This window comes from Helianthus annuus, chromosome 1 (genome assembly GCF_002127325.2).
Source record: "Helianthus annuus cultivar XRQ/B chromosome 1, HanXRQr2.0-SUNRISE, whole genome shotgun sequence".
Taxonomy (NCBI): domain Eukaryota; kingdom Viridiplantae; phylum Streptophyta; class Magnoliopsida; order Asterales; family Asteraceae; genus Helianthus; species Helianthus annuus.
The window spans coordinates 145,463,783-145,535,871 of record NC_035433.2 but is presented as its reverse complement, the minus strand read 5'-3'; the positions used below and the strand labels follow the sequence as shown (position 1 = coordinate 145,535,871).

General features: G+C 37.9%; 4 protein-coding genes and 1 long non-coding RNA gene across 6 annotated transcripts; 3 read left to right on the top strand and 2 right to left on the bottom strand.

The window, feature by feature from the left end:
* Positions 1-31,285: 31,285 nt before the first annotated feature.
* LOC110883473 lies at positions 31,286-34,860 on the bottom strand. Its single transcript, XR_002560483.2, has 3 exons — positions 33,653-34,860; positions 31,904-32,012; positions 31,286-31,621 (listed from the first exon to the last, which is right to left on the bottom strand). It is a non-coding gene; the product is annotated as an uncharacterized LOC110883473 (long non-coding RNA).
* A 1,870-nt stretch (positions 34,861-36,730) lies between these two features.
* On the top strand, positions 36,731-40,416 carry LOC110883486 (bark storage protein A). 2 transcript variants are annotated; one of them, XM_022131226.2, is made up of 6 exons: positions 36,731-36,782; positions 36,847-37,038; positions 38,224-38,291; positions 38,631-38,786; positions 39,003-39,242; positions 39,631-40,114. In XM_022131226.2, the coding sequence occupies exons 2-6, from the start codon at positions 36,978-36,980 to the stop codon at positions 39,997-39,999; spliced, it is 894 nt and encodes a 297-aa protein (XP_021986918.1). In that variant the 5' UTR covers positions 36,731-36,782; positions 36,847-36,977; the 3' UTR covers positions 40,000-40,114. The 2 variants fall into 2 exon arrangements, with proteins under 2 accessions (XP_021986918.1, XP_035832004.1); XM_035976111.1 differs by adding an exon at positions 40,309-40,416 and having other exon boundaries at positions 36,735-37,038; positions 39,631-40,001.
* A 2,154-nt stretch (positions 40,417-42,570) lies between these two features.
* On the top strand, positions 42,571-46,673 carry LOC110933799 (probable glycosyltransferase At3g07620). Its single transcript, XM_022177006.2, has 4 exons — positions 42,571-43,097; positions 43,181-43,308; positions 44,580-44,934; positions 45,912-46,673. Exons 1-4 carry the CDS (start codon positions 42,693-42,695, stop codon positions 46,578-46,580), a joined length of 1,557 nt encoding a protein of 518 aa, XP_022032698.1. The 5' UTR covers positions 42,571-42,692; the 3' UTR covers positions 46,581-46,673.
* A 291-nt stretch (positions 46,674-46,964) lies between these two features.
* On the bottom strand, positions 46,965-48,399 carry LOC110883500 (putative RING-H2 finger protein ATL12). Its single transcript, XM_022131233.2, has one exon. It carries the CDS (start codon positions 48,353-48,355, stop codon positions 47,195-47,197), a length of 1,161 nt encoding a protein of 386 aa, XP_021986925.1. The 5' UTR covers positions 48,356-48,399; the 3' UTR covers positions 46,965-47,194.
* Positions 48,400-50,694: 2,295 nt separating this feature from the next.
* Positions 50,695-52,074, top strand: LOC110933804. The gene is made up of 2 exons (XM_022177011.2): positions 50,695-50,875; positions 50,942-52,074. Exons 1-2 carry the CDS (start codon positions 50,695-50,697, stop codon positions 52,072-52,074), a joined length of 1,314 nt encoding a protein of 437 aa, XP_022032703.1.
* Positions 52,075-72,089: the final 20,015 nt, after the last annotated feature.

Genomic DNA, 72,089 nt, shown 5'->3' with positions numbered 1-72,089 from the left:
ATTCCAAGCTCCACCGCTGGAAAAAGCAAAACCTAAAAAGAGAAGAATATATGTAGGATGGAGGAAAGTGCGCAGGAGAAAGCCAGCCACTAGGAAACTCCCCAAAGTAGAAAACCCTATAGACAAAGGAAAAGGAATCGAAACCGGAGAGAGTTCTAAGCCAGCAGAGATAGAAATCAGGGAAAATTCTAAACAAAAAGGAATAGAAATTGGAGAGAGCTCTAGACAACCTGAAGAAATCACATTTCAAGACGAACTAGACCATCTACTGGCAAATTGTGATGTCATTAGCCCTATCAACAACAATCTATACCCTTACCCGGCCGAAATCCAACTTCCCGTAAATCTGGAACCAGCTATTCCAGACCCTCTAATCCACACTCGACCTTTAGGCCAAATGGAAGAATGGTGGACGAATGACTGGCAATTCCAAAACATGATTAATAGTCCTTATTCCTTCCTCCCACAGTTTGATCCAGAACCTATCCCCAATCCTCCAATGAGCAACGAAAACTTAGCCGAACTTCGTCAGTTCGGTGAAGAACTGATAGGTACAGGGAATAGAATCCGGGAAATGGGGGAACAAATCTCCTGGAAATATGACGAAAGGGAGCGTCGTTACTAAACTGCCAGTTGACCAAAGAATAGTAGGGGGAAGTATGTCTGTATCATAACAGTAATAGTAAAATATAACTCTGTAAAATGGAAAATAAAACCTTGTAAGATAAACAGTGTGTATGGATGCCTATAAAACCTATAAAACAAAATAGAAGTCGAGACATCGACGATTTTGGATATATATATGTGTTGTAAGATTTTATGTGCTTATGTGTAATTGTTTGTTATATCTAACTATCAATTATTGGATACTAATAATTCATATCAATACTAATTATCAGATGGAAAACGCAAATGAACCAGTTAATGAAGTAAACCAATCTGAGCAAAATCAAGAAAATCAATATATGACTAGGCAGGATATTGAAAATATCATTGCTCAAGGGATAGCCAATGCTATTCCAACAATTATGGTTGCTGCTCAGAAACCTGCTGAACCACAACAAATCATTCCTAGTAAACGTACTCCGGAAGATAGCGGCAGTAATAGCATAAATGGAGGTGGCAATCATGACGAGAATAATCCACGGCAGGCCCCACTTCTTAAGAAAATGAAAGCTGCAACGCCTGGTTGCACTTACAAAGAATTTCTTGCTTGTAAACCAGCAGAATTTGCATGTAATGAAGGAGCCACTGCAACACTGCGATGGTTAGAGAAAACCGAAGCAGTAATTGCAATAAGTAAATGTGACATGGACGATCAGGTCATGTATGCGTCCAATTTGTTCAAAGAAGGGGCGCTAGAATGGTGGAACACAGTATTACAAGCAAAAGGAAGAAGGATGGCCTATGTCATGAACTGGGAAGAATTTAAGAATCTTGTAGAAAGAAAATTCTGTCCCAAGTATGAAAAGGAACAAATGGCAAATAAGTTCCTGAGCCATCGTATGGTAGGCGTAGATTGTCGAGGGTATACCTCGACATTCTTTGAATATGCTAGAGTGGTACCAACACTGGCTTCGCCAGAATCGGTACTCATTTCTCGCTATATTTGGGGACTAATTAGTGAATTCCGTAACATCGTTAAGGCTGCACGACCTCGTACTATTGACGATGCTGTGGAATTAGCTAATACCCTAACCGATGAACTGGTACGCACAAGAGATGAAAACAGGAAGAAGGATTTGGCTCAAAAGATTACCCAAGGATTTCGTATGGGTAATACAAAGAAAAGAGGAACAGGGCAATCCTCAAATCATCCTTTTTGCAGAAATTGTAGGAAGAAACACTTTGGAAGGTGCAATGTGACCTGCAATTTTTGCAAAGCTATAGGACATAGTGAAGAAAACTGCAAAAAGAAAACCATAGTCTGCTATAACTGTGGAGAAATAGGACATTACAAAACAGAATGTCCTAAATTGATCAAAACCACAGACAATAAAGGCAAACCAACTAATGGAACAACAAAGAAGAATGCCCGAGCATTCCAGCTAACCACCCAGGAAGCAAAACTCATTCCAGATGTGATAGCCGGTACGTTCTTAGTTCATGACGTGTTTGCAAAAGTATTATTTGACTCTGGTGCAAACCAAAGTTTTATCAATACTTCATTCTGCCAAGCTCTTAACTTACCTTTAACCACCCTTAGGCGGATTTTTACAGTCGAAACAACGGATGGGAATTCTATTAACATAGATAAAGTTTTGCAAGAAGGAAAGATAAAACTTTTAGGCCATAAGTTTTCTGCAAACCTATTACCTATGAAATTAGCCGGATTCGATGTAGTATTAGGAATGGATTGGTTAGTAGCCAACCATGCTCGAATCCTTTGTGACAAAAATTCCTTAGAAATCCGTACTCCCACAGGAGAGGTAATTTGAATTACAGGAGATAAACCTCGAAAGCCACTGAAATTCATTTCAGTAATGAAGTTGGCTAGTTATTCAAGAAAACAAGAAATGGTGTATATGATTTCTGTAATCATTGACACTAAAAGTAAAGAACTCCAGGACATCCCTATAGTCTCAAAATACCCAGATGTCTTTCCAGAAGAATTACCTGGGTTACCACCCGACAGAGAAGTAGAATTTAGAATTCATCTAATTCCGGGTACTACACCAATAGCCAAGGAACCCTATCGATTAGCACCCACCGAAATGCTAGAATTGAAAAAGTAGTTAGATGAATTACTAAGCAAAGGATTTATACAACCTAGTTCATCCCCTTGGGGAGCACTAGTGTTGTTTGTGAAAAAGAAAGATGGATCGATGAGGATGTGTATCGATTATCGGGAACTAAATAAAGTTACAATTAAAAATCGATACCCATTACCTAGGATTGATGATCTTTTTGATCAACTTCAAGGAGCTAGGTATTTTTCTAAGATAAACTTGCTCTCCGGATATCATCAATTGAAAATACAAGAAGAAGACATAACTAAAACTGCTTTCAGAACTAGGTATGGACATTACGAGTTTACAGTCATGCGCTTTGGACTAACAAATGCCCCAGCAGCATTTATGGACATGATGAATCGGATCTGTAAACCATACTTGGATAAATTTCTAATCGTATTCATCGACGATATACTTATTTATTCCAAAAGTCGGAAAGAACATTGCAAGCACCTGCATGCACTCTTAACTTTGTTAAGAAAGGAAAAGCTTTATGCTAAATTCTCAAAGTGTGAATTCTGGTTGCAGGAAGTGCAATTTTTAGGTCACATGGTGAATCACGAAGGAATTCACGTAGATCCTGCTAAAATAGAAGCAATCACCAATTGGAAAGTCCCGCAAACAGCTATGGAAATTAGAAGTTTTCTAGGCTTAGCTGGATACTACAGATGATTTATTAAAGATTTCTCTAAGATAGCTGTACCTTTGACTAAGTTGACCTGTAAGACTGTTAAGTTTGAATGGGGACATAGACAAGAAGAAGCTTTTAAGTTTTTAAAGCACCGATTGACGAATGATCCAATTTTAGCCTTACCTGAAGGAACAGAAGATTTTGAAGTATATTGTGATGCTTCAAAATTAGGATTCGGATGTGTGTTGATGCAACGCAAGAAGGTAATTGCGTATGCCTCCCGGCAGTTGAAAAAGCACGAAGAAAATTATACGACTCATGACTTAGAATTAGGAGCCATAATTTTTGCCCTTAAAATCTGGAGACATTATCTGTATGGAAGTAAGTTTACTTTTTATACAGATCATAAAAGTTTAAGGTACATATTTGGGCAAAAAGAGTTAAATATGAGGCAAAGAAGATGGATGGAAATCCTAAGCGATTACGATTGTGATATTCAATATCACGAAGGAAAGGCGAATGTAGTCGCAAATGCCTTAAGTCGTAAGTATCAGGAGAAGCAAAAATGAGTCCGTGCTCTTAGATTAAATCTACAAGTAGATTTAATGGAACAATTGAAGAAAGTTCAGGAAACAGCAATCAAGGACGATGCTGAAGGAATGAAAGGTTATGTAAAAGAACTAGAGCAAGGAAATGATGGAACTTGGAGATTCCACAAGAAACGAATTTGGGTACCTAAGCAGGGAGAATTAAGAAATAAGATTTTAGAAGAAGCTCATAAATCTCGGTATACCGTACATCCAGGAAACAATAAGATGTACCAAGATTTAAGAAACAATTTCTGGTGGATAGGAATGAAAAAGGATATAGCTGAATACGTATCAAAATGTCTTACTTGTTCACAAGTTAAGGCAGAACCCCAGAAACCTTCAGGACTACTACAACAGTTGTAAATGCCTGTATGGAAATGGGAACTCATAACAATGGATTTTGTTACTAAGTTACCCAAAACCAGAAAAGGTAATGATGCGATTTGGGTAATTGTGGATCGATTAACCAAATCAGCTCATTTTCTACCAATGAAGGAAACTTTTAGCATGGAAAGGCTAGCCAAGTTGTACGTAGATGAAGTAGTATCTTTACATGGAGTCCTACTCTCCATTGTATCAGATAGGGATAGTCGTTTCACTTCCCATTTCTGGACTAGTTTCCAGGAAGCAATGGGAACCCGACTCAACTTAAGTACTGCATATCATCCTCAAACAGACGGACAAAGTGAAAGGACGATCCAAACCTTGGAAGACATGCTCCGAGCATGTGTAATTGATTTTGGTGGTAATTGGGATAACCACTTACCCTTAACTGAATTCTCCTATAACAATAGTTATCATTCAAGCATCGAAGCTGCTCCATTCGAAGCACTGTATGGACGCAAGTGCAGAACTCCAGTTTGTTGGGCAGAAATAGGAGAAAGTCAATTATCAGGTCCAGAAATTGTACAAGAGACCACAGACAAGATAACTCAAATCAAAGAAAGACTGAAGACGGCTCGAGATCGCCAGAAAAGCTATGCAGATAATTGCCTCAAACCACTAGAGTTTCAAGTCGGAGATAAAGTACTTTTGAAAGTCTCTCCTTGGAAAGGAGTAGTACGATTCGGTAAGAAAGGAAAGTTGAGTCCAAGATACGTAGGACCATTTTCAATAATGCAACGAATAGGACCAGTTGCTTATCGCTTACAACTACCAGAAGAACTAGCTGGAGTACATGATGTATTTCATGTATCCAATCTCAAGAAATGTTTATTTGACGAGTCCCTGGTAGTACCTCTTCAAGATGTAGAGGTAAATGAAAAATTAAAATTTATAGAGAAACCACTACAGATAGAAGATAGAAAAATCAAGTTTCTCAAGCACAAACGTCTAGTGCTAGTCAAAGTCAAATGGGATTCAAAGAGAGGACCAGAATACACTTGGGAGCTGGAATCAGAAATGAAGCGAAAATATCTCATAATTCCAGTAAATCTCGAGGACGAGATTTTCTGAAGGTGGGGAGGATGTAACAACTCTCACTAAAATTAATACTTAGTATATTAATTATCTATTAAGGAAACCCTAATTGAGAAACCCAAGTAATTTTGCATAAACCCTAAAATTTTTAGAACAATTGGAATCAGGATCAAGGCCCCTAAAACTCAGGGGGGTAAACCCTGATTGATAATTATCATAAAAACTCGCTGTCTAAATTGAATTTTCGAGCAACGTCGACTCACCTAGGGTATGCAGATGACCAGGCTACCCTAGGCCATAGGGGTGTGCCCCGCGACACGTGACGGGGACCAAGGAACCCTTCGCGACACGCGGGCGGTTCCAATTTTCAGTATATATAGAGGGGGTTGGCACTTGACATTCTGCTTTACTTCGACGTAGAAATTCACAGTATACTGATGTGCGTGAAGTGTGTTATATTTTAGATGTATAATTAAGCCCCTTTTTTACACTTTTAGCCAAGTTTTAAATTTATAAAACACGATATTCACTAACACTAAACACACATATGGGCAAGTGCACCCATCGTGGACGTAGTATAGTGTTAGTAAGATACCGAGGTCGTCCAAGGACACAAGAGCTTTTAATACCGGTTTATCCTCAACGTCTAATCAAATCAAAAAGTGAGAAAAATGTTTTAAACTAAGAAAAATAAAAACTAACTAAATGCTGAAAAATAAAATAAAATAAAAACAGATAGACAAGATGAATCACTTGGATCCGACACGTGTATTAGTATAACCTTTGATTATTTTCGCACTTTTGCACTTGTTTAAGAGATTATCTTAGTTATTGTAGTAGGCCCCTCTTTTGAAGGCGACGTTACCCTCAACCCAGTAGTTTGAGTCAGCAAGGATACAATCCTAAAGGGTCGGATTATTGAAAGATAATGAATTAAGTTATTAATGCAAATTGTGGTAGGCCCCGCTTTCGGCGGTGACGTTACCCTCGGCTAAGTAGTCTGAGTCAGCAGGGATACAGTCCTAAATAGTCGGGTTATAGTATTAATAGTAGTTAACTTATGAGGGGGTCAAAGAGTTTGGATCCCCGCCATCCAATACCTATGGGCATTGAAGGAGATCCTACTAAATTTGACCCAGGTCCCAAGCAGGACCTCTAAACGCTGAACAAGGGCAAGACCCTTACCAAACTGTTCCCTTAACCCCCGACCAGGTAGCCAACATACCTCCATATAGACCGTGGAGATATGAATGGTGAAAATCTTTTATTTTATATAGACAGTAAAATAACGCCAAGACACCATGGACAAACGATAAGGAAAGATCACCTTCAACATAAGTAACTAGTTATTAAAGTTATTAATACAAAACCAAATAAAAAGTGCAAAAGATTAAAAATAAAAAGTATTATACTAAACACTTGTCTTCACCAAGTGATGTAAGAGACTTAGGCAAACATGGACTTGATTGTCAAGAACTCTTACGATCAATCTTGGATCCCGAGACGACTCACACACTCTACGATGGACAACGGGTGATGGTGGTGGATGATGGTATTATGGTGGTGGTGGGTGGTGGATGAAGTGTGAGAGAGATGGTGTGCCAAGGGATGAGTTGGAATGAAACCAAGCACTCCTATTTATAGGCTGAACAGAAGGCTGGGCACGGCCCCGTGTCCGCTGGACACGCCCCCGTGCCCGTCTGACACTCTCTCTCCTCATTAATTGTAATTCGCAATTACAATTAATGCGCCTGCTGTACTTTCACCACGCCCCCGTGCCCGCTGGACACGGCCCCGTGGTGGGCAATAGAAGCTTCTATAGGTTTGTCTTTTCTGCTGCTTCTTGGGCACGGCCCCGTGTTCGCTGGACACGGGGCGTGTTCAGTCTTCTGCTTTCTCTTCTTTGCCTTGGAGGATGCTGTCGAGGGTCCGGGCAGTCTACTTTTATTCCTTTTCTTGTATTTATGCTAGAATTAGTTGTCTTTTTGCTTCTTTTGTGAATTTGAGCTCATTTCATCCTGAAAATACAAAAGGAAGACAAAAACACTCTTTTTCCAACATTAGTACTTAAAAAGGGTTAGTTTTATGCCTTAATTGATGTGATTTATATGTTGCATTTTACACACATCATATACGTTAAGTTATACATAAATTACTATCAACACACACAAATCACGGAACGCTGCTGCAAGAAACAGGGTAATAACTCGATCGCTATTACGATACAACGTCCGATCGATTGAAACTATCCAACGATTGTTTAAGTGCCGCTCAAATTGAGTTTACGCTTTATTATTCATCGTGATTTCGACTTGAATGTTTGAGTGTTGTCCGAACTCGGGCTACACTCTGTTATTCTTTGTGAATTCGCTGAATTGTTAAGTATTGCACTTGTAAATCGTTGTGAGGGTTTAATCTCGTGAATTGTCGTAACTGCTGTATTAGTTACTAACCCGTTTGTGTGTGCATTGTTATTTAAATTAGGTTAATCAAGGCTAATCAGTAGGCTTATACTCTGCTCGTTAAATCTGCAATGTGAGTCATTCTCTTTTTATCAACTGTTTTACAATACTCCAAATTGTTTTCAGAGTTATAATTACAGTGATTAAGTTTATGTAATCACCAAATTACAGCCGGTATGTGGGGTATTGTGCACATTAGTACTGTTGTTATCACTTTAGGTGGGCGAACCTAATTAGTGATATTCGTCACCATTGGGGCAGCCAATGGGGGATATGACCACAGTCACCGAAATAAGTCAAGTGACAAATACTGTGGGTAGTTGGTTTGATATCAGAAACATTGTAATCTCTCTTAATACTGTAAAATATAACAAATGAGTCGTTTTAGTAAAATGAATCATTCACTCAGTATTTCCCCGCTGACAAAACCTTTTTGAAACATGTTTCAGGTGATCTGTTGTGAGCAAAGAAAAAGTGCCATAAAGCACTACAAAGCTTAGAAAAGTGGCTCAATGTAAATAAATAAAGAAACATGTTTTGAGAAATAAAGATTTCCCAGTGAAATCACCTTATTGTAAATTATGGGATTTATCCCTAAGTTATGAAAACGGGCAGTTTCAATATTTCAAGATCCTGCTTAAAAAGACTTCCGCTGTCACTTAAATTTAATACCACGAGATTTCCTGCCTCGCGGCTCTGGACCGGGTCAAACCGGGGCCGAGGGCCGTGACATTACTACTCCACCAACACCACCTTATTGGCCTCTCTATAAGTTTAATGTAAATGATATTCACGTAAAAGTCAATATTGTGATAAAACAAGAGAGAAACAGAGAGAAACTGATTCAATCATACCATTCATCTGACATATACATCTTATATATAAACTAGTACAATAGAATCCCTAAAAACCTAAAGCCCATAAACATTGGGTTGGGCCATAAAATGATTGCATTCATAACACTCCCCCTCAAACATTTTATATTATACACTATTAACATTATACATTGGAAGATATTGGCTCGGTTCCTCAGGACCGATATTAACTGACACTTCAGGATCAGTTATACTGCCTCATTAAAACCTTACTAAGAAAACCTAGTGGGACAAAACTTAGTTAAGGAAAAAGAGTACATGTATATTACTCCCCCTCAATTTTACATATAGCTCTTAGTCTATGGAATTCAATCTTCAGTAATAATCGCTTGACTTGATCTTTGATGTAGTCTTCTTTGCTTAGGCTTCTTTTGATTCAAGTTGCAATGCCTTTAAATAGTACAACTCAACTTCTTCTGATTCAGCTTGCAATGTCTTCAAATAGTACAATTCGGCTTCCTTTTATTGAATCTAGTCTTCACCTGTCTTAAATGTGTTGAAATCATTGACTTCCATTAGTAACATATTTAATTGAGATTGAGCTTTGCGGGGGTCTAATAGATATCCTTCATTATCATAATCCGATAGTTGTGACTCCATATTTTCTCATGAAAAATATCATGTCTCGAATCCCATATCATTTAATACGCTTTATAATTATGCCTCGTTAAAAACCTTGCTAGGAAAAACCCAATGGGACAAAACCGTAGCTAAGGGAGAAAGAGTGCATTGCGCATTATACATAATTAACAACATGCTCCAGGATGATGTTAAGTTGGTACTTCAGTGTCTAAAAGATAAACTGATGCTATATGTTGCTTCATCAAAAACCTTACTAAGAAATCTAATAGAAAAACTTAGTAAAGGGAAAAAAGAGTGCAACATATTAAATTGGAACTGTAATCTTGCCAATACATCTATTAAGAACGCAATATCAGGTGTCGTCTTGTTTACAAGATACACCATTGTTCTGCTTGCAATTAAGTATGGTACTTCTGGACGAATTATTTATCCATCCTCTTCTTAGGGACAATAAAATCCTTTCTATATGTCAAGCAATTTGACAACCATTAGCATACTTGATGTGTGTCGGTGTGTATATATTTTTAGATGTTTATTTAAGCCCTTTTTACACTTTTAGCCAAGTTTTAAATTTATAAAACACGATATTCACTAACACTAAACACACATATGGGCAAGTGCACCCATCGTAGACGTAGTATAGTGTTGGTAAGATACCGAGGTCGTCCAAGGACACAAGAGCTTTTAATACCGGTTTATCCTCAACGTCTAATCAAATCAAAAAGTTAGAAAAATATTTTAAACTAAGAAAAATAAAAACTAACTAAATGCTGAAAAAGAAAATAAAATAAAAACAGATAGACAAGATGAATCACTTGGATCCGACACGTGTATTAGTATAACCTTTGATTATTTTCGCACTTTTGCACTTGTTTAAGAGATTATCTTAGTTATTGTAGTAGGCCCCTCTTTTGAAGGCGACGTTACCCTCAACCCAGTAGTTTGAGTCAGCAAGGATACAATCCTAAAGGGTCGGATTATTGAAAGATAATGAATTAAGTTATTAATGCAAATTATGGTAGGCCCCGCTTTTGGCGGTGACGTTACCCTCGGCTAAGTAGTCTGAGTCAGCAGGGATACAGTCCTAAATAGCCGTGTTATAGTATTAATAGTAGTTAGCTTATGAGGGGGTCAAAGAGTTTGGATCCCCGCCATCCAATACCTATGGGCATTGAAGGAGATCCTACTAAATTTGACCCAGGTCCCAAGCAGGACCTCTAAACGCTGAACAAGGGCAAGACCCTTACCAAACCGTTCCCTTAACCCCCGACCAGGTAGCCAACATACCTCCATATAGACCGTGGAGATATGAATGGTGAAAATCTTTTATTTTATATAGACAGTAAAATAACGCCAAGACACCACGGACAAACGATAAGGAAAGATCACCTTCAACATAAGTAACTAGTTATTAAAGTCATTAATACAAAACCAAATAAAAAGTGCAAAAGATTAAAAATAAAAAGTATTATACTAAACACTTGTCTTCACCAAGTGATGTAAGAGACTTAGGCAAACATGGCCTTGATTGTCAAGAACTCTTACGATCAATCTTGGATCCCGAGACGACTCACACACTCTATGATGGACAATGGATGATGGTGGTGGATGATGGTGTTATGGTGGTGATGGGTGGTGGATGAAGTGTGAGAGAGGTGGTGTGCCAAGGGATGAGAGAGAATGAAACCAAGCTCCTCTATTTATAGGCTGAACAGAACGCTGGACACGGCCCCGTGTCCGCTGGACACGGCCCCGTGCCCGTCTGACATTCTCTCTCTTCATTAATTGTAATTGCGAATTACAATTAATGCGCCTGCTGTACTTTCAACACGCCCCCGTGCCCGCTGGGCACGGCCCCGTGGTGAGCAATGGAAGCTTCTACTGGTTTGTCTTTTCTGCTGCTTCCTGGGCACGCCCCCGTGTTCACTGGACACGGGGCGTGTTCAGACTCTGTTCTTTTCTCTTTGTCTTGGGAGGTGCCGTTGAGGGTCCGGGCAGTTTACTTTTGTTCCTTTTCTTGTATTTATGGTAGAATTAGTGGTCTTTTTGCTTCTTTTGTGATTTTGAGCTCATTTCATCCTGAAAATACAAAAGGAAGACAAAAACACTCTTTTTCCAACATTAGTACTTAAAAAGGGTTAGTTTTATGCCTTAATTGATGTGTTTTATATGTTGCATTTTACACACATCAAATACCCCCACACTTGAACTTTTGCTTGTCCTCAAGCAAAACTCTTTTAATGTGGCTTACACTCCCAAATGGAATAGGTAGAAGAGAAGTTTTTTAACTTGTCCTAGAGTGTCGGGAATCCAAGGTTTGTATAGGTTCTATTTTTATTTTATTTACAATCTTATTCGTCATGGTTTATTTTGAACTTTTCATAAGATAAACTACTTATTTGGGCATAGCATGCCTTATTAAAATTCCATTTATATACAAGTTCACATACCTCACGGGAGATCACTCAATCACTCGGCCGAAGGTGTATATTTAAGTGAATCGCTCGAGAGCGGCACGGATTTACATTCTCCATATGCTTGCCAAGCGATCAATCCTCCTCCTTTTTAACTTTTTACCTTTGTAAATATCAAGAGGTCTTTTGGGGTGAAGGCTTGGGTTTAAAGGTGGGTGGTTGGTTAGTGGTTAGTAAAAAGGGCGAAAATCGTAACAAGTGTCGGTTTTCGTGAAATACCTTATTTTTGGTGACATTTATTTTTGAAGTATTTCTCCAAACAAGCTTTTTGTAGCTTATGTTTGTTTTTGACTTCATCATTTTTTTTTTTTTTTTTTTTTGTCACGTAAAGGGTATGTTTATGAAAAACCGAGTTTGTTACTAAAATAAAGGTGAAAAAAATGAAAAAGGTTTTTGGTGGGTAAAAAAAATTTTGTTTTGGGGGTAATGAAATGAAAGGTTTAGGCTCAAAGGGGGTTTTCTAGGGGGATTTTGGGTAGGTAAAAAAATGAAAAATAATGGTTTTGAAAGAAAAATAGTTAGTCCTAATGCCTCCATCATTTACTTACTTGGGTTTAAGTTGGTAAGGACCGGGAATGTATCGTCGTGGCAAGTTCTAGATTTGTAAAGACCGAGCGGCTATTCACACAAGAAACGAAAAATGAGCATTTAATCTAAATATGTGTATTTTTATGCTCAATAAAGGCTCAAAACTCACTTTTTGTGGGAATGGGTTTTTTAATGTGACCAAGCATATATAATCGAATTTTAGCTAGACTTGTTATACCGTTTCATAATTTTCTTATGTTAGTTCTTTTTATCACGACGCTATCGGTTGTAAGTTTGTAAAAATATAACCCTTTTATAACTTGTTATTCCCAACTTAAACTAAGACAAGTAAATAAAATAAAAAATGAAAAAGTTTTTGAAAAAATTTGGGGTGTTTAGCGGTTCCAATAGAGTTTTGTGTAAGGCTTGTTTTAGGATTTTGCAAAATTCCAAGGTTTTAGCATCCCCCCCACACTTAAATTACACATTGTCCTCAATGTGTCCAAAAATAAAGTTTTTGGTTGATTAGAATATGTAAAAGTGTGTTTAAAAACAAAGATTTGTGTTACTGGCACTCTGGACACGGCCCCGTGTTGACCGGGCACGGCCCCGTGGTCAAGTGCCAGTAACAAAAATTATAGAATTGAAACAGAAGCCTGGACACGGGGGCGTGTCCGCTGAACACGGCCCGTGTCCAGTTACCTGAACTGGGTGATTTCCTGCAGGGGGCTCAGCACGGGGCCGTGTTGGTTGGGCACGGCCCGTGTGGAGCCTTCTGTTGTGGAGATTTTTGTCGGTTTGTTCTGTTCTTCTGCATGGTTCCATTTTTTCTCGTTCCCTTTTTCATCCATTACCACCACGAGTGTGATTTATTCTGCAAAAACTAAAAGATTAAACTAAACTAAGGATAGGTCCGCGGAATGCCTCCGTGGTGCGCCACGTTTATAAGGGTCCTTGGCTAGACCCAATTCCCGGTCACACGTCTTTTGATTGGGGTGCCTTGCCTCCCAAGTTACACCGTCGGAGAGCGGCATCCAAGCTTGAATCGATAACCTTCATGTAGTGGATCGGTCGTCATCCTCTATTCTTTTCCCAACTCCGAACTTTACCTCATCGTCCCCATATCTTAAAGTTAGTGTCCCGTCATTCATGTCCACTACTGCTTGTGCGGTGGCAAGGAAAGGCCTCCCTAGAATAAGAGGGACCTCGGTGTCTTCCTCCATGTCGAGTATGACAAAGTCAACAGGATAAACGAATCTGCTTACCCTTACCAAGACATTCTCGATGACACCTTGCGGGAACTTGACCGATCGATCCGCGAGTTGTATGCTTATTTTTGTGGGGCTTGTGGTTCCCAAGCCAAGCCTTTTGAACATTGAAGAGGGCATGAGGTTAATGCTAGCCCCTAAGTCGGCCAAGGCATTGCGAACGGGAGATTCCCCTATTGAGCACGGAATCGTGAAACTTCCGGGATCGATCTTTTTTTGGGGTAGTTTATTGAGTACGAGGGCAGAGCATTCTTCGCCTAAATTAACTAATTGCAAATTTTCAATTTTCTTTTTATGTGTAAGGAAGTCCCTCATAAATTTAGAGTATTTGGGCATTTGGGTTAGGACTTCGATAAAAGGAATATTGACATGCAATTGTTTTAGCAAACTTTCGAATTTTGCGAACTGCTCGTTGGTTTTCTGACGAATTAACCTACCGGGGTACGGAACTCGAGGAGCCTTGGTAGGCTCTGTTGATGGGGGAGGGTCCTTCTCCTGCAGATTTGTTGGCGTTGATTCTTCCGCGGCTGGAGGTACTTCTGCAGGCCCTACGGTCCGGTTTCGTAGCGTGATGAGGTGAACTTGCGCCTTCGGGTTGGTTTCGGTATTGCTGGGTAATGCGCCTTGTGGTCTTTCGGAAAAATTTTGAGCTAGTTGACTTATTTGTTTTTCTATGTTTTGAATGCTAGCCTGTTGATTCCTAAAGTTTGATTCTAATTGTAGGAATCTTTCCGAATTTTTCTTGTCAGTGTCAGAGACGAGGCGAGATATAGTATCTTCGAGCCTTTCTCTTCCACTTTGTTGTTGAGTGAAATTCTGTGACTCATTTCTTGATTGCTGAAAGTTTGTTCGTTGTGGTTGTTGGTTACTACTATTGCCGGGCTCCCTCCAACCAAGGTTTGGGTGGTTTCGCCATCCTTGGTTGAAGGTCCCCGTTGGAGGACCCGACGGCCTAGGTCTATTATCAATGTAGTTTACCATTTCTTGTTGATCGTCCGTTTCTTTCATGCAACTCCAATTTTCATGTGACCCACCACACCCCTCACAAGCCATAATCGAGACTGTTTTTGTCATTTCTAATTTTTTTATTTTTGAAGAAAGGGCCTCGATTTGGGCTTGTAAAGAGGTGCTTTCGTCTACCTTATGGGCGCCCGGGGCGATAGTTTTATTTCCCCGGGGAGTGTGCCATTGAAAATTGGTTTGAGCAATTTCCTCAATCTGATTATATATTTCGTGTGGGCGTCGATTACCTAAAAGTCCCCCGGAGCTAGAATCAAGTGTCTGCCTAGTATGTGGCAACAACCCATTGTAGAAAGTGGATACTTGTTGCCATATTGCGAGGCCGTGATGGGGACACTTGCGTAATAGCTCCTTGAACCTTTCCCAAGTTTCATATAAGGATTCCCCGTCCTCTTGTGAGTATGTGTTAATTTCAGCCATTAATTTAGCAGTTTTAGAAGGAGGGAAATACTTATATAGAAATTTTTGGGCTAGTTCATCCCAGGTGTTTACCGATCCAGCTGGGAGGGTGTTGAGCCAAGCTTTCGCTCGGTCTTTTAGTGAGAATGGAAACATACGAAGGCGGATGGCGTCGTTTGATGCTCCATTGATCCGAAATGTATCACATATTTCTAAGAAATTAGTTATATGTAGATGGGGATCCTCGTCCGCGAGCCCGTGAAAGGTTGCGGAGTTTTGGAGCATTTGTATCAAGTGCGGTCGAAGTTCGAAGTTATTGGCTTCGACATTCGGGGCATTGATAGCGGCGCCGAGATTACCTACGGTGGGCCGTAAGTAATCCATGAGGGTACGTTGGTCCGCCATTGGGGGTGGGTCACCCGAAACCTTCTCTTGGTTTTTGGCTTTTAACCTTTTTCTGAGAAAGCGTTCGGGTTCTTCTAATGGTTCCTTTATGTCTTTATTGGAACTGGAGCTCATACACTACGCGAGGTTGGCGTCGGGTTCCAAGTCCTGCAATAAAAACAGAAAAGAATGTTGGTCAGAAGGTTCACCACGGCCCCGTGTCGAGCGAACACGGCCCCGTGGTCGGAGTTACAGTGGTTGTTTTTCAGATCCCAGTTACTGGAAGTTGGACACGACCCCGTGTTGCACCGACACGGCCCCGTGGTCAGCCTTCTGTTAACTTGAAAAACAAAAACTGCCAGTAACGTTGCTGAGCACGGCCCGTGTCCGACCAGGCACGGCCCCGTGCTGAGCTCTGCAGAAGCTGAAAAATCTAAAAAAAATCCTAAAAATTAAAGAAAAATAAAAAGATGATTAGGCCGTTGATTCCTAACTTTCTTAAAATCCTTGTGTCCCCGGCAGCGGCGCCAAAAACTTGATGTGTGTCGGTGTGTATATATTTTTAGATGTTTATTTAAGCCCTTTTTACACTTTTAGCCAAGTTTTAAATTTATAAAACACGATATTCACTAACACTAAACACACATATGGGCAAGTGCACCCATCGTGGACGTAGTATAGTGTTGGTAAGATACCGAGGTCGTCCAAGGACACAAGAGCTTTTAATACCGGTTTATCCTCAACGTCTAATCAAATCAAAAAGTTAGAAAAATATTTTAAACTAAGAAAAATAAAAACTAACTAAATGCTGAAAAAGAAAATAAAATAAAAACAGATAGACAAGATGAATCACTTGGATCCGACACGTGTATTAGTATAACCTTTGATTATTTTCGCACTTTTGCACTTGTTTAAGAGATTATCTTAGTTATTGTAGTAGGCCCCTCTTTTGAAGGCGACGTTACCCTCAACCCAGTAGTTTGAGTCAGCAAGGATACAATCCTAAAGGGTCGGATTATTGAAAGATAATGAATTAAGTTATTAATGCAAATTATGGTAGGCCCCGCTTTTGGCGGTGACGTTACCCTCGGCTAAGTAGTCTGAGTCAGCAGGGATACAGTCCTAAATAGCCGGGTTATAGTATTAATAGTAGTTAGCTTATGAGGGGGTCAAAGAGTTTGGATCCCCGCCATCCAATACCTATGGGCATTGAAGGAGATCCTACTAAATTTGACCCAGGTCCCAAGCAGGACCTCTAAACGCTGAACAAGGGCAAGACCCTTACCAAACCGTTCCCTTAACCCCCGACCAGGTAGCCAACATACCTCCATATAGACCGTGGAGATATGAATGGTGAAAATCTTTTATTTTATATAGACAGTAAAATAACGCCAAGACACCACGGACAAACGATAAGGAAAGATCACCTTCAACATAAGTAACTAGTTATTAAAGTCATTAATACAAAACCAAATAAAAAGTGCAAAAGATTAAAAATAAAAAGTATTATACTAAACACTTGTCTTCACCAAGTGATGTAAGAGACTTAGGCAAACATGGCCTTGATTGTCAAGAACTCTTACGATCAATCTTGGATCCCGAGACGACTCACACACTCTATGATGGACAATGGATGATGGTGGTGGATGATGGTGTTATGGTGGTGATGGGTGGTGGATGAAGTGTGAGAGAGGTGGTGTGCCAAGGGATGAGAGAGAATGAAACCAAGCTCCTCTATTTATAGGCTGAACAGAACGCTGGACACGGCCCCGTGTCCGCTGGACACGGCCCCGTGCCCGTCTGACATTCTCTCTCTTCATTAATTGTAATTGCGAATTACAATTAATGCGCCTGCTGTACTTTCAACACGCCCCCGTGCCCGCTGGGCACGGCCCCGTGGTGAGCAATGGAAGCTTCTACTGGTTTGTCTTTTCTGCTGCTTCCTGGGCACGCCCCCGTGTTCACTGGACACGGGGCGTGTTCAGACTCTGTTCTTTTCTCTTTGTCTTGGGAGGTGCCGTTGAGGGTCCGGGCAGTTTACTTTTGTTCCTTTTCTTGTATTTATGGTAGAATTAGTGGTCTTTTTGCTTCTTTTGTGATTTTGAGCTCATTTCATCCTGAAAATACAAAAGGAAGACAAAAACACTCTTTTTCCAACATTAGTACTTAAAAAGGGTTAGTTTTATGCCTTAATTGATGTGTTTTATATGTTGCATTTTACACACATCAATACTCAACAAATGAATTTTATCCATATAACATCTTATGGATGTAGTTTGATGGATAAGCAAAAATAGTACATATATATTCGAACTGCGATATACTAGAACTGTGGGTCGAGAATAACTACACTGTATAAAGATCTTTTCAGAATTTTCACTTTATAGTTTGACAGTTCCTTTCGATAGTGTTTACGACATTACTATAAACTCCAATTACATTGAACACTAAGAGTGAAATCTTGATAAGTATATATAGCTCATTTTATCAAACTTATACCCCCTCTTTTCAAAGTATCAACCAAGTCAATTATACCACATAGGACCAGTCCCTTTAAGATTTATATAATGCATATGGGGTTATTGTTAAATAATGATTAGAGCATTTTTAATTCTTCAGGGATTTTACGCAGATGTCATTTGTAATTGTCTCGTACATGTATACAGTGACGACATCCATAAGTTTTATTTGAAGTCATTCTGAGATTGTGAGGCCTATTAAACATCTAAAGATTATCGCATCCACTACAGGGGTATACGTTTCCACATAATCAACTACTAGGATTTGGGAAAAAAATCTTTATGTTAAAAATCATGCCTTACATCGCAAAACTCATTCTTTACGTTCCTTTTTATTTAAAGACACCCATTTATAACCTACTGGTTTGACGTCTATGGGTGTTCGAACTGCTAGTTCGAAAACATTTAGTTTATCGAGCGAATTTAATTGGCATTTAAGTCATCTAGCCATTTTGGCTATTTATGTGCATACACTCTTGCACAGTTTCCATATACGTAATCTTTTTCGCCGATTTCATCTATTGCTATAGCATATTCAAATGTATCATTTTACACGTGTTTCATTACGGTTCCATATTATATATATATATTTGTACATAAATCGTTGAGAACTCATACTTGTTTGGTAACCGAGTCTCTTCTGGAACTCCATTATCCTATAGCAGAATTTCACTATCTCCTCTAGGATTTTAACAATAACCTATTTTAAGGTTTTCGTATGCAACCCTTTCTTGGGTTTTGTATTCAACCACTTATCGGGTATTGTATTCTACCACTTCTGGGGTATCCTATGCAACCTCTGCTGGTTGCACCAACTGTATTACTTTGCTCTTTTTGTATTTGTGGGTTTTGTCTTTTGGAACCGATTTACCTCCCACATTTTCTTGATACGGTAATCATTTTGTGATTACTTTATTTCGGGCAGGTGAATTTAGTGCTGGTATACGTGACTTTTGCCAATCTATTTGTGTTTATGAATGCATCTGGTATTTTATTTGCTATTATTTGAAAAGTCATGCCCTTTTAGACTTCAAATTAACATTGACCACTTTTGGGGTCGAGATTTAATATAATGCATTCTCTGTTTAGTTGTATTACCAGTCTTTTATTTTCCTTATCTTGTCTTCCCCTAAGACTGGAAATATTGGTTTCTTAAATGGATAGTCAGTATAGATGTGGTAAACATGTCCATTTTGGTACTTACATATATCGCATAACCAAAATAACTTTTGGTTCTCTTCAAGAGACCAATTGTTGTGGGGAGTATTTATGATTAGTAGTTGGTTTTGAATTGATTAGATTGTCGGTAAATATGAAAATTTATCTCGACTATATATTTCATATTGTTCCCAACAATGGTCTCTACAATTGTTTATCAAAGTTCAACATTAAACAATATCAAAGATCAACGTTTTATACTGTCGGGCAAAATCCCTTTTCAACCATATACACTTAAAAGAATGCTAAAATATGGATGCATCACTTAAGACCAATGATAATTTACATGGTCCACATATAAGTGGGATAGTTAGTAGGAATTTCTTTTTGGATGGCTGAAAGATTGATTCGCTAAGAAAATTCATTGCATACATAATAAGTGTTTTGGTAGTAAGGCTGTTAGATTACTTAGTAGTGCTAGTTAGCACTTTTAATTATTTTGCATATCGTGATGCTATGTTGATGACCTATTTAGTCATGTCACGTGGTAAACGTATAATTTTTCTAGTAACTTCTGGTTACTCACCATATTTGATTTAATGAAATATTGTGGATATAATGTATCATTCTAGTAACTTCTAATATAGTCTTCTGGCCATATTTGCTATATGATATATTGTAGATATTTCATATTTGGTATCATTTTTCTTTGACATCATTCCAAAGTGATGACTTTTTATCCAAAAATAGTTAAAACTTAAAAAAATCAATAGTGTCTCTACCGAGACACTTTCAACTGGTAAAAATATTTCTTATGTTTTGTGATAATGTTAATTGTGTTGTTGTATATCGGACGTTTGCCATCTCAATTTGTGATTGCTCTACTGGAGCTTCTAGATACACATATGTATAATGCATGCATTCACATAATTATGTCAAGGGGTTTTTTTTCTTTTTTTTTTGTATCCACATTTGAAGCGAATGTTTATATTTCCCCTTCTCGTACCTGCGTCTTAGTGACTGACTCATGTTAAGTTTGTTTGAGCCATTGATATCATTTTTTTATATTACCATGATCATCCACACGTGTGGCCTTTAGTATGGCCAAATAATCCTTTTTCTCCTCCGACAACATTAACCAATTATAACATTTACCTCAGGGAATGAGCTAGCACGTGTTAGTCAGATTGAATTGAAAGGTATATAAATATTAGCTTGATATTTTGATTTGTAATTTAAAAGATGTGATATAACCATCGAGTATTTTGTGAAAACACATTTTCGGTATTGCTGCAATAGGAGCATGTCAAGAAAATTTATAGCAAGCTTTTTAGTAGATGACTAACTTCTGGTGGTCAAACATGTTGATCGAGTACCTTCACACATCCAAAATATGTCACAGAGGAGAAATATTATAGTTTTAACCTTTGTTTGGAGGGAAATCATGAACTAGTCAAAAGGTTTTCCACCACTAGGCTATATGTTATCCGAAGATGATGTCGAGTGTGATGAACTCAAGTTTGAATTTAACATTAAAAAAGAACGTCATGGAAACGAAACATGACTTTGTATACATTTGAGAAAACTTCGGATACCAACAATGATTTAGGATTCATGTGAAATTCAATTTTTTTGTATACAGGTGCTATGATCAAAAGAAGGATCTTTTGAACATTTTTCTTAAAAATTCGAATTTTGAACATTTTTCTTAAAATTCGAATTAAAAGTGACCACTACCTATTTTTCATATATTTTTTTGTGTGAACTATTGTCTATATTAATATCTATCAATATTTGTTTTGCAGCTATTCAAAAACGATAAGAATAATCATACAACTAATATGTTGACAATGCAGAGTAACGTAACAAATTGAATGATCAAAAACTTACGATTCATTATAATTAACTTATTTACTTAACTAGCTTAAGACCAATTTATTTGTGCTAAATGCCACAACCTATATCATTGCGCAGTAAAAAATAAAATAATCATAATGATCGATAACAGATCTTACAATGTAGAGAACCCAAAAAAATTAACTTTATGATTTATTTACTTTAATGTGTTTATCAATTATATATAAAAATAGTTTATAAAACCCAATTGACAAAACACCATACTTTTCATGGATATATCATTTATTATTATTTTAACACTTTTGATATGTATTAATTCCTTTTTAATCTAGAAGGTTAAGAACTTAATGATAAAAGTTTGAGCTTGAAACAAATTTTAAATTGATTGGGATAATTAATGACTTGGTTGAATTTTTTGACCGAGTAAAACGGTTGTTGGGCTTTGACCATAACAACTCCTTGACCTACAATTCCACCAAATTCGGCCAACTAACAGATTCCAATGGGTTACGGTCATTTTCTCCGGAAACGATTTTCGGTTGCCGGAAAAGATAATTCTTTTTTTAGACTACATCACATAATGTAAAAATAACACTTTCTACTTTATTTGTTCATCTACTAAAAAATTATATGTGGATATTTGATAGGGCTAATTTCTGGGTATATTAGCTTTGTATTCATCTTCTTTATTTTTAGTTTCTAATTTACATAATACTATTGGCCGGAAACTAAAAATCAATTTACAGAACCATACCGAATAATCTATATAATGTATATCTATATATGTATAATATACGTATTGTGCAATAAATCACAGAAGTTGGTTCGATATGTTACCTCAATTGTTGTATACGGCTCTTGATCGATATCCGATTCTCAGTCGGATGTGTTTATACGCACATCAATCCAGCATTCATGAATTATGCCACCGTCGGGTTCTCAAACACAGCGATCATGTTTCCGAATGCGACCGGTGACGTGGTTCGGTGGCCATGGTCATCGTTTGTGGGGACAAAAAAATGCAACAGAGAAGCCGGTTGTTCAATAATTAGCTTGATAATTTTCTCTATTTCACTTCGTGTATTCACCTTCTATCTCCCTCAAATGAAAAGATGGTTCAGGTTGGGTTATTGAAATCATGACAAATCAGAAGGGTGAAAAGATAAAGAAAATGAATGGAAATTCGGTTACAAAATTATGGAATTTTGGAGAGCGATGTGCTGATAACGTGTGATAAAACAAGAGAGAAATAGAGAGAAACTGGTTCAATCATACCATTTATCTGACATATACATCGTATATATAAACCAGTACAATAGAATCCCTAAAAACCTAAAGCCCATAAACATTGGGTTGGACCATAAAATGATTGCATTCATAAAAAATATGGTCTTTTTGGACATCTTAAGAGTTTTTGGATGTAAAAGTCAATTACTTCTTTGTATGTCATTACCTTTTTTTATTTGATTATCCAAAGTGTAGATCATTATGTGACAACTAAGTTGAAACTCATATAAGAGATTGAAAATATATCATCAACTATATTTATATGTTTGTCAGTTTAGTTTAATTTTCTACGTGCTAGACTAGGATTTATCTATTAGTATACATATAAATAGATGATTAGGGGATCATATTTTGTGTGTTCGTGGGAGAAAATTGTTCTTACTGGTTGCGTCGGATCACCAAAATTGACGGATTTGACTCAAGATTTCTGTGATTTATGTGTTTCTATATTGTGATGATTTGATGTTTATTTAGATTTAAATTAAATGGTGAAATGACTTCTCCAAGTTGGCGGTCCTTATTTTGTTGTTTATCAGTGCTTACATTTAGTCTAAATTAGTATATACATTACAGCATAAAGACTGGTAGTTACGAACTAAGGAATTATTTTCTTTGGGTGTGAACGAGGGGTTTAACTAACCTTTCAAGAGGTACGATCGAGATTTTTGCCTACAAAATACACTATTTTTTTTCAAGGGGGCACACCTGCCCACTAGGGGTCCTAAACGGGTCGTGTTCGCGGGTTGACGGGTTCAACCCGACCCGAACCTGAAAATTTTACACAAACCCGAATTAAAATTTACTTAAAATTAAAATTTACTTAAGAAAAACACAAATGTATATAATAATATCCTATTTAAATTATAAAATCTATGTTAATTTCTCTTTTTTAAGTTATAATCATGGCGTAAAATACACACCCTATTTAATTTATGATATAAAATATATTGTAAAAAATATAGTATAGCATAAAATGTGTTAAACGGGTCAACCTGCCAACCCGACCAGGTTGACCCGAATCTGACCTGTTAACCTAAATGGGTTCGCAGGTTTAACCTGAAACTGACCCGAACCCGTTTAGGCTAAACCTAAACTCGCGAATTTCGTGTTAGCTTTGTGTCGGGTTTTCGGGTCGTGTCAGAAATTCACACCCCTACCGCCCACCCAACCCATCACCTAGGTCCGCCACTGGAGGCACGTGGTGTCGGTTTGGTCAACTTGGAGAAAGGGAGTCACATACATTGGAATTTGCCGACAGCCTTGGTCTAGTGCCACCAGTTGTTTATCTCCGTTAAAGTGATGTAGGTTTAAGTTTATAAAGTAGGCATTAGTTGGGTTTCAGGAGTAGACTTTAGTGAGATGTATAGTGAGCACTAAAAAATAAATAAATTGAAATTTAGGATAATAAGTCCGAGTTGGGATTCTAAGTTTTAATTTATAATGAGTTATTTAGGTAGATCAAAAATCTTAATGGGCTTCTCAGTTTACAATGTAACTTGGAAATGTTTGGGCTGGAGTTTTAATCATAACATTTCCAAAATCCAATGGGTTAAACATTAAAATAACTTCTTCTTTTTTTTCTGTTTGCAACGTCCATATCTGTCTCCTAAAAATATACGGTATCTCTACTTATATAAAATACACACACAAAGATATTTTACGTGTGCAACATGATACATAAATGGCTAAATTTAGGTATCATCATATATACAATCTTGATTCATGCTTGTAATCTCCATGCCCCCAAAATCTTGTGTCGTCTCGACTTTTCATTGACAAATGTTGAATCGAATTCTCTACAGGTTTGATCACAGCAACCAGTTTTCATCATGTTTTACTTAGATTTACTATGAGTTGTGGGTTGTAGCTATGTTTACTTCATCTCACTCTAGCCTCGTCATTTTTTTAGAATGGAAAAAAATCACTTCTTATTTATTTACAGTTATCAATAACTGATATAGTAAAGCCCGTAGATCTACTTGATATTGTCTCTCGTGTCAACTTCTAACTCGATTCATGATACGAGTTGAATCAATTCTCTATCATGATTTTTAGACCCTTTAGATTTTACTTGACTCGTGATTCGCCGTCCTCATACTCGACATCTCAAGAGTAAATCTTCACAATTACCCTTCTATTGATTGTAGCACACATGCTTTATAGTAACCTTCTGTATTAATATTCTATTTAATCTTAATAATTTCTCCAAAGTGTTACCAGAACTTCCCAAAATAGTAATTGTAGCATAGTACTCATGTCGTTTCCATCATTATAAAATTTCTTACTTTTGCGAAAAAAAAAAATTTTAAAGGATAATTTTTAAAACAACATAGAAACACATCCAAAATTTATCAACGTTTTTCCTACATTTGTTATCGGCCTTGTTTTGAAAAATAAATAAATAAGTTTAGGTCTGAGTATCGTATTCATGTATTAATCAATAAGTTTGTGGTTAAAGAAGTTTGTCATCTAGCAAAACCTATACCCTAGAGTCAAAACTGTGCAAGTCATCAACCAAAACTTAATAATTAAGAATAATCATCATATATTTAAATGCAGCTAAAACCTAATTATTAAATTAAGTGTAATGATTAAGACTTTTGCATGCCTATCACGTATACCCATTGTTTATTAAATTTTGAGAATGACAGACAATTTATCATATTTTTTTTTGAACGGTAAATTTGGATCACTGACGGACCACTGTAGTGCCACCAGCAGAACTACCCGATCATATCCATCTCCACTAGGCAATAATGCCTATACACTAATTAAGGAGGAAACCCAATAAATATGGGAAAACCCCCTTTGTGGAAATCGAACCCATGACCTAATGGTCTTAAGTCTTATCCCACTTCCAAGATACCACCAGGCTATAATGTCATGGGTATTTATCATATTATATGTTCATTTTTGTTTGAATGTTTATTGTATTGTGTAAGACCATGTGTAGTGGTAACTTGTTATAATGCCCCCACCATGGGGCATTATCCGACACGTGGCAACCCAGTCAGCATGGGGCATTATAGCATAAAGTGGTGTAGTGGGGATAATGCCCCTTTCAATCCTTAAAAAAAAAAAACAAAAAAACAAAGTGATTTCTCATTGGTGGGTCAACTCAAGTCATACCTCTAACAAGTGCAAAATGGCGTTATAATTATAATGCCCAAGCAAATTTTTTTCCCCCATAATGCCCCATAATGCCCTATGTAATGGAAGAGTGGGCGTTTTTTTTTGTTATAATGCCCCCATAATGCCCCATAATGCCCCACTACACATGGTCTAACAAAACTAATCTAAGATATACATTTACTTTGGATTTTAGAGACAAGTTTAGGAGATAACCCTTGCTAACCTTTTTATTTCTTTTTCGTATCCTCGTAATATTATTATTGGCATAATCCTTTCTTTTCTTTCACCTCCATCAGTAATCACTAGTCATAAAGTTGTTTACTGTTTAACCTTTTATTTTTGGAAAAATTACAAGTTTTGTCTTTTATCTTTATACCACTTTTCAGGCGGTATCCTTTTTAATGAATGTTGACAGACGGTGTCCTTTACTAGGTATTTTGTTGCAAGTTTAGTCCTTTACACCCAACCCAGTTAAAATACCCTGTTAATTGTTGACAGGCGGTGTCCTTTACTAGGTATCTTTTTGCAAGTTTAGTCCTTTACCTAGATATTTTGTTGCAAGTTTAGTCCTTTACACCCAACAATTAACAGGGTTTTTTAACTGGGTTGGGTGTAAAGGACTAAACTTGCAACAAAATACCTAGTAAAGGATACCGCCTGTCAACATTCGTTAAAAAGGACACCGCCTGAAAAGTGATATAAAGATAAAGGACAAAACTTGTAATTTTTCTTTTATTTTTTTAGTTAATTACATAGTTAGTCCATGTGGTTTGCACAAACTAACATACATAGGTATTAATAGTTTTAAATCACCTTTTAGGGTATTAACTTCCACTACAAGAAAAAACCCCTATAGGGACGACACCTAGGGACAACACAGGTCCTCTCTATAGATCACCCTATAGAGACGGCATGTCGTTTGATTAGGGTTTTCGTGTCTTTTAAAATAGGTTACCTTATAGGGACGTCATATCCTCTCTATAAGGTGAAAATAATTTTTTTTTTGCTTTTTTTATTCTCTAGTTTGTTGAATTGGAAACTTAAAAAAAAAACGTTTTAACTCATAGAGACGACATGTTGTCTCTATAACTTTAAATATTTTTCTTTTAATTTAATTTACTAATGATCATTATGTATGAAAATTAAAATAAAACCAAAAAATAAAGTTTAACTTGTAGAGACGACATGTTGTCTCTAAAAAGTTTGACTAGTCAAACATAATTTTAATTTAGGCGGCAAAATTTCCCACTATTCCAAATCTATTCTTGAAAAAAAAGGTCTAACATATAGAGACGATATGTCGTCTCTATAGGAAAACATAATTTTGTTTTGTTTTTTAGTTTTCGTTAATAAATAACTAAAAATAAAAAAAAGTTATTCGCATATAAAGATGACATGTCGTCCCTATAGATCCAATTAAGATTATTAATTTATTCTTGTTTTTTAACTAAAAAATATATATTTAAACCTATAGAGACGACAAAATTTTTAAAAACCTATAGAGACAACAAGTCGTCTCAATAGGTGATTTTTTTTTCTTTTTTTTTCTTTTAAAAACATATAGAGACAACAAGTCATCTCAATAAATGATTTTTTTTTTTTTTTGAAAAACCTATAAAGACAACAAGTCGTCTCAATAGATGAATTTTTTTTTGAAAAACCTATAAAGACAACAAGTAGTCTCTATACGTGAAAATATTTTTTTACTTTATAAAGATAAACCTATAGAAACGACAAGTCGTCCAACCTATAGATACAACAGGTCGTCTCTATAGGTGAAAATCTTTTTTTAGGGTAAATTACACTTTTCGTTTTTTATGTTTGTAGCAGGTTGCAATGGATGACTTTTAACTTCAATAATTACAGACACAGTCCTTTATTTCTAAAACCAGTTACACTTTACATCCTTTATCCATAACCTGGTTAAAATTTTAAGTTAGATATGACATGTGCAAGGTGAGGGTATTTCAGTAATTTTGTGTCACCCTTTTATTTAAAAGAATACAAATTACAATCATATCCTTTTTTATTGTTCTTCTTCTCCACTTGCCCTCACCACCATCAACCACCACCACTTCAAAACTCCGACAAACCACCATAATCATGGTAGTTATTGTTCTACGCCATAACACCACCACTTTCGCCAGTAATCACTGGCTTAAGATTTGGCCCTAAATCAACTTTCCAACTTTTTCTCTCTAGCACCCTCCAACACTACCATAGCACCACCCTTTCAACTACAAGTGAGTAAAATCTCTTTGTTAATTGTTAGCAAACCAAATTCATAAAAACACAGTAAGCCCTAACAGTAACAATGCAAGAAGCAAAATTGATCAGGAGCACTTTTATGTCCTAACTAAAATTAGTAAAATCCAACAACAAAGAAGCAAAACTCATGAATTTAACCAAAACCAAAGTCCCATAGACTTACTTGGGTTAGCCGGAAACCGTTTACAAGTTTATCTCCATCGTCGACCAACCTAATGCCAGATCTAAACCAAGCCGCCGCCAGAGATGCGGTTGTTTCAGTTTATGAATCACACCAGTCACCGCCTTCAATCGACCGACCTACTGCCAGATCTAAACCAAGCCACCGCCGGAGATGCGGTTGTTTCAGTTTATGAACAACACCAGCCACCTCCGGAGATGCGGTTGTTTCAGCTTATGAACAACACCATCCACCGCCTTCAATCGCCGCTAGAGATGACGTTGGTCGTCGGGTTACTGGCTGAGTTCGCCGGAGTAGGTTGAATATGATGTGGTTGGGGTCAAAGGACGTAAGGTGTAATTAGTTTTACAAATAAAGGACTGTGTCTATAATTATTGAAGTTAAAAGTCATCCATTGCAACCCGCTACAAACTTAAAGGACGAAAAGTGTAATTTACCCTTTTTTTATTTTTTATAAAGAAAAACCTGTAGAAATAATAAGTCATTTCTATATGGCTTATATGTTTTTATTTTTATTTTTTAAAAAGACCTATAGTGACGACATGTCGTCTCTATAGGTGAAAATAGTATTTTTATTCTTTTATAAAGAAAAATATAGAAACGACAAGTCGTCTCTATAGGGCTTAAATGTTTTTTTTTAATTTTTTTAAAGAGAACCTATAGAGACAACATATCGTCTTTAAATTGGTTTAAAAAATATTAGAACAAATATTTCTAATTTATTTAGTAAATATTAAGTTTAATTTTTATTTTTTTTTCACAAACCTGTAGGGAGGACATGTTGTCTCTACAAACTCTTCTATAGCAACGACATTTATAGGGACGACTTTTGTGGCCTATAGAAACGAGCTTGTAGAGACAAATTTTATAAAGACGATATGTCGTCTCTATAGGTGAAAAAGAACTATAGAGACAACATGTCCTCCATATAAGCTAAAAAAATGTCTTCCCTGTAAGGTTTTTTTCTTGTAGTTTTCTTGGGTATTAACATAGTTAGTCTCTTTGGTTTGCATATAATAACATATTTAGATACTAATAGTTTAACAAACAATTAACGTCAATACCTGCAAACCCTACAAAATGAAAAGTTAATACCCGAGAAGGTGATTTTAAACTATTATTATCTAAGTATGTTATTTTGTGTAAACCACAAGTACTAATTATCTAATTAACTCTTTTATTTTTGTCGAAAGTTTTATGCATGCTACTGTGTTAGTACAAGCTTGAAATAATAAAGAGAAAAATGTAAAAACGAAATGAAAAATAGTAGTACGAGAAATGAGCCGAAAATTTTTATATTAATAAATTAATAAATAAAAATAAAGTAGTTGTGTACTGTTTTCAGCCTCCTCTTTAAAGTTTTCTGTAGGTGGAAGCGTTCATTTACAATTTTATATTTAGTAACTATAAAACTCTTTAAAAATTAAAATTCTTACATTTGAGTTAATTACGTTTTTCGTACCTATGATTTGTTAAGGAAGTGGAGATGGTCCGTAATGGTCACCCTATCACTCGTTATTTTTTTTGCACACCGCCGCCACCCCTTTGTTTAACGCGTTGAAATTGTAACGCGTTGATAATATCACGCGTTAAATATTGAACGAATTTGAACGTTGCTCCATTTTTGACCGTTATTCAACAGTAAAGTTTAATAAAAAAAACCTTTAAACCTTTTATCTATATATATCTCCATTTTTAACCATTTCACACACACCAAAACATAAACACATTTCACACAATCTACATCTTTCTCAAATGGAGCTCCCTATGGATTCAACGTTTCCGATGTCTAGCGATAGCGATACCGAGTCGTCTTCCGACAACGAGACGCTAAAATATTTTGTGTCGGTGTATAACGAACTTGATACTAGTTTGTCCCGCCCAAAGAAGAAGATGGTAGACCGTGATCGTATACGTGCCAATGAAGTGTTAATGAACGATTATTTTGTGAAGAATCCGCTCTACAATGCCGAAACGTTTAAGAATCGGTTTCGTTTACCCAAAGAATTATTTTTAAAGATTGTTGGAGACATCGAAGCAAGCGAGGAATGGTTTCAAGAAGGTTACGATGCGAGGGGTAAACCAAGTTTCACGGCGATACAAAAATGCACGTCCGCCATTCGCCAACTAGCGACAGGTAACCCTCCCGATCAATATGATGAATACCTAGCTATGGCGTCCAGAACTTCCCGTGAATGACTGCAATTTTTTTGCAACGCGGTCATTAAGTTGTATGGTAAAGAGTTTTTACGTAAACCGACGAGCCACGACATCTCACGTATTTACGCCGCACATGAGGCTAGATGGCATTTTCCAGGGATGCTCGGTAGCATCGATTGTACACATATCGAGTGGAAAAATTGTCCAAGAGAGTTGCGAGGGGCGTATGTTAGGGGTGACATCAAAAGACCAACCATCATACTAGAAGCGGTGGCGTCGAATGATTTATGGATTTGGCATTTATATTTCGGTGTTCCAGATTCAAACAACGACATCAATGTGTTGCACACGTCGCCGTTGTTTCAAACCGTAATGGATGGTACCGCACCTTCCTCTCCATTCTATGTTAACGGACGATATTACAGACGAGGCTTTTTTCTTGTGGATGGTATCTACCTATCATAGTCTGTTTTTGTGAAAGCTCCCTCATTTCCTGTCGAGGCTAAAGAAATCGTGTTCAAAAAATTGCAAGAATCGGCAAGAAAAGATGTTGAGAGGGCTTTTGGTGTTTTAAAGGGTAGATGGGGTATACTACACCGACTGGTTCGTGCGATGAACAAGAAAGCAATACATAGCATAGTATATGCATGTATCATATTGCACAATATGATAATCAAAGAAGACGGATGCGCAATATCTCCGGATTGGGTGCCGGATCCCCCTACACAAGTTCAAGTTCCACAAAATATCCAACAAGAATTGCGTGATGAAGAAACTCACTTTCAGTTGAGATACGATTTAATCGAACTAGTAAGTTCTTTAGGTTTGGAGTTTCATGAGTCGGACGAGGAGTAGAGTTTTTTTAGTATTTTTTTTTAAATTGTAGCCTAAAATATTTCTAGTATGTTAAATTGAACTAGTATGTTTTAATTTTAATGCAATTTATAATTTTAGTGTTTTATTGTTAATTTCTAATTTTAAAATAAAAATTAAAAAAAATTGTGAGTGATAGAATTCTATCACTGGTGACCACCGCCATTACAAAAATGCTTGTGAGTGATAGAATAGTGGCTGATGACATGGCAGGAGTTGATTGGATGCTTGTGAGTGATGGAATTCTATCACTAGTGACCACCCCACTCCCCTTAAAAATCATTATTTCAATTCCTTAGTTTAAAAATTGGCAAAACAGTACCTATGGTTTCACTTTCGTAACTATTACAGTCCATCTTTACTAGCACCATCCAGTTATTTTGTTAGTTTACTTGAAATGACTACATAGACTGAAATAGTTATTTTTGACAAACCACATGAACGAAAAACGTAATTAACTCCTTACATTTTTATAGTTAAATAGGATTATTGCCAACGCGCGTTGCGCAAGAGAGTCAGTTTTATTTCTCACAACCATAGCAATGTTTAATTTACAAAGTAAAACCGAACTATACAGATGGGTTCTATAAAAATACAAAGTAAAACTGAACTATACATATTGGTGCATTTAGGTATGATAATTACTTGCTGGGCTATTTGGAGAGCCAGGAAAAATGCTATCTTCAATAAAAAGAAGGGGATTCACGCTTGTGTTATTGATGAAGTCAAGGTGTTGGGTCTTCTCCGGATAAAGAATCGCGCGAAGCCGTTTTCCTTGGATTAGGCAGCATGGAAGTCCTTTAATTTCTTTGATGCGTAGTTCTGAAACATCAATATTCATAATCAGGTATTGAGTATCAGATCACGCAATTCCAGAATTATCACTGCCACAAGGTTTTTATATTATCCTAAAATTGCAATGGAAACGAAAAATATAAGAGCTTAGTCGATTGATTTGATCTCCAGTTTACACACCTAGTATTGTTGAATCAAAACGAACCTTCAACATAATCAAATGGACTATTAGATGATATTATATTACCTGTTTTTTGATCACGTCAAGCATCAATAAAAAGAGGATGGAAAACCTGTTGTCAGAGTTACCTAAGTTGTCGAGGGTGGCTACCGATCTACACAGATCTGAGACATGCAAGCCTTGATCAGTTCATCTGATGAGGGTGGTGGTTAAATCGGAAAGAAGCCAATTGGCGACCTGTAGTCGACACAATCATTCAAATATCAAACCCCTAATAACCAATTACCCTCAGTTATACCTAGACCTGGCAAACGGATCGGGTTGGGTCGGGTCATGGGTCAAGGCGGGTTTGGGTCGGAACGGGTTCGGGTTGGAACGGGTCAATTAAAATAAGGGTTGTTTAGGTTCGGGTCAAAACAGGTTCGGGTCGGGTCGGAGCTGGTTCGGGTCAGGACGGGTTCGGGTTAGGGTTAAAACGGGTCTGGGTTAGAACGGGTTTCGAGTCGGGTCGGGTCGGTTTGGTTAAAAGATGATTTTCTTAAAGAAGAGATTGTACATCAAGGGGCAATTTTGTCCAGTTAAAATGTGTCCGGGTCGGTTCTAGTTGAAACGGGTCCGGGTAGGCTATGTGACTCTAATCAGAACTGATAAGAACACCATGAAATTGCATTTAATACTACACCTGGCAAAACGGGTGGGTTGAGTCGGGTGGCATGCCGGGTCAATACGGGTTCAGGTCGGAACGGATCAATTCAAAAATAAAAAGGTTTTCTTGTAAATCCCATAAGAAAAGTCTTAATGTAGGCCAAAACTAAATGTGGCTATCAATAGTTTAAACACAAAATCAATGACTACTTAAACTCTATATTAGTGTATCACAATAGAGACATCAAATTTTCAGTTTTGAATTAGAAAATTGCTACCTTACAGTTTCTAAATATAAAACTCTTTTAGATGGGTAAAATGATTCATAATCTGCATTATGAATCTTCCTAAATTGCCATTATAATTATAAATTTTAATATAAACCACTACACACTGGCATTCCGATGCACACAACAAAAAGTAGCAATTCCTCTTCTAATTATCCAAATGTAAGGTATAACCATATTCAACTATTAAAGCATCAAAACAATTACATAATGAAACAGAAAACTAATAACAACATCAACAACAGTAGTTAATGAAACATAAAACTAATAAACTCTTTACACAGACCTAAAATCCACAACAATTACATAATGTCTCTACTGATTAATTACAAATCTTCACACAAACACAGTCGATTAACAACAAAACCTAATACAATGATCCAAAGTTATAAACCGAACATGAATCCATTCTTCAATTTCCTCAACAAATCAGCTAAAATTATATAAACAAACACTATATAATCAATTTCATAACATTCTAAACATCATAAAGCTGACTAATTTCAACAATCTGATTTGCATTGATAAGAGTAAGAAATTAAAACGAACTTACCGAATCCCCCAACAAATTCACAGAACCAACCAACTTCAAAAACCCTAGAACGAATCACGAATACGAATCACAAACTATGAATGCTTCTAGGTGATTAACGAATCAAGGACACGAATTGTCCCTTCTATCTCTGTCGTAGTCGTTTAAAGAAAACCCTAGAAACTTTAACCCGCCTCTTTTTTATTATAACCCGTTCAACCCGTTTTTTTACAACCCAAACCCAGCTGACCCGTAAGAACATTTGAAAGTTTATGGGATGACCCAACTGGACCCGCTAATCACTAAAAGGAAGCCAAAACTGACCCAATGGAATTTAGAAAAGACCCAAATATATTAGTTTGGGTCAGAATTGCCAGGTCTAGTTATACCCAACCATGAATCAGAAATCATACCTGAGTTTGTTGACTTGAGCGATGTTACCTCCAGCGACTCCCAAAAAGGGTAGATGGCGGTCATTATGCTTTCAAAAGCGGAAGAAGCAACGTAGAGAAAAAGGTGGCTGTGAAGATTCGAACCAACGTCAAAGTTATCACCACAAAACCAACAAATCACTAAGCCAAAGCCCCAAACACATCAAGTACCATAACGAAACCTATTTATACAATAACAACATCGGGTAAAAGGGAAGAATGCAACCAATAAGGTATTGCCACGTGGCAAAAAAACACTATTCATAGTGGAAATGATTAAGAAACAAAGAAGTTAACCGATTTTATGTCATAACCTAATTAAAAGTGTGAAACCCATCAATTCCACTATATCAAAGACCAGCATCATCATAATAATGAGCGCATGATTATTTTCCAGCATTATTCCACAAATGCCGTACCCTAACCGATAAAAATAAATGCTTGTATCATCTCTGAACACAAAAATTTTGGTGACAAACAACTTAGAAAATAAACTAAAGTAACACTTATCATCAAAATGTGAGTTCAATTGGCTACTACAGACATCATAATCCAAAACCATAAGCGATTATACACCCTATGTAATATCTGGCAGATAGAACAAAAACCCTAACATAAAGTTTATCTTTTTAAAAGGCTCAAAGGCCAGAGGGGCGCAGATAAGAAGGTTATCAAATTCATGCCTTAGCTACGAAGATTTAGCTGTTACCCACCAACATGGTTGAAACATAAAGATTGAAGCAACAGACACCTGGTTCGGGTTGTATAATCGGAAAGTAGAGGGGTTTAATCCTTCTTGATGGAACTTCGCCGGAATAGGACCTGAACCCTAGGTGTTTCGCCGGAGCTTCTTGAAGTCATCGAGTTCTGCTGATGTCGACAGAAACAGCAACCGACAACCTAGCAACCACTTACAGCTGCTGGCCGCCGTTGCGGTGACCGGAAACCCTGGAACCACCGCCGACGCCGGAGAACCGACATAACCCCACCACCATGTACGGCGGACCCGGCTGTGATGTCGACACCGGAGAGCCATGATCGGCGCGGCCACCGTGTCGAAACCGAGACTTCTCCGTCTGTCTCCCATCTCTTCTCCCCTCTGTGTGTGTCTTTCACGTGGATTTGGATTAAGGGTTATGTTTTGAAGAAAGGAGAAGGGGCTAGCTGTTTATGGGTCAAATTATTCTACAAAAGGCTTCTAATTGTTTGAAGTGTAAGAAGAATTTATAGAGTGACAAGTGTTCAATAACCTAAAACTAAACCCACTACATCACCACCAAAAACCTAAACACCCACCCCCACCCTACCCCACCACCACCCAAAAACCTACCCCCCCACCCAAAAACCTAAACCCTCCCCCCGGAAAAAAAAAATTATACCTCACAAAAAAAAACCCCAAAAAACCCACCCCCCTCCCCCACCTACAAAAACCCAAAAAAAAAAAAAAAATCTAAAAAAACCTAAACACCCACCACCACCCGAAAACCTAAACCCCCACCCCCTCGGCAAATTTTTTTTTTTTTTTTTTTTTTGTAGTGGGTTTTTTTTTTGTGTAGTGGGTTTTTTTAGGTTATTGGACACTTGTCACTCTATAAATCTTTCTTACAATTAGGATTCTTTGTATTTGATCCTAATCCAGCTGTTTATTACATAAATGTCCTCCTCTACTTTTCATTGCCTTTATTTTTTAATATATTGGATAATGGATAATTTGTCATTTTAGTCGGTAATATATTCAAATGTTTGACCACCTATAAATGATCATAATATCTTTAGCAAAACTTATGAAATTGCTAATTTATAAATGAAATTCAAATGAACTTTATTACATTTTTAAACCACACACGTTTCTCATTGGTTTTAAAATTAATCAATTCAAGATTCTTTATTACATTTTCAACCACACACATTTCTTATTTTTTAAAACATATCCAGAACTCACAAATAACAAAATAAAGATTACTAAAACATTATATATGTAAGTTGTGTCTTATGTTTTAGATGATAAGGCTCTGATTATCGAATGTGAAAAATATAATTAAGCAAACTTCATCATCGTCGTTTGTGCTAATCTTGTCGGCTAGGGTTATCTCATCAGCAACTAGCTAGTATGCAACTTTTTATACTTTGATAATCATAACTGGAACCACTTACGTTTGTTTGCACTTAATGTGAAAGATGTGAAAGACATTCAGCTAACGAAAAGTGAATAAAATATGTTGACAACGGTTATCTATCTTATTTTAAAAGGGTATGAAAGACGTAGTGTCATGGTTCTTACACTTTCATATTTAAGGTTATATAGATAACTAAAAAGATCTATTCATTTTTATGAAAATTATAAAAAAATTTCTCAATTATGGACCTTTTTATGTGTGATTTAGTTTTGAATATTTATGTGCTTTTGGATTTAATTTAAATAAAACTGGTAAAAACAAACTATCATATGATGCATGACTATTTTTAAGGATTTGTGACATAAAATTGATCAGTAGTAAAAGAAACTTTCTTTTCTCTAATTCTTCTTTCGTTCTATTAGTAACTTTCTTTTCCATTTTTCATAAAATCCTAGATATCGTTCTATTATAGTAACTTTCTTTTCCATTTTTTATAAAATCCTAGGTAAAGTATAACATTTTATTTGTTCGTATTTTCCTCGCTAAAAAGTCCTTCGATGGCAATCTGCCATAAAGTCAAATTAAGTTGATCTTCTATGCCTAAAATCATATATTGCTTTCTCCAACCTTAGCTAGTTTGTTGGACGACCTACTAAACGATGAAATTTTTCGATGAACAAGCGTATATGATCGACACTAGAGTATTTGTATTACCCCACGCGTATCATCCATATTCTAGTTGCTTTAAGCGAATTGATGTTTAGATCATTCAATTAGGTTGATTAATAATTCTACCATAATTTTCGATTAGACTAAACCTTTTTTTTATCATATGTCGTATCACGTAATATGCATTTATGGATTGATAATTCATTAAACAAACATGTGTAATATTATTAAATATTAATAGAAGGAACCCCCTCCTTTTTTTATCATCTACACACACACACACAACTTATTAAACTCTATAAATCCAATTCAGTCTCATCCCTGAGGTACAAAGTCCTCATTTATCCATCTGTAGCAAGATGAGAAACGTTAATATCTTTCTCTTTTTAGTTTCAGTTTTGCTTATAGTTTTGTTGCCACAAGAAGCCAATGGTGAAGTGACTGGAGGAACCAAAAGATTGATCGATAAGGTTAATCGAAAGGGGCCATATATAGGCATTGTGATCCCTAACCTATTTGAAATGAATCCTCTTCTCAATTATCCCGAATACAAGTCTAGTAAACTCGTCATCGATGTTGGAGGTATGTATATAGTTTTAAAAAGATGAACGTTAGTGAATAAACACTTATGATTGACTTGCTACAAGGTTTCCTATGAATTGTAAAAGGTAAGGTATAGATGGTTGTGTAGCTCCTATGAATTGTAAAAGGTAAGGTATGGATGGTTGTGTATTGGAGTATATATAGGGGGGTTGTTCAAGGGGTCGTGTTTGTGGGTTGGCAGGTCGTTTCCGACACAAACCAAAAAGTTTGCACATTACAATCCTGAAAATCGTGTCAAAACATGACCCGTTCACAACAAGTGTATTCGCAAATTGACACAAACACAGCCCACTTAACGTGAAAATATAGCTTATTTACTTTGTTTCATATTATTATCTTAATAAATACACAAATAGTTTAAGTTATTACATAAACATTACTGGATTTAAATAGCCCCAACTTTCACCAATTGGCCGATAACACATCCAACTTTCAATTTGTACACCAGGACTCTCAACTTTCAACTTGTTGGCCAATAACACTCCCTAACTAACCGAACCCTAACCTAGTTAGCTGATGTCAGCTGCCACATCATCAAAAATGTCATGTTAGTTGCCACATAAGCTGCCATATCATCAAAAAATGCCACATCTGTTGCCATGTCATGCGCCACGTCAACAAAAAGGGCCACATCAGATGCCACATCAGCAAAAACTAACTGGGTTAGGGTTCAGTTAGTTAAGGAGTGTTATCGGCTAATAAGTTGAAAGTTGGGAGTGCTGGTGTACAAATCGAAAGCTGGGAGTGTTATTGGCCAATTGATGAAAGTTGAGTTTATTAAAATCCAATATCCTGTAAAATAAAACAAAAATAAGAGATGGGTTAAACATGTTAGTCCGCGAACCTGCCATGTTATATGAATACGACTAGTTTAGACTAAACGCATACCTACATATTTTATGTAGGTTCGTGTTATCAAAAATTCACAACCTCAATATTACAAAACTTTCTTGTCAAGTTTAGTAACCTAACACCAACACCCTAGTCCCTTCAATCCAAACCCTCAATATTACAAAACTTACTTGTCAAGTTTAGTAATTAGTCAACTTGTGAAAAAGTTGAATTATGATGTCATACTTAACTTATGCCTCGATTGATAAAACGTTGATGCTTCTTTTCATACAACATGTTTGTTGTTAATTTGATTTGGTATTGTTTTTGTAGGAAGGAGATTTCGGTTTGGATCAATTGGTGAAAAACAAGTCGTTTTGGTTATGACCGGTTTAGGCATGGTACGTATATATAGAGATAACGTTTTCTAAGTTATTATATTTTGGACTATCACGTCTCGCAAAAGAAATGCCTTGAGTTTTTCTCAAAGAGTACTAAACACTATAGTTATTTTCTCGCATGTAACTCGTTACAAATTTATTATTCTCTTGCTAGCTAATTAGATAGGAAATTTATTTGTTTATATTTTTATGAGAGCTATGGTAAAGCTGTCAAGAAAGTGAAAGTTTGAATTCAGTGATTGAGATAGCGACAAGTTATGCAATAAAAAACCAAATGTGTAGAGTAAAAACCTCAAAATGAAGGTTTTAATTATATTTAATTGCATGCATGTACAATAGCTTAATGCAGGAGTTACAACACAATTATTGTTGAGTTTGTTTGACATAGAAGGAGTTGTACATTATGGAATTGCTGGAAATGCAAACCCTTCACTTAATATTGGAGATGTTGCCATTCCTCAATATTGGTCTCATTCTGCTCTTTGGAGTTGGCAGGTAACTTACAAAATGTGCGATTATCAACTATCTCGATGTAAATCCGTCTTATATATTGAATTTGACTTGAAATAACCACATGGTACCTAAATCTTTCTTTTAATAATAATAATTATTATTATTATTATTATTATTATTATTATTATTGATAGTAAATTAAGATTATAATAAACTTATCTAATTTGCATGTTGGAAAATATATGTTATATATTGTAGAGATATGGAAATGGTCCAGATGACACATTACCCCTTGAAGACAGTGGAGACTACACACGAGATATCGGTTATCTAAACATTGCAAATTATTCAACCGATTTAGAATCTGATAACTTATTGAACAACATTTGGTATCAACCGGAGGAAATTTTTCCGGTTGATGGAACACCGGAGGAGAGACAACACGCATTTTGGGTACCTGTTGACTCTAGTTATTTCACTCTAGCTAAAACTCTAGAGGTAGTTAAACCCTAATTTTAGATTTTAAATGATTAAGGGGCTGTTTGGCAACATCTGAATGGTTAAGTGCTGAATCAGTAAGAGGTCGAGGTCTGAACCATTAAGAGCCTTTATAATGTTTACCCATTCAGAGGCAAATGTCTAACCAATTCTGATTAGAGGTCTTAACCATTCAAACTCTGTATAATGGTTAACCATTCAGAGGCAAACGTCTGAACCATTCAGACATCTACTCGTGAAACAAACAGTCTGAACCAATAAGAGGTCTGAACTATTAAAAACCTCATTAAGAGGTAAACAAACAGCCCCTAAAATTTAAATAATGACGGTTTAAAAGTTGATTTAAAAGATACTAACACACTTTTATGGCAACATAAACCATATATAGTCGTTGACATTAGAAGGATGCTTGAACACAACAACATGCTTATCTACCCCACCAAAGGTTACTACGGTAGAACGAGGAACAAGTGCTAGCATATACCTAGACAACGCCGCCTATAGAACCTTCATCTATGACAAGTTCAACATTAGCCCCGTGGAGATGGAAAGTGCCGCGGTGGCTCTCATTTCATACCAACAAAGGGTGCCATTCATTGTGATTAGAGCACTTTCTGACTTAGCGGGTGGCGGTGAACACTCCAATGAGGCGGATACATTCATCACCCTTGCCGCTAACAATTCTGTCAAAGCTGCGGCGGAGTTTATCAAGTTGATCCCGTCTACTAAGAAAGATGTTTCGTTTGCTAGCATTTAGTGCTTTTGAATAGGGATGAGCATATCGGTATCCGATACCGAACCGATACCGATACCGCCTAATACCGATCCCGAATTTCACCCAAACTAGGTACCGATACCGATACCAAAACATGTCGGTTAGGTATGAGTACGGTACGGTATCGGTATTATACCGTATTTTGAGGGTCGGTATCGGTATAATACCGATACCGTACCGTACCGATACTGAAAACGCCAAAAAGTGGATACCGATCGGGATACCGATCAGGATCGGGATCGGTACGGGATCGATATGGGATCGGTATTCGGTGGCATATGCTCATCCCTACTTTTGAATCTAATTATGATATTGTAATAAGTTACACCGTTTGAACATGGTGTAGTTGGTCTTTTGTAAAGCTAGAATAAAAGCTCAAGGTACTTTGATAATTATTTCATAAATGTTATCACCAATAAACTAACATTATCAACATACATAACTAAAAGCGCATAGCTAGGTAATTAACTTTCAATTTGACAATCCAATTTTGATTTAGAGTATTTTGAGGTGTGTTTACACCCATAATTTGACTTTATCATATCCAACAAGGTTTGGGCCAACTTAATTACAACTAATTAACTTATAACCCATTTGAATAGCAGTTAACATAATTAACTCTTATACTCCTTAGTTGTTTTTTTTTTTCTTTTTCGGTTTTGTGTTGCTATTTGCTAACCAACCAACACCCCAAACATCATTTAATTGCAGCCCACCATTTGTACATTGGTATATAGTCCTAAGATTTTTAATAAGGAAATTAAGTGGGGTTTCTAATGATGAATAGAACCAATACGAGGATAAACAGATTATCTTCGAATTAGTTAATCACATCGTTTCAGCTCGTCAGATCGTCATCTATTAATGTTGGAAACTAGGCCTTATTCAACTTAATCAAATAATGGATTTAACAAGAAAAAACTCCTTGATTAAAATTGATTTTTTTTTTTTTTGAACGGCAAAATTTGGATCATTGACAGACCACTGGAGTATCATCGTGCCACTAGTGAAACCACTCGATCATATCCATCTCCACTAGGCATAATGTCTATACACCAATTTAGGGGAAACCCAATAAATATGAGAAAACCCCCTTGTGGGAATCGAACTCAGGACCTATAAAGCCATGAACGATTAAAATTGATTGTACGTAAACCATTAACATATGATCTCTATTTATACTTAATAACCCCTTGGAGAACAAATAACCTACTCCTATAAGGAAATCAAATAAAATAAAACTACATAAAATACTAAATATTCCACTCAAATAAACTAAACATTTAGCATCCACCAATTTTTGAGTTATGACAAGTCTAGTTCCACCACTGATCCCTTAATACCTATAAAATACAAAAATAGCTAACTGTAATCAATTTTATAACAATAGCAATGCATTTAATAGTTGATTAGTATGCAAATAAACATATAGTAAATAAATCCATTCGATCTCAAATAAATCTCAACAATATAAAATGATTAGGACCCAATTTAATTACTAATGTCTAATGATATTGCTACTTGCCTAGTTAATATTAAAAACCCTACAAAACAAGTAAAAGCCAAGTTGCAATTTTTTCCATAGTTAGCGTATATAAAGGATCTTGCATCATTTTCCAATCAAATTTAAACTACTACAATCACAAGAGGCTAAGGTCAGACTTGAATAGTGAGGCCCTTCGATTGGGCAAAAAGGGCGGCAGCTCTAACAGTGCCAGGCAGGTGTCTGGCACTCCCATATTGGTCCAACAAATTTACGATTTTATTCCTCTTTAAAATTACGATTTTGCCATCAGTTAAAAATTATGTTTTCGCCCCCGCTTAAAAATAAATTTACGCTTATGCTCTCAGCTAAATATTTCAATTTTGCCCCGGTAAAAAATTAAGATTTTGACCCGTTTCAGTTTACAGTTCTGCCATTAGTTTTTATCTCATAAATTTTACCATTTTGCCATCAGTCCAAAGTTATGTTTTTGCCCCCACTTAAAAAAAATACGCTTTTGCTCCTGGCTAAAAAAACCAATTTTGCCATCGGTTCAAAATTACGATTTTGCCCCGTATAAATTTATACTTTTGCCATTAGCTTTTTTTATCACAGCCAAGTTACGATTTTACCCTCAACTTAAGTTTACATTTTCCCCATCGTTTTTGTTTGCTTTCCTGGTGACATTACAATTTTGCCCCCAGTGTAAAGTTACAGTCGTGCCGGCAACTTCCTCGCACTCCCCCGTTTGTCCATTTACTTTGCAATTTATCCCCGAATTAAATTTATGATTTGGCCCTCAGTTAAAAATTACATTTTTCCCGTTGTTTTGTTTTTTTTACCAAAACTATAAACTTTTTTTTAATTGGTTTACTACGGTCTTATCATCGTTTTTTTTCCTAGAAAAATTATAATAGTCTTTTTTTAATTGGTTGAGAATTATTCGGCCCTCGCCCCGCAACGCGGGCGGGGCATCTACTAGTTAACAATAAAATATACATTACCTCTTCCCTATTAACACGTCTACCATAAAACCTCGATCAAACCCCCAAAACTTCAACTATATTTCCCATAAAATAATACATTTTCAATCTTCAATATATACTCAAATTTATTTTACATTTCTTGTATATTCAAAGAACTTTACCCCCTATGCAAGTGGAAGTTCATTAGCTTTAGTTACTTCACATCAATGGGTCATCAAACTCAACATATATTTAAACCCAACAGATTAGTTTGGGTTGTGATAGTTGTTATAATGATGCAGTTGTTTGATTTTCTATATGGTGGTGTAACATTTTCCTTATTTTCTACCCGTAGCCATCAAGTGCCGCGAAGTTCACTGGCTTCTTTAGCGCTACCAATGACAGTCGACGCTAATAGTACTACCGTAAGATCTCCCTCAATGTCGTTTGATAACAACACATTTCAATCAGCTGCTTCGTTAGCGGAAGACTCTTTTGTGTTGGCAAATAACTCATCTGTGAACAAGGTTCCACCGGTGATAAAGAGTGGTAAGAGGCCTTTTGTGGACATAGTGACAATCGCAGAGATGCATGATGTATTGCAACATAATCGTGCTTCGGTTAGTTCAATGGTATGCGAGTTTCATAACTGTTCTTGTGAAAACAATGAGATTGTTTTTATTGTTTAGTTAACATAACTACTATTATCTTGTAGAAACCGAGATGGTCTTCAACAGTTGATCAAGAGTTACTAGATGCAAAAGTGCTGATTGAGAATGCTCCGGTCTATGACGATGATCACACGCTTTATCATCTTTATCATAACATTTCAAGGTTTAAGAGGTAAATAAGACTTGACTTTATGTTATGTTAAGAGAAATAGCAATATGATTAAGAATCACACAAACACACAATAACAGAAAACAAATTGATTGAAGACTTAACTGCCATTTTCGGCTCTGTGTTTTGTTCACTTTTGCCATTCCAGGCCAATTTAAAAAAAAAATGCACCGGTTTCCTCCCTGACATACTGGAAACGTGCCACTTCAGTCCAAAAATCAAAACCCAGTTAAGTCAGACATGTTAAATGAAGGGTATTATTGTCAATTCATAAGATAAGGTGAAAATAAAAATATATGAATTGACAATAATACCCTTTATTTAACCTGTCTGACTTAACTGAGTTTTAATTTTTTTGGACTGAAGTGACACGTTTCCAATATGCCAGGGAGGAAACTGATGCATTTTTTAAAATTGGCCTAATTAAAATGACAAAAGTGAACAAACCACAAGAACGAAAATGACAGTTAACTCTTGATTGAATGAGGTAGAGAGAAAAGCACAAAAAGATAACAAAGAGATTTCTCAAAAGAAAATACTGTATTACTGAATAAGAAAACAAAACATTATATCATAGTCCCTTTTACTTTATACTAATTAAAATACGTTATTTAAGGCAATCAATTATTTACGGCTAATGTGGGGCTAGCCCACTTGGTTGGTAGAGACAGCGGAGAGGTCATTTAAAAAAAAAATTTACGCGTTTTACACCAGAAATAGAATGTGACTGGAAATTCCAAAATGTGGGGAAAAATCTTCGGTGATGTAACTAGAGCCCGAAATGATGGAATTTGGGTCAGACAGCTAGGCCAAACCATCTATGGATGTTTGAGGCATTATCCGGCTGGTCAAGACCATTTGGTCCACTTCTTATCGGTCTTGTAATTCCACTCTTAGCCCAAGATAGCTTTTGGCTCAGCTTCGTATCATCGAACAAAGAAAGTGAATAGAATCCCTTTTTTATCTTGTTCAAGTTCAGTGTGGCGAATCTTGAAAATTTCCACTAGGGGTCGGAAGTCACCGAAACTAAAAATTCTATATAAGTAAATGTTTTTTTTATAAAACCGGGGGGTCGAAAACGTATATATACCTAAAAATTCTACACGAAACATACATATATAACACTACCGAGTGAAAAGTTTGGGGGGGCGGGCGCCCCTCCCGGCCCCTTGAAAGCTACGCCCTTGTTCAAGTCATCAATGTCATATCTTGCTACACTAACAAGTATATGTCTAAAGATTAAATTTAATCTGACATTCATGGACATAATGCAGAAGCTACGAATTAATGGAAAAGACTCTTAAGGTTTACATATACAAAGAAGGAGATAAACCGATATTCCACCAGCCGGAGGCTATGCTAACAGGAGTTTATGCATCCGAGGGATGGTTCATGAAGAATATCAAAGAAAGCAAACATTTTGTTACTAGTAACCCCGAAAAAGCCCATCTGTTTTACATTCCTTTTAGCTCTCGAGTATTGCAATTACAACTATATGTCCCCGGCTCTCATAGTAAAAAGAACCTGATACAATACTTGAAGAACTACGTTCATCGCATCACAACGAGATATAATTTTTGGAATAGAACAGACGGGTCTGATCATTTTCTTGTTGCTTGCCATGATTGGGTAAGCCTACATGTTCTAAACATATATGGAAATTTGGCTGTTAAATGCTATCTTATAAATTAAACTCGAATAACAACTTTCATCTTGTTACCTCACAACATTCTATATATGGTTGTTAGTTAAATATGAGGTTTTTTAACCATCACTGCTATGATCAGCCAAATAAAAGTATCTTTTAGATTGAGTAAGATGACATTTTAGTCCCTGTGGTTTGGGTTATTTTGCCAGTTTAATCCAAAGGTTGAAACGTTATCATTTTAGTCCAAATATTTTCAAACTTTACCATTTTAGTCCCCTGGGTTAACTTCATCTATTTTTTTTGTTAACTAGAAGGACAATTCGGTCATTTTTTATGTAATTCTGCTAACTAGAAGGGCAATTCGGCCATATAAAATGACCGAATTCCCCTTCTTATTAACAGAAAAATTGGATGAAGTTAAACTAGTGGACTGAAATGACAACGTTTAAAACTATTCGGACTAAAATAGCAACGTTTCAAACCTTTGGACTAAACTGGCAAAATGACCCAAACCACGGTGACTAAAATGGCATTTAACTCTTTTTAGATTTCTTGGTATTCAAGTAAAAATGAAAAGTAATTTTAGGAGATTTTGGAAACGTTTGGTTTCTAGGGAGTTCGCTACCCAGGTATATCTGGTATATCTGACTCTAAAAAAATCTGGAACTAGACTGTCACGTGGTAAGCGGACTCCTTGGATACCACGAACTCCTTGAATATGTTGAGATGGCAAAACTAAAAAACATGAGCTCCTTTGACCAGCGGACTCCCTAAAAATCAAAACGAGTTGCTTATAATTTTACAAAACACCTAGAAATAAAAACAAATTTTTGTTGCTTCCTATTGTAATTTTATAATGCATCATCTATATATATTAAAAAAAAGTGTTTAAATACATTTCTTATTTTACAGCAATTTATACACATTGTAATAGGTTGAAAACTATAATTTTATTCAGGCTACATACGAAACAAGGAGATCTATGGATAGTTGCATAAGGGCTTTATGCAATTCTGATGTTAAAGAACATTTTGAGCTAGGAAAAGACGTACCTCTCCCTGAAACATTCGTCCATTCATCTGAAAACCCGTTGCGTGGACTTGGAGGAAGACCCCCATCTCGACGTCCGATTCTTGCTTTCTTCGCAGGCCGAATGCACGGTGAAGCGAGGTCAATTCTCTTGCAACACTGGGAAAACAAAGACCCTGACATGAAAATCTTTAGAAAGCTTCAAAAATCTGAAAACAAGATGAGCTATGCTAACTACATGAAGAGTAGCAAATATTGTATATGTGCTAAAGGTTACGAAGTTAATAGTCCTAGAGTGGTGGAGGCCATTTTTTTCGAATGTGTTCCTGTAATTATATCCGACAATTTCGTCCCACTTTTCTTTGAGATCTTGAATTGGGAGTCGTTCGCGGTCTTTATCCAGGAGAAGGATATTCCAAATTTGAAGAACATTCTTCTTTCGATATCGAAAAGGAGATATCTAGTGATGTATCAAAGAGTTAAGAAGGTACAACATCATTTTCTATGGCATATTAAGCCTGTGAAGTATGATATTTTCCATATGATATTGCATTCAATATGGTATAATAGGGTTTTTAGAGTAAATCCTAGTATTTAGAGTTTGATAAGGTTATATATCTTTGAACATCTCTAATTCTTGTGAACAAATTTGATAAGCTGTGGTGTGTATAAAATTTTTGTAGGAAAAGCATATATTTTTTCATGGAGTAAATTACGTTTTTGGCCCCAGTGGTTATATCACTTTTACTATATTAGCCCAAAATAAGAATTTTTAACATATCTGCCCTCATGGTCTCTATAACTAACCATTTTGGCCCCTAAGTCTAACCATTTTAGCCCCCATGGTCTCTATAACTAACCAATTTGGCCCCCATGATCTCTAGACTTAGGGGCCAAAATGGTTAGTTATAGAAACCATGGGGACAGATATGTTAAAAATTCTTATTTTGGGCTAATATAGTAAAAGTGATATAACCACTGGGGCCAAAAACGTAATTTACTCTTTTCACATGCTATGTGATATTAACTTTGAAGTTTTATACAATATATCTTTTCAAATACAATATGTCCACTTTCATATATTTCTTTTTACAAGTTACCTTGTTTTAGTTCATTTTCATATTGTATGAACTAAACCTATAAACTAAAATTCTGAGCAATGAAAACCAGCTAGGACACCAACTTAACAAGGTACAAACATGATCAAGTGCTCTACACAAATGAAGTTCTCTCGCGGTTTGTGAACCACTGAATGGTTCTTTTCGCCATTGGCAACCAAACCCTTTGTAACCTGTCATCTTTCTCACTACTTGCCCAATACGAACTTCTAGTATCCTTAAATCTTGACACGTTTGTAATCTCTGACATTGATCTCTTCTCCATACCTTCGAAGTCCTCATTTTTCACAAACCGTGGAAAGTGTGAGGTCGAAACAGATGTTTCGCCACTATCAGTGGTTTTACCAGACGTTAACTCTTGCAATCTTCTTCTTTCCATATCCTCCTTAAACTTCATTACTTGTTCAATATCTATTTCATGTCTCCCGCTACTTGAAGGCGAAAAACGGTTGTTGGATGCCTCATTAAGCATCTTGGAGTTCAAAAACATTAGATCGGAGGAATTCACATCGCTCCATCGGCTCTTGCAAACAATGCCGGATACGATGATCCTATGTTTGAACTTATCCAACAACCCTTGATCACCATATTGAATCAAGACATCTTCTTTAGGACTTTTTCCAATATTCCTAAAACTGCCCCCAAAACTAAACCTTGATGACCTAGAAGAACCATCATGTTCCCTCTTAACAAAGATTTCAAGATTATTAAAACCCTCATCTGTATACCTTAAACTATTTGTGAAAGCGAAATTTGTGACATCCGACAAATCAAACTTATACCGACAAAGAGGACAAGTAGAGTGACTTTCTAGCCATTGATCAATGCAATTCATATGAAATGCATGCCGACACTTAGGCAACATCCTTAACAACTCCGAATCTTCAAACTTCGACAAGCACACCACGCATTCTAGCCCTTCTTTCAATCCCTTAAGCGAGGAGAATCTAAAAAATGGCAAAGATTCAATTGCTTTCTTGTCAATCCCCGAGATCCTTGACCTTGCCCTAGGAATCACTTGAGGGACTTGGAGAGTGAAATCTGAGTTCCAAAATTTCATGCAAGCGAGTAACAAAAACGATAAACAAAACATAGTACATAGTACCCCAATAATGATAACAATACTAGGATGCGCGGCATGCACGACATCATGACTAGTTTCAGTTACATTTTGTTGGGCAAAAACATTGGAAAACAAGAAGTTGAAGAAGATAAAGAACAAGAAAAGGGTTTTGATCAACTTTATGTGATTCATTCAAGAGATTTCGAGTTGTTAAGTGATATTTTCTGTTAAGTCTTACATATGGTGTTTGGTTGTTCATTTTATCATATGTTGTCTATTGGTCACTTTCAAGATATTGTAAATTAATTGAAAAATAGTATCAATTAATCAAAATTTAGTTGCAAGGTCCATGTCTTGCTACTTTGTTTTATTCATTGACCGCTTTGTCTGTCTTTCGTTGTCCTTAAGGTGCCGTGCCACCATGAGCATCTATTAATGTATTTTATCGTTTTTTAATAATGATATAGGTTTGGGTTGTACTTGTTCAATTCATAATATTAATAATTTTCACTGTTTGGAAATAACACACTCAATAAAACATTACAATTATTTACCTTCTTATTTCATTAATATATTTACTAGATCATTGAAAGCTAGTGGAACTTATATGTCAAGATTACAAGTGGCAAAACCGATGGGTCACGTTCTGTAATAGGCGATTCGAGTCAAATTGGGTTCTAGGCCGGAGGGTATGGAGGGCGTCACCATACCACATCACCGCCCATAGTGCCCCCCTCGGTGCCACCACCCACACCATGCTAGTTAAACCGGGGCGCCATTGATGGGGCTTTATCATGGTAACGAGGAAGAAGGGAGGGGGCAGGTGGGGCCCACATTACGAAAATGGCCAAGAATAAAGTTGACTTACCAAAATAGCAAGCTCATGCGTCGTTGGAACGGGGCATCACCCCTCTTATGCGTCCTTAATTCTTTAAATGGATGTGTGTATGGATGAAGCAGCAAGTACGAAAATGGGATGCATGGGATGAGTCGTGGACGCATGGGATGAGTCACGGACGCATGGGATGAGTCGGCAACGCATGGGATGAGTCACGGACGCATGGGATGAGTCACGGACGCATGGGATGCCTCAAACGGACGCATGGGATGATGGGATGAGTCACGGACGCATGGATGCCTCAAATCTCCTAAAAGTAAATTTTATGAGTCACGGACGCATGGGACGCATGGGATGCATGATGTCATTGAGACACGTGTCACTTCTACATTTGCGGACGCATGAATGAGCCTTGCAGACGCATAAGCTCTCTCGTAATCAGTGATGCCCTGCTCCACCGACGCATGAGGTGACCATTTTGGTAAGTCAAACTTATTCTTGGCTATTTTCGTAAATTTCTCTTTTTTTTAATTTTGTTTAATAGGGGGCTTTATAAAGCCCCCTGGCTGATGCGGATCCTACATGTCACTGACGTGTCTTGATAAAGCCCCTATGGGCTCCATCCCACACCCTCCAGCCTAAAAAAAAAAAAAAAAACAGATATCATTAAACAATTAAATAGTGGGTCAAGGTTCACCTCTATATTTGTATTTATGATGGCTAGTAGTAAAGTCGTCCCAAAGCAAAAGAAACAAGGTGTGGTTTCTAGATCCCATTAGCTCCAGTAAAATATTGATCCATTGGAATGACATGTTTGTGTAAAGTGACTTAGCTTGTTAGTCTAAGTGATGATCAAGCTGCCTTGTACATAGCAACCAATCAACGAATCAAAGAAGACATCAAGGCGTTGGGGTTCCTTTGGATTAAAATTACCGCTCTTCATTTAAGAATTTGGAATGGTGTAATGTTGCGGTGTAATGTTTTTTGTGTTTGTAGTTTGGCTCTAGCTCCTTGCTAGTAGCTTGTTTTTCGTAATGAAAGTCGACGTTCAAAAAAAACCAATCTACGATGTGAGGACCAAACATATCGAAGTTGACTGTCAGAGTGTCAGGACCAAGTCGAAGTTGGTTCTGTTCGTTTTCATACGCCAGCTTTGGTAGTTGAGGTTTTAATATTTTTGGCTGCTTCCAAAAAAACCAATTAAAAGTGGGTCATCTATTTAGTATTTAAAAATTCAAATGTTGGAAAAAAGTCATTAGATGTCAAGTACCTAAATGGACCACTAAAAGGATCCAAAGTTGTTAAAAGAGGACAACTACAAAGAATAACATGCATAAATACAAAGATTACCCATGCGTGATTTGATGCATATTTTAAAAAAAGAAAAACCAAAGGCCTTAGGCTGGAAGGTATGGGGGCCGGCTTGGCCCGGCTTGGCCCGGCGCCGGACCCCCACACCGCCCCCCTGGCCCGGCAAGCATCACAACCGGCGAGCACAAGCCGGGTGTGCCGCCCCATTTTCAAAACATATAGCCGTTGAACGGCTCTATTTTTAATAAAAAAAAAAAAAAATTCATTTTTCCTATAAATTCACCCACTTTCAATATTATTTCCCCACTTTCAACCCAAAACACTCTCAATTTTATACCAATTTCTCCCTACTTTTATAAAAAAAAATATCCTTTTACCCACAATGGCTTCTAATCCTTGGTGGCCCTCGTCTTCGGATGACGAAGAGGAGATGTTTTTCGCAAACGCTGTTCTACGGGCGGGACAGATTTTAATCGAAGAGGAAGAGGAAGACGAAGAGGAAGAGGAAGAAATTGGTGAAAATGTTATTACCACACGAATACGCATTAACAGAGACCGCCAAGGTTTTCATTACAAAATTTCATTGTCCTTATTTTTTTTATCTCGTACTTATATATTTTATACGACAGGAGCGCACGAGAAATTGGTGAACGATTATTTTTCGGATGAGCCACTTTACAACGCCGACATTTTTAGACGCAGGTTCCGAATGAGTCGCCGCTTATTCACAAGGATTGCCAATGATTTGGCGGGGCTAGACCCGTTTTTCACGCAACGTCCTGATGCTCGAAATTATGAAGGGTTTACAACGTTACAAAAGTGTACTGCGGCCATTCGACAACTCGCGTACGGGACAGTGGCCGACGCTTTGGACGAGTACTTACAGATGTCGGCAAGAACTACGCGGGAATGTTTGTATCGGTTTTGCCATAATGTGGTGAAACTGTATAGCAAAAAATATTTGCGGAAACCAAACGCGTATGATGTTCAACAGTTGTACCAAGCGCATGAAGCAAGGCACGGGTTTCCGGGAATGCTTGGTAGCATTGATTGTATGCATTGGGGGTGGCATAATTGCCCGACTGCGTGGCGCGGCCAATATACGCGAGGTGATCACGGCTATCCAACCGTGATACTTGAAGCTGTGGCATCACAAGATTTGTGGATATGGCATTCTTTCTTTGGTCTCCCTGGTTCACTCAACGACCTCAACATGTTATACCAATCGGCCATCTTTACCGATGTCGTTAATGGAACGGGACCGGACACAAGTTTTACAGTTTCTGGGGTTGAGTATAGACGTGGGTATTATCTAGCTGACGGGATATATCCGTCTTGGTCTACAATTGTGAAGACTATTCCGTATCCCGAGGACGAAAAACGGAAAAAATTTGCCAAGCGTCAAGAAGCTGCAAGAAAAGACATCGAACGCGCTTTTGGTGTCTTACGAAAAAAATGGGCCATCGTTGCACAACGGGCACGTGCGTTCACCCCAAAAAGGCTGCGTCTTTGTATGTACGCTTGCATTTTGCTCCATAACATGATTATTGAAGACGAAGGTCGGGCGATTTGTGAGTATGATGAGAATGCATCTTGGGGGAACACTGTCCCGGTTGATCCCCCACAACAGGATTTAAACTCGTTCTCGCTAACAAACGACTTCACGCATGCAAACCTTCAACAAGATTTGGTAGAACATATTTGGAACAACGTTAACATTGTGGAGGGTGACGGAGCCGAAGACGAAGACGAAGACGAGTAGTGTGTTTGTTTTAAATTTTTAAATCTAGTCTTTTTTTTTCAAATTTTAGGTAGCGTAATTTTTTATTTTTTAGGTTATGTAATTTTTATTTATTTTATGTAATGGATTTTATTATCTTCCTTTATGTAGTATTTTTATTTAAATGTTGAATACTTTTTATAAAAAATAAAAGTTAAAGAAATAAAAATTAAACAATTAAAATGAATTAAACAATAAAAAATAAGTTGTGGGGCCCCATCCTCCATCCCCCTCCATCTTCATTTTGGCTCATCCCTCATGAGTCGCCTACGTGGCGCCTACGTGGAGGCCCATCCCCGTGAGGATGAGCCAAACCATACCTTCCAGTCTTAGTCAAAATTAGTCTTCAAAGAGTAAACTATGTTAAGAAGTTAAATAAAACTAAATTCATCAATCAATGAACAATTATAATTAGGACAAAAATACCCCCATAAGAAATAAATAAACAATATGGTTATTAAAAATTCCAGGATTATTAATTATATCTTATTAAGATAAAGTATTAAACTACAGGATTAATAATTACTAATTATCTTAAAGAAGAAAGTCGGTGGTTTTTATACCACCGACACTCCATCTTTTAAACTTTGTCACAACCACCCTCTCTACTTTGAATTTTCACAACCGTATCTTTATCTTTCAAATTTTACCATAAGCACCTCTGTACTTTGCTTTTCTATCATTACTCCTCAGCTTTTAAAAATTTACACAACCACCCCTCTGCTTTTACATTTCCTTCACCATCCCCCTCCTCTTTTACACATTTCTGCCACAACTCCTCTACATGTACACTTTGCCTTTTTTACCCTTCCCCTCAACGCTTTTCCGCCACCACCCCTCAACTTTTACATATTTCCACCACCACCCCTCTACTTTTATACTTTCTGTTTTTTACCCTACTACTTCTATTTCCCTTAAGTTTTAGACTTTGCGTTATTACCCGTTGCACTATTATTCCATTTTTACACCCACTCGACTTTATAAAATTACAATTGTAACTCCTAGACTCCTACTCTTACTTTTGCAAATGCCTATGCATTGTGTTTTATGAAATGTCTTATAGGGATTGGGTTTTACACTTCACGTCTACCTTTGTGTTTTACACTTTTTTATAATTGTCTTTTACGCATTATGTTTTACACTTTTTTATAGTTGTCTTTTACACATTGCGTTTTATGAATCATGTGTTCTCTTACTACACGTTTCCACCCGTCGCGCGGCGGGCAAAATACTAGTTATATCTTATTAAGATAAAGTATTAAACTACAATATGTTTGTTATGGGTGAAATTCTGAGCCCATATCCTGGAAAATATCTTGATATACATCTTGTTTATATTGTATCTGTTTACATCCGGGATGCTGATTCAGGATATTGGTAACATCCTGAATGGTATCCTCAGGATCACTAACAGATTAAATGCAGGTACGTGGGTTAGAAGCTAGCAACGTTCATGAAGACCTTTTCTACTGAAGACTCGGTCCAAGTCGTTCAAAAGAAGCCGTTGAAGCCGCATTACTCGGTCTACAACGTTCACATTGGAATATTCGGAGCATCCCATGTTTATAGGAATTTTAGTTTGCATTTCGTTACTATAAATAGATGGGTATATCAGATCAAATAGGACATCACAATCACACTCTCTACACTCTAACACTTGCTCTCTCGCAACTCTCACACAAATTGTAACACTTAGCGATCTGATCTATATCATGCACTGTATCCTGAAGTTTAAAGCAATAAGAAGAACCAGGTAGCTGCGATTGTCAGCTCCCGAGGTTTTATGTCGGCGGTCTAGATTGATCAAGGGCTTTCCTCGTACATCTCGTGTCATTTACTTTACCTTTTTGCTCATTGTTTGATCGTAGATACAGCTCAATATCCCGAGCCGTATCCTGAACACTGTTTTTCCAAAGAACATAACCAACATATTTTCAACACATTTTTCAGCACACTACCTCACTTAACTAATTTGATCACTTAATTGCTTCAGTAATTTTTGACCAAAACAATTTGGCGCCCACCGTGGGGCAAGTGGTGCTTTCTTTACTAAAAATCTTTGTGAAATCGTTAATCGGTTTTCTGTTTTCAAACATGAGCTCTTCTACTATGTCTGCTACAACTTCTGCAACAGTTGGTTCGGTGCTTCCACCACCTCCTCCAAGGATGCCAGCCTCTACACAATCTCAAGATGTTATCCCTACTCGGAGTGTCCAGGGATCTGCTCCTGTTTTAGCTTCTAACGATGAAATTCTAACCTTATTTGGAAGTGTGCAGGAACAAATGAGGCAGCAACAGGAAACGAACCAAATGCTTTTAAGAGAAATACAACTCCTGAAGTCTGGCTCGAGCAGATCTGTTGAGGATAATGTCACTCCATTACATCCCAGAGCGTTGAACTTTAGTTCAGCTGTGTATACTGAGGATAACAAGGGGAATATTGTACCCAGCCTTCCTCAGAATCATACTCCTGAAATACCCTCCTCGGTCAGGATATCAACCATGAGGAACTCAGGATATGCTTCAGGATATGGGCAAAATCCTCTAACGGGTAACGTATCAAATAATAATAATGCTATTGCCACTAACAGTGTTGGATCTCTGCAGGATACAACTGTAACGTCAGAATTATCCAGGGAGCTTCAGAAATTAAAGGATATGATATCCAGTGTACCTGGGGTGGTGCAGCCAATTCCTGAAGTATCCCAGGATAGCCACAGGATATCTCGGTTCGTGCATCCCATATGTGATGCTGAAATCCCAAAAAGATTCCAGACTCCAAACATGAAGCTTTACGACGGAACCACGGATCCTGAAGAGCATATTGCCCAGTATAGGGAAAGGATAGAGATCAACCCTATCCCTCCGGAGCTCAAGGAAGCGTGCCTGTGCAAGGGTTTTGGTTCAACCTTGACAGGATCGGCTTTGAAATGGCTCTTGAATGTTCCTCCACATTCGATTACAGCTTTTGCTCACTTAGTAAATTTATTTAATAGTCAATTTTCTTGTAGTAGAAGCTTTGAAAAATTAACAAGTGATCTCTACAGGATAACACAAGGGCCTCAGGAATCCCTTAGGGATTATGTGAACAAGTTCAGCCGGGAATCACTAGACATTCCCCATCTTGATGTTGCAACAGCTGTGCAAGCTTTCAAGATGGGGCTGCAAAAGGATTCTCAATTCTATCAAGACCTTGTAATGAACCCATGCAGGAACCTGGATGAAGCCCGGAACAGGGCTCTAAGATATATTCGGTTGGAGGACGACAGAAAAATGCAAGAAAGGATGAATGCATCCTCAACATATGAATCGACTAACAGGAAATCGGAATCCTCATATAGACCATATCGCTCTAAGCCATATGGCAGAAATGATAACAAGAGAGTGAATGCTGTTGAAGACGAGGATCCTGAAGAATATCCTGAATTATCTGAATATTGTTTTTCTGTTAATATACCTGAACTAATGTATGCTATGCAGGGTTTGGGAGATAAAGCCAGGTGGCCTCGAAAGAATCAACAAAAAGCAGATTGGAAAGACAAGTCAAAATGGTGTGCTTTCCACGAAGATTTTGGACATATGACTGAGGATTGCATCGCTCTGAGGAAAGAAATCAGCTACCTTCTAAGAAAGGGATATTTGAAAGATCTCTTAGGGAGAAAGAAGAATAAGGGTCAGGATACTGAGAAGGATCCTGAGCGAGCGGCATCACCTCCCGCCGATGCCAAGATAATCAACTTCATTTCAGGAGGATCCCACATTTGCGGAACTTCGTATTCGGCGGCCAAGAGACATGCAAAGGAAGCTAAGGCCGAGAGGGGAGACAAACCTATTAGGATGACTACGCTCACAACTGAAAAAGTGATCACTTTTGATGCAGTGGATAGAGATACTGTCCAGGATCCTCACCATGATGCTCTGGTAATAACATTATATGTGGCTAACCATTTTGTGCGCAGGATATTGGTTGATAATGGCAGCTCCGTCGACATAATACAATTGGAGACTCTGAAGAGAATGAATGTGTCTCCGATGGATATCACTTCGAAGTCTACTGTGCTCGTTGGTTTCAGTGGAGAAGCTAGGAACACAGTGGGAGAGATAAGGCTACTCGTATATGTTGAAGGAGTCAACAAGATGCAACGTTTCTGTGTGATGGATTCTCTATCCTGCTATAACATCATCCTAGGAAGACCATGGATCCACGATATGAAGGCCGTTCCATCAACGTATCACCAATGCATCAAGATCCCTACCCCTTGGGGGGTTGTCAAGATCGACAGTGATCAGCAGGAGGCGAAAGAATGCTACTCATATTCGATGAAATCCTCAACCAAACCTAGTGCAGCATAGCAATTAAAGACGCGGGCCCAGGATATCGTGGAGGATCCGGAGCAGGATGTGAAGAAAATTATCCTAGACCAGGATAATCCCGATATTTCGGTGCTCGTGGGAACCAATATCCCTCAGGATATTGAAGAACAATTAATTAACTTTTTGAAATGCAGGATGTCAACGTTTGCGTGGAAGCATGAGGATATGACAGGTATATCTAAAGACATTATTACTCACAAGCTTGGAATTGACAGGTCGTTCAAGCCTATACAACAAAAGAGAAGGAAATTCGCCCCTGAGCGGAATGCAATTATCCAAGAGGAAGTTGAAAGATTACTGAAGTCCAGGATGATTAGAGAAGTCAAATTCCCTAGATGGCTAGCAAATGTGGTGGTGGTACAAAAGAAGAATGGGAAGTGGAGAGTCTGTGTAGACTACACAGACCTGAACAAAGCTTGTCCAAAAGACCCATTCCCTCTGCCTCATATAGACTCGATGGTGGATGCCACTGCCGGTCATGAAATGTTGACCTTCATGGATGCGTCCTCAGGATTCCAGCAGATTCAAATGGAACCTTCGGACCAGGAGGATACTGCTTTCATGACACCAACAGGTATTTATTGTTATACTGCTATGCCTTTCGGTTTAAAAAATGCAGGTGCAACGTACCAGAGATTGGTGAATATGATGTTTAAAGACAAACTGGGGGACACCATGGAAGTATACATTGATGATATGGTGGTCAAATCCAAGAAAGATGAGGATCATCTTCAGGATATTAAAGGAGCATTCGATATCCTGGACCAGTATAATATGAAACTTAATCCTGCAAAGTGTCATTTTGGAGTGGGGGCAGGAAAGTTTTTAGGATACATGGTGACAAAAAGAGGGATAGAGGCAAGCCCGGAGCAGATCAAAGCTATCTTGAATATAAAGTCTCCCTCGAATATGAAGGATGTTCAACGGCTAACAGGGCGAGTGGCAACCTTAAATAGATTCATATCAAGATCCTCGGAAAAGTGTAAAGAATTCTATGATATCCTGAAAAAGAATAAAAAGTTTGAGTGGGGTGAGAAGCATGAAGCAGCCCTGCAGGATTTGAAGCAGTATCTCTCAACCGCACCTCTATTGATGAAGCCTGAGGATGGTGAACCATTATCCTTGTATCTGGCAGTATCAGGGAATGCAGTAAGTGCAGTACTCGTCAAGGATCACGAAGGTCAGCAGTATCCTGTTTATTATGTTAGCAAAAGTTTGTTAAATGCGGAAACTAGATATTCTCACCTAGAAAAACTTATACTAGCTCTAGTAATGGCATCAACAAAGCTTAGACATTATTTTGAAACACATAGGATTTGTTTTGGTCAAAAATCACACAAGGATAATGCAACCAAACTCTATGTAAACGGGGAATGATGCTTGGTTTGTTGAAAAGTAAAGGATCACTTTTGTAAGAAATATGCAAGTGACACAAGGATTTATACGAGGAAAAAGCCCTTGATCAATGAATGATCTCCGGCATAAAAAACCTCGGGTGATGGCAACTACCGATCACCAAATATAACAAATAATGGTTACAACTTCGGATGGTAATGAGCTGAGTACAAGGATCACTATAGTATCGTGTGTCTAAGCGTGTGAGAAAAAATGTTGTGTCTTCCGAATGTGGAAGAGTGCTATATATACAAGTGTGAGTGGCCCTATTTTAGGTAAATAGACTAACTATCAGCTCATTACCCCTTTAGGAATAAAAGTAAATCTAGCCTAAATTATCGCCCTTAAATCATGCCGAGTTTCCATATCCTTTACAACGTTCAACTCTGATTAAGCATATGCCAAAGTTGTAAAGACTCGTCCCTTGTTTGCGATGCTAAGAGCGGACCCTGCTAGACATTCCTGTAAGATAACATTAAATTCAATGAAAACAACTGTTAGTATGAGGATCCCTATGATGGTCCGTGATCCTGATCCTGGAACTTTTCTGAGGATCACCATCTGTCAAATGAAATAAGGATCATTGGTTAGGATCACATGTAAGGATCATATGTCATAAAAATCCAGCCCTAACAATTGCCCCCAAAATATAAGGAGTTATATTGTAAATAAACGAGTTATATTTTGCTTGATCTTATCTGCAACAAGCTAATCGGATAACTAGCCGTTGAAGTCGGACTAGCCGTTGTGATTCTTACGTCACAGAAGTGACAGCCCTGCAGATCATCATTATAAATAGGAGATAGAGATAGGATCAATTCGCATTTAAATTCAAGAGAAACTCCCTTTATAATCTCGTCCGAAGATCGATCAGGTATCTCTTTTCTTCTTTCTTCCTTCTCTTGCTCTGTTTCTCTATTTCTCTCCTACATTCTGCAAATATGCTGCTCCGGAACTCCCCTCATAAGGATCCTAAAAAGAATAGTCCCTTGAAGGGTCAAGGGATCATCAAGGATTCTCCCAATGAGAGGTGTTGTTTCACCGATGTTCAGATTGACAGAATTCGTCACTGTTTTCCGGCGAACGCCATTTTCAAATCTTTCACTCCCACCGCTTTAAGTGACCTTGTCTCCGATATTTGGGTAGCTTTTCCTGTTACTCCGTTCTTGATAGGGTATTCTTATCCTTTCCCTCAATTCACCCAGTCCTTCTTTTCTTTCACCGGCATCTCCTACATCCAGGCCATGCCAATGATCTGGAGGGTTTTATATACCCTTGAAAGGATCATTGAGCAGGAAGGGATTGAGTTAGGAATGGCGGAGCTGGCTGAGATGTATGATCTCACAACGTTTGGATCCTGCCGATATTTGTTTAAACGGAAAGCCGGATAGGATCACCCTGTTCTTAAGGTCACCAAGAATGACACGAATTGGAAGCGACGATTCTTCTTTGTTAGGAGGGATACCATCCCTAATGGGAAGGATCTGCCCAAGGAGTGGGCTACTCATGGTAGGATAGAGGATCCTGGAAGGATCACCATCAAACTTGTTCCTTAGGATGAGGATCACTAATATTCTCTTTGTTTTTTGTGCAGCTATATCCGTTGCTCATCTCAAGTTGACGCCTGCTGCAAAAGAGAGAGTTTTAGCTTTCAAGAAGCTTGATCCTGAGACTAGAAGTTTTCAAGTCGCCACCCAAGATTCACAGGAAGTATCCTCCGCATCTGCCACAATGTCAACTAAGTATCCTCATTTAAAAAGTAGTTCTATGTAAGATTTTTAAATTAGTTAGAATACTTATCTTATTTTGGTTGTGTAGGCGCTGGAAAATCTGCTAAATCTGCCTCCAAGTTTGGTATTGATGATTGTTTTGGTCAAAAATCACACAAGGATAATGCAACCAAACTCTAAGTAAACGGGGAATGATGCTTGGTTTGTTGAAAAGGTAAATGATCACTTTGGTAAGAAATATGCAAGTGACACAAGGATTTATACGAGGAAAAAGCCCTTGATCAATGAATGATCTCCGGCATAAAAAACCTCGGGTGATGGCAACTACCGATCACCAAACTTCAATATAACAAATAATGGTTACAACTTCGGATGATAATGAGCTGAGTACAAGGATCACTATAGTATCGTGTGTCTAAGCGTGTGAGAAATGTGTCGAGTGTCTTCCGAATGGGGAAGATTGTTATATATACAAGTGTGAGTGGCCTATTTTAGGTAAACAGACTAATAATCAGCTCATTACCCCTTTAGGAATAAAAGTAAATCTAGCCTAATTATCGCCCTTAAATCATGCTGAGTTCCCATATCCTTTACAACGTTCATCTCTGATTAAGCATATGCCAAAGTTGTAAAGACGCGTCCCTTGTTTACGTTGCTAAGAGCGGATCCTGCTAGACATTCCTGCAAGATAACATTAAATTCAATGAAAACAACTGTTAGAATGAGGATCCCTATGATGGTCCGTGATCCTGATCCTGGAACTCTTCTGAGGATCACTATCTGCCAAAGAAATAAGGATCACTGGTTAGGATCACATGTAAGGATCACATGTTATAAAAATCCAGCCCTAACAATTGCCCCTAAAATATAAGGAGTTATATTGTAAATAAGCGAGTTATATTTTGCTTGATCTTATCTGCAACAAGCTAATCGAATAACTAGCCGTTGAAGTCGGACTAGCCGTTGCAACTCTTACGTCACAGAAGTGACAGCCCTGCAGATCATCATTATAAATAGGAGATAGAGTTAGGATCAATTTGCATTTAAATTCAAGAGATACTCCCTTTATAATCTCGTCCGAAGATCGATCAGGTATTCTTCCTCTTTTCTTCCTTCTCTTACTCTGTTTCTCTTTCTCTTTCCATTCTTCTGCGAATATGTTGCTCCGGAATTCCCCTCACAAGGATTCCAAGAAGAACAGCCCCTTGAAAGGTCAAGGGATCATTAAAGACTCTCCCACCGAGAGGTGCTGCTTCACCGATGCTCACATCGATAGAATCCGTCACTGTTTTCCGGCGGATGCTATCTTCAAGTCTTTTACTCCCACTGCTTTAAGCGATTTTGTCTCTGACACTTGGGTAGCCTTTCCTGTTACTCCGTTCACAATAGGATATTCGTATCCTTTTCCTCAATTCACCCGGTCCTTCTTTTCCCTCACCGGCATCTTCTATATCCAGGCCATGCCAATGATTTGGAGGGTTTTATATACCCTTGAAAGGATCATTGAGCAGGAAGGGACTGATTTAGGGATGGCGGAGCTGGCTGAGATGTATGATCTCACAACGTTTGGATCCTGTCGATATTTGTTAAAACGGAAAGCCGGAGAGGATCACCCTGTTTTCAAGGTCACCAAGAATGACACGAACTGGAAGCGACGGTTCTTCTTTGTTAGGAGGGATACCATCCCTGATGGGAAGAATCTGCCCAAGGAGTGGGCTACTCATGGTAGGATAGAGGATCCTGGAAGGATCACCATCAGACTTGTTCCTTAGGATGAGGATCACTAATGTCTTTTTGTTTTTTGTGCAGCTATCTCCATTTCTCATCTGAAGTTGACACCTGCTGCAAAAGAGAGAGTTTTAGCCTTCAAGAAGCTTGATCCCGAGACTAGAAGTTTTCAAGTTGTCACCCAAGATTCACAGGAAGTATCCTCCGCATCTGCCACAATGTCAAGTAAGTATTCTTTATTAAAAAGTAGTTCTATGTAGGATTAGTTAGAATACTTATCTTATTTTGGTTGTGCAGGCGCTGGGAAATCTGTTAAGTCTGCCTCCAAGTTTGGTATTGATGATCTTGCTAATGTCAAATCTACAAGGAAGAAGACCCCTGCTGCTAGTCCATCTGCTTCAGCCCCTAAAGCACCTGTCAGGGGTAAGGGAAAGAAGAGAAAGGCTTCTGAGGATCTTCAAGGATTTCCCCTGCTCCGCCAACAGTTTCTTGATTATTTCAACGAGGTTAGGATCACTGCCCCTGTTGGTTATCCTGACGGTTTTGAGGATCACTTGTTTCTGACGTTATACCTTGTTTTCCTTGTAGAAATTTACTGAAATAGAGACTTATGTTGGCCACGTCGAAGATCAAGATCGCCAAATTGTTGACCTCCAACAGATGGGTGTGCTGAAGGATCTCAGGATCGCTGATCTTGAGAAGGAGCTCCGGGCTACCAAGGATGAAGCTGTCAAAGCACTGATCAACTTTGACTACGAGAAGCATGATATCACCCAAGATGCTAAGGTCTCTGCCGCAATAGCTATGTATAAGATCCAATTGCAGATGGCTACGGAGGCTCAGGATCCTGCCTTTGACAAGAGCACATGGGATGTGGAGGGCTGGAAGGCAAGGTTGGCAGAGCTGGAGGATGATGATGAAGCTGAGGAGATCCCAATGCTTGAAGGTGGTGATGCTGGCAAGGATCAGGGTGGAGAAGCAAGTGGAGCTGGTGGTGATGGTGCAGCGAAGGTTTGAGCTGCAAGATGGGGCGATGATGGATATTTCGAGACTTAGCCGGAGCCCAATTTTTTTAAATTTGGTAGTGGTTTTTGTGGTTGTGATGTTATAAACAATGATGGTCTGTAACTTAAACAATAGTTTTAGGATTAAGTGTTTTGGTCAAAAATCACACAAAGATAATGCAACCAAACTCTATGTAAACGGGGAATGATGCTTGGTTAAATGAAAAAGTAAAGGATCACTTTGGTATGAAATATGCAAGTGACACAAGGATTTATACGAGGAAAAAGCCCTTGATCAATGAATGATCTCCGGCATAAAAAACCTCGGGTGATGGCAACTACCGATCACCAAACTTCAATATAACAAATAATGGTTACAACTTCGGATGATAATGAGCTGAGTACAAGGATCACTATAGTATCGGGTGTCTAAGCGTGTGAGAAAAATGTTGTGTGTCTTCCGAATGTGGAAGAGTGTTATATATACAAGTGTGGGTGGCCTATTTTAGGTAAACAGACTAATAATCAGCTCATTACCCCTTTAGGAATAAAAGTAAATCTAGCCTAAATTATCGCCCTTAAATCATGCTGAGTTTCCATATCCTTTACAACGTTCATCTCTGATTAAGCATATGCCAAAGTTGTAAAGACGCGTCCCTTGTTTGCGATGCTAAGAGCGGATCCTGCCAGACATTCCTACAAGATAACATTAAATTCAATGAAAACAACTGTTAGCATGAGGATCCCTATGATGGTCCGTGATCCTGAACCTGGAACTCTTCTGAGGATCACTATCTGCCAAAGAAATAAGGATCACTGGTTAGGATCACATGTAAGGATCATATGTTATAAAAATCCAGCCCTAACATTAAGGATCCTGGATCCTTTGGACAATAGGTAGGATCGCAAATGGTGGAGGGATCCTCTGTTTGGGGGATGAAGCCTTTGTGATCCTGCTGCCTTTTATTTTCCTGCATGCTAAGACCGCACAAACAATGGACACCCTTTGCCAACCCATGTGGACGGGCCACGTTTTGCTGGTAGAAACGTGGGTTGGTAATTTTGACAACTTTGAAGGGTTTTAAATCCTTTTGTTAATAAAATAACTCTAATCTTTTTGGCTTATCTTGTTTTGTTATCCTTTGTTTATCCTCTTATTTTCTGCTTGTTTAGAAATGTATTTGTTTGAGTAAGAAAAGTTAAGCAAATCATGTTCAAGAATTTTAGGATATGATCCTGGATCAAATATCCTATAATCGAAAATTTTCAAAGTAGTTTATTTCAAGGATCATAGGCTTAGTTGTCAAAGTGTAAGGGTTGTTCAAAATAATGAGTATAATCAAAACAGTCAAGGATCATACCTGAGAATCCAAGTTAGGATCCTAACCTTTAATCAGGATAACCATAAGTAAGACTTTGACGGGTAATAAGGATTAAGGATCCTTAATTGTTTAACTTCGAAAACCTGAAAAATGGAATATAACTTGGGACTAAGCCAATATAAAAGATAAGTTAGTAACTGGGGACAAGCCCAAAGGATAACTGGGGACAAGCCCATAGGATAACTGGGGACAAGCCCAAGGATCGTATGTAAACTGGAGTATGGCCCATACTGGCGACTATCCAAACTTAGTGACATGAAAATGTCAAAACCTTAGCTAACGTGAAAACGTTAGAAACCTTAGGAACGGATGTATGGTACGTCTACCATTATACGTAGGATCCTGGGTATAGCCAGTACGATGAGGTTGTCAGCCCCGAAAGTGGGTACTGGTCCCAAAGACGTGAACTATACCAGGATCATCGTGCGCTACAGGCGAAAACTGGGGACAAGCCCAAGGATAACTGGGGTTGAACCCAAGGATCTGAGGTGCTTTTGAAGATTCTTAACGATATGCTGAGGATACCTGGACTATCATAACTCAAATTCTCGTGAGAGGAGGATGAAGGATGCATGATCCTTATCCTTAGGTAAAAATAAGAAAATGGAATAGTTTTAAGATAAGGACTTTACCAGAGTGAGGATCATTGACATCGCTGGGATCCTTCGAGGATGCTTTCAATGTAAGGATCATATGTAAACTGGAGTATGGCCCTTACTGGCGACTATCCAAACTTAGTGACATGAAAATGTCAAAACCTTAGCTAACGTGAAAACGTTAGAAACCTTAGGAACGGATGTATAGTACGTCTACCATTATACGTAGGATCCTGGGTATAGCCAGTACGATGAGGTTGTCAGCCCCGAAAGTGGGTACTGGTCCCAAAGACGTGAACTATACCAGGATCATCGTGCGCTACAGGCGGAAACTGGGGACAAGCCCAAGGATAACTGGGGTTGAACCCAAGGATCTGAGGTGCTTTTGAAGATTCTTAACGATATGCTGAGGATACCTGGACTATCATAACTCAAATTCTCGTGAGAGGAGGATGAAGGATGCATGATCCTTATCCTTAGGTAAAAATAAGAAAATGGAATAGTTTTAAGATAAGGACTTTACCAGAGTGAGGATCATTGACATCGTTGGGATCCTTCGAGGATGCTTTCAATGTAAGGATCATATGTATCAGGAGGATCCTGCTTACATGAAATATTTCTTTAAGTGAACAGCATTCCAGGCTCTTGGTAACAAATTTCCTTCCATGGTTAGCAATCTGTATGCCCCTTTCCTGCTTCGGCTTCAATCAAGTAAGGGCCTTCCCACTTTGGTGCTAACTTCTCGTCAGCAGGATTGATAGTATTTTGGAATGCTTTTCTCAATACCATATCTCCGACTTGGAACTTCCTGTAACGACTCTCACTAAAATTAATATTTAGTATGATAATTATCCAATAAGGAAACCCTAACTAAGACACCCAATTGATTCTGCACTAACCCTAAAATTTTCATAACAATCAGAATCAGGATCAGGGCCCCTAAAACTCAAGGGGGGCAAACCCTAGTTGGACGTTTATCCAAATAAAACGTTGGTTTAATCTGATTGGTCCAATTCATTGACTCAGCAAGCCTAGTCCCAACCTTGGCCGACCTTTAGCATATAGGTACCCCTTACGGACCGTAAGGGGTATAGCTTACGGTCCGTAAGCCTGATCAAAATCGGGTATAAATATCAGGACATTGGCACTTGATTCTGGGCGCTTGATCGACGAACAAAGTCGAAAATTACACGGAGTTATGCTCTGTTTACCACAATTCACACACACGGATCACTAATCGACGCCGCAATCAGGGTATTAACTCGATCACTGTTCAATTCTTTTCTTTCCGTCAGCTTTTATTTTTGTAAATAATAGCTCGGGATTTTACCCTCTAAATCCCTAAACTCTGCTCGTTATTAGGGTAATAACTCTAATCACTGGTCATTAAAGTTGAATTGAGTTAATACACTAATACGAGTTCTTGTGTCTAGAAATTAGAACTCATAATCAGTAAGCTGTTAAACTAGTATATCAAACTTAGCAGTTAAGTTAGCTAAATAGATTAACTAATTTATTAATTAAGTTTAGTATTAATTAAGTGGGATTAATTAAACTAAACTAGATTAATTAAGCTGAGTACGATTAATTAAGTTAAGCAAGATTAATTAAGCTAAGTAAAATCTACTAATCACCAAATAAAAATATATAAATATAAAAGATAATACCGAAGGAAGGTGCTAGGAAAGTGTAAGAGGATAGATATCTGTGGGTAGGAAGCTTCCTGGAAGATATAAGTAACTTCCTAGAAAAGCTATAGGAAACTTCCTAGAAATACAAGGGAAACTTCCTAGAAATTTCCTATTTTCTACCTATAAATAGGAAGCTTAGGATTCATTTTTCTTTGCTCATTTCTTTTCTTCTTCTCTCTATATGTTGGTGTTCTAACCAATAATCACTCGATCGTTATTACGATTCAATTTCCGGGATCAATATATCCAAAGAATGTCTAAGTGCCGCCCACATTGGGTTATACTTTGTCGTTTGTCGTTAATTCGATAAATGAGTTGAAGTATTATACTTTGTCGTTTGTCGTTAATTCGATAAATGAGTTGAAGTATTATACTTTGTGTAGGTCCCTCTCGGAGGATGACGAACCTAAACCTTGTTATACTAACCCACTAGCGAGTGCGGAATCCAAGCTAACAAGCAAACCGGGATGAAGCAAGTATAAACACAAACACACAAAGGTTCACCGATTAACACCACTTGTATTAATGCGAATGAAAGGTTCCGGTTACAAGCACAATGTTCACAAATCAGTTTTGCAAACTCTCTAGTGTGTGTGTGTTTCGGACAGAATGCTCTCAACTTCCTTATCTCTCTATGTGCATCTCATATGTCTTGAACACACTGCATGGGTATTTATACCCATACACAGCAGGTCTGGTCGAAGGATCATGCAGATAGACCGAAAGACCATCTGTCGATCACAAGTCTCTCGAAGGATCTACATTTACCTCGAAGGATGGTATATCCTTCGAGGTTCAACATTATCCTTCGTTGGACATCTTTCGAGCTCATCGAAGGATAGACATAATCCTTCAATGGCCCATCTTTCGACTCAGACCCTTTACAAACATATTCTTAATTGTTTGGCCAAGTCAAACCAGGAGGACGGTTGACTTGGTCAACTTACAGGACTGACAAGGACATCGTTTACATCGTGACCGAATACAGACAAAGTACAGACACAAGTGCACCAACAAACTCCCCCTTGGCTGTAGCTTTGTCTTGATCTTCTATGGTTGTAGATTCGTCTCGATATTGATCATCTTTGATCTTTGAGTCTTCAAGACTTTGATGTCCTTTCAAGTCTTCAATGTCGGAGGATCTTGAAAATCTTCACGTCTTGAAAGCAGAGAGTGTATCAACAAACTACCCGTATCATGTAGGAAGTGTGTTAACAAACTCCCCCTTAACATAAGCTCCCCTTGAGTTATGCTCGTGAAATACTTGATCTTTATGAAGTGAGATCCTTGTGGTGTTGATGAAGGCCAGCGGCAACTCGATCATCTTCATCACTTGAGTGCCTTCACGTCGTGTCTTCATTCCGAAGCTTTGTCATCGACCATGTTCTCCTTGCCTTTAGAATCTGCACATGCAAGAAATCTAAACGCGTAATGAGAAGAACTGCTTGGAATATAGTTAACATAAACAAATGACACACATATGACTATGTCACAATCAAACACCGTCCGAAAATTTGAAAGTTTTACAAATTTGTCAATTTTAGTTTTCAACTTTCAAAATCTTGCAAATTTCGACCGTTTATGAAGATTTAGTCAATTCGGTTTTCGTTCAGGTTTCAGGCAACGAAGACTCGAGTTCCAACATCGTACGATCGAAAATAAAGCAGAAATAAAATCTTTTTGGTATTTTTGAATTTTTCAAATGAAAGGACTGAAAGCAGTAAATAAATATATACAGACATTCTTTTTGCGAGTTTCGAGGGTAAGAGAATCATATCAGTGTACAGTCATGCCAAAACGCTCTTGTTGTTCAGTTAGTTAACATTAAGATAAGCATCCTATAACAATTATCGGTATTGTTGTCCACTTAAGCTCAACTTATCAGATGTAATCATGATTAGGGGTTACGTTAAGGTATGATTTATACTTACCAACCGGTGTTCATCCACATCATGACACATTCCCGTATCAAGGTATGCGCGAGGGTTCATCTTACCGGTGAGTATACCGATTATCATCTGTTTGACCGTATATGATGTGAGATTCTCACTTATTTTGATTTGAAAACAAGCCCTATGTGATATAATCACTTATTGATGAGGAACTTGATTTTCATATGCATGAGGGCACAGGAGCAAGTCCGTGAACAGGTCAGTACTTCCGTACAGCAGAGAGACGAACTTGACTCCCGGAAAATGTGATATTTTATCACTTATTTGATATGGACATGTGATTGTTGATCACTTATTGAGGTCGAATGCAGTATGTATTATGTACACGTATGTATGGTATCATGGAAGATCTAGACTTGCGTCCCCGTTATTTTTCGGTAAAAGATACAACCATGATACCCAGATGATAAGCAGCATAAAGACCGAATATCTCAGAACCTCGGCAATCTATCAAACGAAATTTCGGTACTAAGACCATATGCCAATGAATGGTTCCCACCTGGTCTTCAGTCGGTTAAAGATTTATATCACCCTGCACACTTTAAAATGATTGTGAGCCTACCGATACATCTTGTATAGAGCTGCTTATCGTTTTTCATTTAAGGTTTAAAGAGATTTGGATAGACCACTGATGTACTATCACTTTCTCTTTTGCTCGACAGGAAACTCATTTTTGATTTTCTATTGTTTTTGTGTTTTTGAAATTTTTCGATGTTTTTGGATTTTCAGATTTTTGGATTTACTCCCCCTAAAATCAATAAACTAAGACAAATTTAAAACACAAAGGTATTTACAAAAATGATTTTCCGATGTTGGTTTTACTCTGGCTTGACCTTAATGCCGTTTACCAATAATAAAAAGTCAAATCTTGATTTGTCAAACGCTTTGGTAAATAAGTCGGCACGTTGGTCATCGGTGTGGACCTTAACAACATCGATTAGCCTTTTCTCAAAGCAATCACGTATGAAGTGATATTTGATTTCGATGTGTTTGGTCTTTGAGTGCTGCACAGGATTTCTAGTGATCTGTAATGCAGCAGAATTATCAACGTAAATAGGAGTAGTTAGGAATTCAAAACCGTAGTCCCGCAATTGTTGTTGGATCCAAAGAACTTGGGAGCAACAACTTGAGGCAGCAATGTATTCAGCTTCGCATGTTGATGTAGCGACACACGTCTGCTTCTTGCACTGCCATGTGACTAGGCGATTTCCTAAAAACTGACATCCAGCCGTTGTGGATTTACCGTCGATTTTGCATCCGCCAAAATCAGAATCACTGAAAGCTACCAATTCAAAGTTATTATCCCTAGGGTACCATAGACCGGTGTCAGGGCAACCCTTCAAATAACGAAAAATCCTTTTTACAGCTGCAAGATGTGAGGCCTTCGGATTGACTTGATATCTGGCAAGCAGGCACGTTGGGTACATTATGTCTGGCCTTGATGATGTGAGGTACATAAGAGATCCGATCATAGCGCGATAGTATGAAGGGCTAACTGCTTCACCCTTCAAGTCTGGAGTAATTCCGTGATTTGTTGGCAATGGGGTACCAATGGGCATTGCATCAGACATCTGAAACTGGTTCAAGATGTCACCAACATATTTAGTATGATGGATGAATATCCCAGACTCCGTTTGTTGCACTTGTAGGCCCAAGAAGAAGTTCATTTCCCCCATAGCACTCATCTCGAATTTATCCTGCATGATGCGCTCGAAATTCCTACACAAGACATCATTAGTAGAACCAAAAATAATATCATCAACATATACCTGTACCAGAAGAAGATCTCCATCTTGTTCTTTGATGAAAAGAGTGCAGTCGATAAGACCTCTGCGAAAACCGTTCTCCAGCAGATAGTTAGATAAGGTTGCATACCAAGCTCGCGGTGCTTGATGAAGACCATAGAGAGCTTTGTTGAGCAACCAAACCCGATCAGGATGGATAGGATCTTCAAAACCTGGAGGCTGTTCGACATACACCTCTTCTTCAACCACACCATGTAAGAATGCACTTTTCACGTCCATTTGATAAACCTTGAATCCTTTGAAGGACGCATAGGCTAGAAAGATTCGAATTGCTTCGAGACGTGCCACTGGTGCATATACTTCGTTGTAGTCGATGCCTTCAATCTGACGAAAACCTTGAACGACTAAACGCGCTTTGTTTCGGATAACAACTCCGCGGTCATCCTTTTTGCATTTGAAAACCCAACGGGTACCAATCTTCTTGTATCCAGCAGGTTTCTCTACGATTTTCCAGACACCCAGCTTCTGGAATTGTTGCAATTCTTCCTGCATGGCTTCCACCCCAGAGTTATCTTTCATGGCTTCTTTCCACGTTCTTGGTTCTTCCTGTGAGACATAACACGCGAAAGACCAATCGTTTTGTTGCCCGGATTCTCGTATTGCAGCATACAGGCCTGCATTGCTGTTGTTCCGCAACATGTTTCTTGTTTGAATGCCACTTTGCACATTTCCAATGATGTTTTGTTGAGGATGGGTATTATGAATCCTTGTCTCAGGATTATCTCGAACTGGAATATTGATACCTAGGTTGTTGAGATTTAGATCAACAACCAAATCAAGGCCCGGAATTGACGAAGAGGATGATGCAGTAGCTTCAGCTGTTCTGTGGGCATCCACTGGAGGAGTACCCTCTGAAGTACCATGAACTGCTGTTGTAGGAGCTTCTTGATCTGCATCTAGAAATTCATCATCCTCTGAAGATTCGTTCAATTCGGTTGCATCATGAAAATCCTCATTGTTGAGAGTATTGTTGTTCACCGAAGTAGATGGTTCTTGATTGACAAGAATTGGACGAACCACTGGTGAAACTGTTGCATTGTCACTCTCGAAGAACATCCTTGCCGCAGCATTTTCTTCAACGGCTTCAACATTGATCGAATTGAAAAAGTCATCGTACTCAAACATCCAAGGTTGACCAGGACATTTAACTGGCAAGGTGTGCCTTTGTACTCTGACCTCAGACCATTCCTCGACCCTTTTAGTCTCTAGATTCCAGACTCGTAAGTTAGGGGTGGCATACCCAAGAAAGTATCCCTCAATTGCTTTTGCCCCAAACTTTCCATTAGGATCGATCATTGTGCAGGGAGCTCCAAACGGTTCAAGATAAGACACATCTGGTTTCCGTTTGTTAATAAGCTCAAAGCAGGTCTTGTTGTGCCTTTTTACTGTAAGGACTCGGTTTAATGTATAGCATGCAGAGGCCACAGCTTCAGTCCAGAATGGAATGGGCAACTGCGACTCTACCAACATCGTCCTAGCAGTCTCGATCAATGTGCGGTTCTTACGTTCAGCGACGCCATTTTGCTGAGGAGTATAAGCTGCACTAAACTCATGAAGAATACCCTTTTCAGTGCAGAACTCCGCCATGGCATGATTTTTGAATTCAGTACCATTGTCGCTACGTATCCGCCTAACCTTAAATTTATACAAATTCTCAATCTGAACGATCAAGTTTTTGATAATTCCAAAGGTTTCACTCTTGTGTGCCATGAACGCCACCCAAGAAAATCTTGAATAATCATCAGTAATCACGAGACAGTATTGATCACCCCGAATACTTTTGTGCTTGACAGGACCGAACAAATCCATGTGCAAACGTTCAAGGGGAATTGCCACCGTGTTGATCTTCTTTGTAGGGTGCTTCTTCTTTGTTTGTTTACCCTTTTGGCACGAAACACAGACGTCTTGAAGATGGAAATTTTTGAGAGGAACACCATTCACCAATTCATTTGACACCAAATGATTCATTTTGCGTAAGTGAATGTGACCCATACGTCTATGCCAAGAGATAGTGTCTTTTTCTGTGGCTTTGGAAACGAAACATGTTGCTTGTGCAGACGTAGTAATAGCTTGGCTCATATCAAGGACGTACAAATCATTTATCCTTGGAGCCGACAAGAGAATCCATTCTTTTGGAATTTTGAAGCCGGGTTTCAGCACATAACATCCATTAGCATCAAAGTGTACTGAGAATTGCTTGTCACAAATTTGAGAAACACTAAGAAGATTGTGATCAAGTTGTTGCACGAAATTGATCTTGTCAAAGCTGACAATCCCGTTGGATATCATTCCTTCACCCGTTATATAACCACCCTTATCTCCAGCAAAAGCAACATAACC

Excerpts from the sequence above, each read along its gene's own strand:
- LOC110933804 (XM_022177011.2), top strand. The coding sequence starts at position 50,695 with ATGGCTTCTAATCCTTGGTGGCCCTCGTCTTCGGATGACGAAGAGGAG. Across the intron at positions 50,876-50,941 it reads CATTAACAGAGACCGCCAAG|GAGCGCACGAGAAATTGGTG; the intron begins GTTTTCATTACA and ends TTTATACGACAG.
- LOC110883500 (XM_022131233.2), bottom strand. The coding sequence starts at position 48,355 with ATGAATCACATAAAGTTGATCAAAACCCTTTTCTTGTTCTTTATCTTC.
- LOC110933799 (XM_022177006.2), top strand. The coding sequence starts at position 42,693 with ATGGGTCATCAAACTCAACATATATTTAAACCCAACAGATTAGTTTGG. Across the intron at positions 43,309-44,579 it reads AACATTTCAAGGTTTAAGAG|AAGCTACGAATTAATGGAAA; the intron begins GTAAATAAGACT and ends GACATAATGCAG. Across the intron at positions 44,935-45,911 it reads TTGTTGCTTGCCATGATTGG|GCTACATACGAAACAAGGAG; the intron begins GTAAGCCTACAT and ends AATTTTATTCAG.
- LOC110883486 (XM_035976111.1), top strand. The coding sequence starts at position 36,816 with ATGAGAAACGTTAATATCTTTCTCTTTTTAGTTTCAGTTTTGCTTATA. Across the intron at positions 38,292-38,630 it reads TTATGACCGGTTTAGGCATG|CTTAATGCAGGAGTTACAAC; the intron begins GTACGTATATAT and ends CATGTACAATAG. Across the intron at positions 39,243-39,630 it reads CTCTAGCTAAAACTCTAGAG|TCGTTGACATTAGAAGGATG; the intron begins GTAGTTAAACCC and ends AACCATATATAG.